At 42.0% G+C, this 60,948-nt stretch overlaps 2 protein-coding genes across 2 annotated transcripts; both read left to right on the plus strand.

Moving 5' to 3' along the window:
• Window positions 1-31,396: 31,396 nt before the first annotated feature.
• LOC130124315 (gastrula zinc finger protein XlCGF8.2DB-like) lies at window positions 31,397-40,696 on the plus strand. Its single transcript, XM_056293775.1, has 3 exons — window positions 31,397-32,167; window positions 32,252-32,365; window positions 40,469-40,696. The coding sequence occupies exons 1-3, from the start codon at window positions 31,397-31,399 to the stop codon at window positions 40,694-40,696; spliced, it is 1,113 nt and encodes a 370-aa protein (XP_056149750.1).
• A 15,015-nt stretch (window positions 40,697-55,711) lies between these two features.
• Window positions 55,712-58,579, plus strand: LOC130124316 (gastrula zinc finger protein XlCGF8.2DB-like). Its single transcript, XM_056293776.1, has 3 exons — window positions 55,712-55,848; window positions 55,912-56,483; window positions 58,458-58,579. The coding sequence occupies exons 1-3, from the start codon at window positions 55,712-55,714 to the stop codon at window positions 58,577-58,579; spliced, it is 831 nt and encodes a 276-aa protein (XP_056149751.1).
• Window positions 58,580-60,948: the final 2,369 nt, after the last annotated feature.

The raw sequence follows: 60,948 nt of genomic DNA on the forward strand, positions 1-60,948 counted from the left end.
TTGTTTTCACTGCAAGGCTTGGGGGATGGCAAGCCCTCGGAACTAATGCACAAGGTGCTGACTATGCTGGGTTCGTGCGACCCCGCCTTCCTTTTCGGCCAGCTGTGCCACCGTCAGCTCCCCTCACACGTCCGTGCTGCCTTGGCTAGCTCCAAGTTGTCCACCAACAACAACTTTCGGGAGATGGCCACGAAGGCTGACAGGATTTTTCTGACTCCTACTTTGTGCTCCAATGGATGATGGGAGTCAAACCTTAAGTACTGATCATTATAACTTGGTTTACGGTAAACATCAATAATCAAAAGTTGACCCAACCCTATTGCTAAGGGTGGGGTCATTGTAATTTCATAGGACTACCTCCACTGCTTAATCAACAGGAACACACGTGAAGAGAGACTCAACTTCTGGGTTAATCATACAAACAATATGCCAAAATGGTACATCCTGTTTATGTATCTTAGGTAAACTATACATATTAGGTATAGCTTCTCCTGGGTATAATCTGTGGTAAAAATTCTGTCAATATGGGGAAGCTACACCTAGTCTGTATGGCAGTGGAACCCAACCCTACTCCTGGAAAACCACCATCCTGTCGTTTTTCATTCCAACCCTAATTTAACACACCTGATTCTACTAATTACCTACTGACCAAGACCTTCATTAATTGAATCAGATGTGTTAAATCAGAGTTGGAGTGAAAACAGGCAGGAGGGTAGCTCTCCAGGAGCAGGGTTGGGCATCACTGCTCTATGGTTTACCTAAGATACGTAAGCACGGTGTGCTACTACGACCAAACTTTAAACTACCTCTGTAGATGCAAATAACAGTACTGATTGTTCTTTTCCCTCTATCCAGGCTTTGTACAGTTATCTGATCAGCAGCATGGTGTGCAGGAGAGGAGCCCCAGTCTAGCCAAGGAGGAACAACAGGAACTCGGGATCAGTCCACAGGAAGACCAACTTCCATTGCAGGAGGTAGCTGATACCGCTGAGTCCATATTTACCCCTCTTTGTGATGGAAATGATGATGGCAAAGATCAGCCTCTGCCCTCAGAAATCTACCAAACCAAGACAGAAGGAGACACAGAGTCCCTAGCTGTCACCTCATTTGAAGTGATACAACTGGATGTCAAAGCAGACAACTTTTTAATATCAGAACCAACAAGTGACGACCATACCCTCTCTGACTGCTGCCATGTAACTAAGAGTGAAGCTGACAATACCTGCAGTCTCCAAAACTGTGAGGAAGCGGGTTCAACTCGGAAAGCAAGGCTGAAACCTTACAAAAAGCCCTACAACAAGTGCAAGATTTGTGGGAAAGTGCTTTACAATTTGGAAATTTTCAAAATTCACAAGACATTTCACACAGGGGAAAAGCCTTTCAAATGCACCACTTGTGGGAGAGATTTTACCTGTAAGTATAACATAGAAAGGCATAAAAGGACTCATGCAGGGGAGAAGCCATTCAGATGCATCACGTGCGGGAAATTTTTTACCCATAAGTCAAATTTCCTAAGGCACGTAAGGACTCATACAGGGGAGAAGCCATTCAGATGCACCACGTGCGGGAAAATGTTTACCCAGAAGTCAGATTTACTAAGGCACGTAAGGACTCATACAGGGGAGAAGCCATTCAGATGCACCACGTGCGGGAAAATGTTTACCCACAAGTCAAATTTACAAAGGCACGTAAGGACTCATACAGGTGAGAAGCCATTCAGATGCACCACGTGCGGGAAAATGTTTACCCATGAGTCAAATTTTGAAACGCATGTAAGGACTCACACAGGGGAGAAGTCATTCAGATGCACCACGTGCGGGAAAATGTTTTCCCGGAAGTCACATTTGCGAGAGCACATTAGGACTCATACAGGGGAGAAGCCATTCAGGTGCACCACATGCGGGAAAACGTTTACCCAGAAGTCAAATTTTCAAACGCACGTAAGGACTCACACAGGGGAGAAGTCATTCAGATGCACCACGTGCGGGAAAATGTTTTCCCGGAAGTCACATTTGCAAGAGCATATGAGGATTCATACAGGGGAGAAGCCATTCAGATGCACCACGTGCGGGAAAATGTTTACCCGTAAGTCAAATTTTGAAACGCATGTAAGGACTCACACAGGGGAGAAGCCATTCAAATGCACCACTTGCGGGAAAATGTTTACCCAGAAGGCAAGTTTACAAGTGCACATAAGAACTCATACAGGGGAGAAGCCATTCAGATGCACCACATGCGGGAAAGCGTTTACCCGGAAGCCAGATTTACTAAGGCACGGAAGGACTCATATACATGGGAACAGTCATTCAGGTGCTGCGATTGTGGAAATGGGTTCGGCTCAAAATGTCATCTCAAACAACATGTCATGATCCACACAGGTGAGAGTCCTCACAGGTCACTAAAAAGAAGTTGACTATTCATCTTAATTATTTATTATCATTTTATATCACACCATGGGTCAGGGGGTTACATTGAATCATGTGCAAAGTGCCCTAATGAAGAAATGCTACAACAAAATTTCTTAAAATTCAGGATTGTGGTAGTAGGTAGAACCATGGTAAGTAAACGGTGCAATTATGTTATTTGATCATTTAACTATTCATGCCACGTTTTGTTAGGGTTAATTCAATACAAAAATGCAAAATGGACAGTCAGTCCATTTCAATTCTCCTTTTGACTGAAGATGTTTACTGTATTCCTTATAGAATAGTCTTTTGAAAAATGACTAAACAGAGCTTCCTATAGGCCACATATCGTCACATTTAAGGTGGAACGGAACATACGAGTAAGAAGCTGTTGAATAAGAAGCCAAGTTAAGCCTCATTATGAAATGCCCTCTCCCAAAGAGGTCTGATCTAAATTCTAATTGCCTTCATTTGCACGAAGGTCTCATCCATTTTTTCTTCCTTTCATCATCAGTCTTGTGGGGCTGCAAATGTAGTAGAGACCTCGGGGTTTGGATTTGCTCTGCAAGGACTCAGATAGGCTCTATAGTTCTCAATGGACAGTCACATTTCCATGTTTATAGACAAAATGATTTGGAGTGTTAAGGTGATTCTAACAAAAAACAATGCAATTAATCGAATCCTTTATTTTCTTTTATTTATCTTAACCGAATGGCTTTTTAGAGAAACCTAATTTAGGAATGGGATTATTGAATCAGCCCTCACTGTAAACTTAATTTACTCAAATGTTCCTGCAGTAATAGAGCCCTATATGCTGTAAATGCAGGCAGGAGGTTTTTGTATAGCCTGATTAATAAAAAGGATCTTAGTTGGATATTATATTTCCGTTTTCTGTTTGTGGTTGAGTAATCAAACCAAAATCTGTCAAAGATGCGTCAAGTTTTCGCTGCGTCTTTTTTCCCTTTTAGTGTCTGAGGTCACATAGTGATAATTAGTGTAGTGATAATTTAATAATTAATGGCAACACTGGGTTAACGTGACCATAACGTTTTTACTGAACTGTTTTTTACTTATCTCGCAGGTTACATCCCGGAGCGGAGAGAGTGCCCTCTACAGGTAAGGAAGATTGACAGAACTTATTAGAATGGCCATATAGCACAACTCTGATCTGCTCTGTTCCATTCTACCCCAAGACAAAGGCCATAAATACAAAATGATGCCAGCAGAGGTGACAAAGAATAACTATAGCATTATATTGAAAACCATGTCTGTATTTATATGTTTATAAACATATATCTGCAATCTGCAATAATGTTTTATTGGAAGTAACGGCTGGAGAAAAAAACAAAAATACAATGGAAATGGAAATCATTGTCCCTCCATATTTTGTTAATCCCCAGCACCCTTGAGTGGTAGATATATTAACACTGTAGCAGCATCAGGCGTTGCAGTAAAAGAATTATATACAACGCCTTTGCCAGTTGTTACATAAGATGGTGACAGGGGAAAAGAAAGTGTCTTTCCTCTTTTCCGAATGTTACTCTGTTAATCTGTTACCTGGAAATGTGTTGTGTGCAGTGGACTTGATACAGAGGAAGGAATTAAAGTCACTAAACTATAAAACATCCCAAGTCCATTTCCATTATCCAAGCCACTTATCCCAATTGGGGTAGTGGGATGCTGGAGCCTATCCCAGCAGTCATTGGGCGGCAGGCGGGGAGACACCCTGGACAGTCCACCAGTCCATCACAGGGTTAAACATCCCAAGTCAGGATGTACAATTAGGGCTTGACAAGCCACTGTATATATATCGATGGGATCTGCCGCCACAAGGCCGGTTTGAGTAAATTGCAATTTGTCTAGGAAACAAGTCACCTTTCCATGGCACAAGATCTCTTAAAATAGAAAAAAATGAATGGAAGCCATCCTCAAATTTCGAACACCTTTCACTAAGAGGCAATTAATGACATTTTTAGGGATGATGGGCCATTGTTGACAGTGGATCTGTGACTATGCATCCCTGGAGGTTCCACTATTATCCATTACACATGACCATGGACTACAACCAACTGACAATATGACGTAGACAGAGGTTTACTTAAGTTCCCATTCAACTAAAACAGAGTTGGACTACCACAGACAGAACATTCACAGACTGTGGAAGGAGAAGGTTTTATGACAAGAGACAGAGAGAAAAAAGAAGAAAAGGGTTAAGTGCACATATGTAAATAAGGTATGGCTGTCTGAAGACAGACATCCTTGCCTGCCTAAGTCTTTTCTTCCTTTTTATGTAAAATTGGCACATGGGAAGGCCCATGTTTCAAAAAGGTGGGGGGGGTTGGAGGCAGTATGCAAACACTGTTCGACGAGAGGCTTCACAAATTATTCCTAAAATTTTTGTTCAAAATGTTTTTGTTTGAAAAATAATGCTGCAAGAGGGCAAATCACACAAGCCTCAAGCCACCCTCCCCCTGACCAACCATTTGACCAGCTGCAGATGGATTTCATTGAACTAACACCATGTGAGGGAAAGACATATTGTCTCGTTATTCCTGATGTTTCCTAAGTGTTTTGACGTTTTCCCTACAGGAAAGGCAGATGCCGCCACAGTAGCAGAGGTGCTAGTAAGAGATTATTCCCAGATGGGGAATACCACGGAAGATCAGCAGTGATCACTGGACACTTTTTGTAAATAGTGCTATTAAACAACTTTCAACATTTTTGGGTATCAATCTTAGGCAACATTGTGCCTATCATCCACAGAGTGGCGGAGTAGTTGAGAGAGAAAATGGGACAATTAAAAATAAACTGCTCAAATGTTGTGATGAGAAGGACTCACGTGGATAAAGGCACTGCCATTAGTGTCGATGGCCATGAGAGCAAGAGGGAGAGCTGCAACAGGTGTCTCGCCTTTTAAAACCCTCCCAGGCAGACCTATAAACACTGGAATAGCTCTTCCCCCGTAAAAGCAGGTCCTCAGCTCAGACCTCATCAAGGATATAATGCTTAATTATGGTGTGCAGTTAAACAAAATGCTGGGTCCTCTTCACATGCAGGTGAGATCGGCACTTCCACAGCCAACAGAGGGTCAGCTGCACGACCAGAAGCCAAAACATCGGAAAAAGCCCGTGGGCGGGGTCCCACCAAGTGCTCTTGACCACACCTACAGCGGTGAAGGTGGAGGGGAGTCAGCTGGACACACACCAGCCACTGCAAGAAGATACCACCACTGGAGACGGAGGTCCAGGGTGAGAGACCCGCTCCGCTCACAAACGAGGAAGAGAAGTAGACGTGGCCAGGTCTCACAAGGTTTTTTTTTTTAATTTTCTTGCCTTTTTCTCCCCAATTGTACTTTGGCCAATTACCCCACTCTTCACATCCAGCTCCCCACCTGCAGACACGGTTAATTCTGTCTGTAGAGACGCCCGACCAGGCCGTAGGTAACGTGGGGATTTGAACCGCCGACCCCCGTGTTGGTAGGTAACGGAATAGACTGCTACGCTACCCGGACGCTCCCTCAATGAGGTTTAAAAACCTACTGAGAGTCAAAGCTTGCTGCGCTATAGGGAAAAGCATACTTTTATTTTTATCTAATGGAGCCTGATAACAGTAAGGTACCACTGAGGTACTTTGTCATGATGGTGCCAGTGCCTGAAAGCAGGCCCTGGTATCCCTTCAGGAGAACGGAGTTTGGTCTCAGGAAAACGATGTATTGTTTTGCAATAACTGTTGTGAATGTCGGTCCTGTTTTATGGGTTTTTGATTGTCTACAAGACAACAATGCTGTAACAACAACTGTTACATTCTCATCAACCACCTGTCGCCCCCACCACAGCCAAATTGCCAGATGTGCAGATGGCAGGAGATTATCTTTTAGTGCAGGGGAGTAATGTGTGTGTCGGCTCTGTGATGGCTTGGCGGTCTGTCCAGGGTGTCTCTTCACATACCGCCCAATGACTGCTGGGATAGGCTCCAGCAACCCGCGATCCTGACAGCAGGATAAGCGGTTTGAATAATGGATGGATGGATGGTACAGCGTGTGTAGCACAGCTACTTTAGCCACCGGAATTGGTGCCTTGCAGTTCAATCGTGCTGCATACTACTGGCCAATAGAGGGGGGTGTTGCACCGCTGATTGGCATTCATCCACTGTTAAAGAGGGAATTTGTTGTTTCAGCCTCAGATATGCCTGTTTGATACATAGCCACATTATTTATCTGCTGTGTTTACCAGTTGTATTGCCTTGTACAGTGTAAATTCATACCTTTGTGAAAGCAATGTAGGTTACGTTTTCTGCATGTGCCTCATAATTCTACAAAGGTCGCTGATTTATTATGTTTATTTACGCAGAAACGGAGTCATCAGACTGTTGTACAAGGATTGTGTTTGTAGTGGCGGCAATAAAGACGGAAAAACTGAAGACATCTGCGTGATTCTGATCGATCACCTGCAGTGGGTTTTCCTTGACTAAATCCAGCTCATAGTTATAGCCGGGAACCCCCCCCACACACACACACACACACACGTTGAGCTGGTGTTAATTTAGCGACAGGGGGATCTATTCTTCCCGTGTGTGCTGGAGATGCTATTCTATAACACCCAAGAGCAATCCGCCATCTAGCGGCAAGGAGGTAAAATGGCAGTGTAGTGAACTAGGGGTCTCTGTTTTTCTCTCTACTCATTTCTGAGGTGTGCTGTTTTCAACCTTTTGTAACTGCTATGATTTTTTTTTCTTTTGCAAGTAGTGAATTTACAATAGCGTCTAGTGCCAGTCAAAGTAGGAACTACTGTTTAAAAATCATTACTATAGTCTAATTTTTTAGTGACTAGTGCCTTAAAATGAATAAATGAAACGGCCTGCCATAGTCTCTCAAACAAAGCAGAACACAGTATAACGAAGCCTCCATGTCCAATTAGCTTCTCTTTCACAATAGAATGTTGCCTGTTACCATGGCTTCTGATATTCCACACACGGTGTTCTCGCTACATTTTGTCCAAAAATAATACATTTTGCTAAAATTCAATAAAAAAAAAAGTAGTGCGAAAAGGGGTCGGGTCATTAAAACGTTACAACCTCTAAGTGATGAGCAAATACTTGAACTTTCAGTCACTGCACCCTGGCTGCGTTTCGTGTTGCTTTGTAGCCCTTTATATACCAGACGGCACCGTTCGGCTGTTATGACAGCGGGTTACGACATGGCGAGTGGCTCTTGATACAGGTTAGTGGATCCCGGCAGTGGTTTGTCTGATGAGGGAATGAGAAAAAGAATAAGCCCAAATGAGCCCGCGGAAGTGTCGGGATCGTCCCTTCCGGCGCAGCGTTATTATGGATCCCACGGCTTTTCTTGGCAAGACACGCCTTGCATAGCATCCAGGCCCGCCCCGCCCCAACCAACCCAACCAACGGAGGTAACGAGTACTGGCCAATCAGAGGCAGAGTGCCAAGAAACGCTGTGGGCTTCACAATAACGCACAGGCGCAGCCCTCGCTTTGACGTTGTTGTTGTTGTTGTTGTTCTTCTTCTTCTTCTTCTTCTTCTGGATAGCGGGCTGAGCAGCGAAACCTTTCGTAGCTCCGCGTCCTTATAGCCCAAAGTTATAAAATAGACGATTGTATCGACATCAGGCGGCTGAATTTCAAGCTGTCAAAATGCCAAATTCAAAGAAACCTGTTGAGGGTCGCACCTCGAGTTCTACAGCTCCCGCCAATCTACTTGAAAACATAGGACACGACTACTGCATGGAGGTAGATCCGAACGCTAACAGCAGCAAGAGGGAACGGGAACAAGACTCTCCACCAAATACTCAGCCAAAAGAACACGGAGAAAAGAAAAAGAAGTCAGAGGAAGAGAAAAGTGAGGTCTCCAATAAAGCCATATTGGAAGCAATAAAAGGTACGAGAGTGGATGACCAGTTGGTGGAGATTAAGGACAAGCTGAAACGCAACAGCACCATGATAGCGAGCCTGGCGAAGATCACGCAAGTCAACTCGGAAGACCTCGCCGAATGTAAGAAAAAAATCAAGGTGGTGGAAAATGACATCGACCAGCTTCGGAAAGAGACTGCTGAGGTAAAAATGAAGGCGAGGGAGCAAGACAGATACAAGCGAAGATGGTGTCTGAGGATTAAAGGATGGTAGGAGATGTAACAATAGGAACTATTGTTAGGAACCATTGTTTAGTTCCTTGTTTACACAGGGGTCGTTTAGGTTGTTGCACCTGGAATAACGGACCGAGCATGATGCATAACCTTACGTGCCGAAGTTATTATTAAAGTTTATAGCCCCGTGGGGTTGAAACGAGTTGTAACGTCTCATTAGTAGAAGGTAACAACACACTTTAACATGGTGGCAGCGGCGGACGACTCGGTTTGAAGTTTGGTGCGGAAAAGTTTCTAGGAGCGGGAGAGCGGTTAGTGTTCCTAAGCAACGTTCAGTATATGTTAGCATTAGCTGCTAGTGTGAGACTGCCGTGTGACATGGATGGGCTTAAACCACCGCAAACGTTATGTCTGAACTCAAGCAACCTTTCGAGGACATGGAAGACCTGGAGGGACGAGTTTGCTCTGTATGTGGATTTAGCCATGGCTGACGCCGATGACGAACAGAAGGTGAAACTGTTCAGCTATCTTGTCGGGGAGAGCGGCAGGGAACTTATGGACACATTACTGGGCGACACACCGAAGGATGCATGGAGGTTAGATGACGTTATCAAGAAGTTTGATGATCACTGCGACCCCAGCGTTAACGAGACTGTGGAACGTTATCGTTTTTTTACAAAAAACCAGGGCACCAGTGAAAATATAGACCATTATGTCATGGAACTGAGAGTGTTGGCAAGAACATGCAACTTTGGGACAGTGAGAGACTCGCTCATTCGGGATCGGATTGTGTGTGGAGGTAACAACACAATCGTAAGAGAAAGACTGCTCCGAGAGAAAAACTTGACACTGGACACATGTTTGCAGCTGTGCAGAGCCGCTGAGCTCTCAAAGGACAATGTGAAAACCATCTCGGGATCGATGGTGGAAGAGGTACATGCAGTGCAAGGAGCACAGTATCGGAAACAGACGAGCAACACTGTGGAGTGCAGATATTGTGGAAAAACGCATGAGAAAAGTAAACAAAAGTGCCCAGCGTTTGGGAAGAAGTGCACAAAGTGTGGAAGAGAGAACCACTTTGCAGCAAAATGCAGAGTAAAACCGGAACTAAGGAAAAAGAAATATGTGAGTAAAATAACAACTGAATCTGAGAGTGATGAATATGAAGATATTATCACCTGTGTAAAAGAAACTGAGAAAATGAAGAAAACTCAGCTTCTCTATGCTGGCATGCTTCTAGGCAAGGACATGGTCAAATTCCAGATAGACTGTGGTGCCAGTTGCAATATCATCCCAATTAACCTGCTGAATCCAGATGCCAAATTAGAACACACGAAGAGTGTACTAGTAATGTACAATAAAACCAAATTAAAACCACTGGGAAAATGTAAAGTGAAAATAAGAAACCCGAGAAACAACAAGCTATATCGCTTAGAGTTCCAGGTGGTGAATGCAGCTGGTACAGTGCCTCTGCTGGGTAGGAGAGCCAGTGAGGCCATGAAATTGATAAAAGTGCAATATGAAAACATCATGACAATAGACAGTATTGTCACAACAGAAACAACAACAGGACAGTGGATAATGGGACAAATTAAAGATGAGTATGCTGATGTGTTCATTGGCGATGGCTGCCTCGAGGGAAAATACAAAATAGAGGTGGACAGCACAGTGAAACCAGTACAGCTGCCAAAGAGGCGGGTCCCAGTCGCCATGATGAAACCACTGAAGGACGAGCTACAGGACCTACAGCAAAGAGGGATCATAACACCTGTGGAATGCAGTACAGATTGGATCAGTGCAATGGTGGTGGTACAGAAACCAAGTGGGAAACCAAGAGTGTGTATCGATCCCAAGCCTTTGAACAAAGCTCTAAAGCGCAGTCACTTCCCACTGCCAACCATTGAGGACATTTTACCGGACTTGTCAAAAGCAAAAGTGTTCACAGTGTGTGATGTCAAGAGTGGATTCTGGCATGTGCAGCTGGAGGAGGAGTCCAGCTATTTAACAACATTTGCCACTCCATTCGGACGTTACAGGTGGCTGAGGATGCCAATGGGGATAAGTCCAGCCCCAGAAATCTTTCAGAGAAAGCTCACACAAGCGCTGGACGGTGTACCGGGCTTGTACATTATAGCTGACGATGTACTGATCACAGGCCAAGGGGAAACACAGGAGGAAGCTGAGCGTGACCATGATGGAAAACTGAGACTGTTTCTTGAAAGATGCAGACAAAAGAACATCAAGCTGAACAAAGACAAATTCAAGCTGAGACAAAAGGAGACCACATACATTGGACACCGCCTGACGGCTGATGGACTCAGGGCGGATCCAGAGAAAGTGCTTGCCGTTGAGAAGATGCCGGCACCGACTGATGTGAAAGGAGTGCAAAGGCTGCTAGGTATGGTAAATTATCTAGCCAAGTTTTGTCCCCACCTCTCAGACCAGTGCATAGTGTTGAGAGATTTGACACACAAAAACAGGGAGTGGAACTGGACAGCACAGCATGAGGAGGCTTTCCTCAAATTGAAAGAGACTATAGCAAAGGTCCCAGTACTGAAATATTACAACCCAGATGAGGAACTCACAGTGCAGTGTGACGCTTCAGACACAGGTTTAGGCGCAGCGCTCATGCAGATGGGTAAGCCAATAGCATTTGCAAGCAGAGCACTCACTCAAACAGAGCATGGGTATGCACAAATAGAAAAGGAGTTCTTAGCAATGGTTTTTAGCATGGAAAGATTTCACCAGTACACATACGGCCGAAAGGTGACGGTGCAAAGTGATCACAAGCCGTTGGAAACAATAGTGAGAAAACCTCTACTAAGTGCACCCAAAAGGCTGCAGGGAATGATGCTGCGCATACAAAAGTATGATCTAGATGTAGTATATGTGCCAGGTAGAGACATGCTGCTAGCAGACACTCTGAGCAGAGCTTATCTTCCTGAGAGTGCACCGGATGAAGAACTAGAGACTGTCAACATGGCACAACACTTAACTATCGCAGCAGACAGGCTACATGATATACGATCTGCCACAAAAGAGGATGAAACACTGCAGTTTCTCATCAAAATGATGCAGCAAGGATGGCCTGACGATAAGTCAAAAACACCAAGGGAAATCAAGCCCTACTTCTCATTCCAAGAGGAGTTAAGCCACCAAGATGGAATAGTGTTCAGGAGTGAGCGCGCTGTCATCCCTGATGCATTGAGGAAAGACATCACTTGCCGCCTACACGCATCACATCTGGGTGTGGAAGGATGCCTACGGAGGGCTAGGGAGTGTGTCTATTGGCAGGGCATGAACGACCAAATAAAATCATATATAGCAAAGTGTGACATCTGCAGATCAATGGACATTAAACAACAAAAAGAAACACTAATGTCACATGATGTGCCAAGCAGGCCGTGGGCAAAGGTGGGCACGGATCTGTTCATGTTTGAAAACAAAGACTACCTCATAATTGTTGATTTTTTCTCAAATTTTTGGGAAATAGATTACCTGGCAGATACCAAGTCAACCACAGTGATACGGAAGCTGAAAGCTCATTTTGCCCGCCAAGGTATCCCAGATATTGTAATCTCGGACAATGGCCCACAGTATTCGTCACAAGAATTCCAGAAGTTCAGTCGACTGTGGGGATTTCAACATAAAACCTCATCACCAGGTTACCCGCAAAGCAACGGCAAAGCTGAGTCAGCTGTTAAGACAGCAAAAAGACTCTTGCTCAAAGCCAAGGCTGCTGGACGGGATCCTTATCTCGCCCTTCTGGACCACCGCAACACACCATCACAGGGTACTGATACCACACCAGCACAGCGGCTGCTCAGTCGCCGTACCAAAACACTACTGCCAACCAAGGCAAGCCTGTTACAGCCGAAAGTTGTGCAGGTGAAACAGGATTTACAAAATAACCAACAACGGCAGAGGGCATACTACGACAGGTCGGCTAAAGACTTGGACACGCTTGCCCCAGGTGAATGTGTGAGAGTTCAGCCTCTCGCACCCCACACTGGCTGGAGAGTGGGCAGGGTGCTGAGGCCGGTCGATAGGAGATCCTATGAGGTCCAGCTGCACACGGGTGGTGTCATCAGGAGAAATCGCAGACACCTCAGGCATGCACCAGGGGCAATCTTCACTGACACTATGGACATAGAGATCAGCAGCCCCAGTCAGCCAGAGAGTGTTGAACCCGGACATTCAGAGAGTTTTCCTTCTTGCAGTGTCTTAGCAGGAAACAAAACCAAGGACACTGGTGACAGGGCCAACCCTGTGACCACCAGATCAGGCCACTCTGTTGTGCAGCCGCAGCGATACAAAGACTTTGTGACCTCACATAGATGAATGGATCTGTAGCACTAATGGACTTTGGGGGGGGCATGAATGAAAAAGAAAAAAAAGTGAATCACAAATGTTGTGCAAATGTATTAAAGGTTCTAAAAAAAAAGAAGAAGAAACTGAAAAGAGAAAGGATGTAACAATAGGAACTATTGTTAGGAACCATTGTTTAGTTCCTTGTTTACACAGGGGTCGTTTAGGTTGTTGCACCTGGAATAACGGACCGAGCATGATGCATAACCTTACGTGCCGAAGTTATTATTAAAGTTTATAGCCCCGTGGGGTTGAAACGAGTTGTAACGTCTCATTAGTAGAAGGTAACAACACACTTTAACAGGAGAAAGGCTGGAAAACATCATAGCAGAGACAATCCAGCTGCTGAAAAGCATTGCTCCTGACATGGATTCGAAGTTGGAGGTTGCAGTTGATGTGGTGCATCGTGTCGGAAGGAAAGAAGATGGCAAACATCGCCAAATTATTATTTTGTTTGCCATGCGCAATGTGAGGGACGAGATTTGGAAACGCAGTAAAGACTTCCGTGTGTAAGGAGGCCGGAGTGCGTTTCGCGGAGGATCTGACCCGCGAGGACTTGATGGAGAGACGAGAGCCACTCATGGCTCTGTTAGCGATGGGCGTTGGTAAACATCGGGACACAAAGAGCCATGGACATCTATAGCCCTGACAACGACTCCAAAGAGGATAAATTCTGAGTCTCGCCAGTCAGACTAGCTTCGTCTAGTCAGAAAGGCACGAACTGGGGAAGCCTCTTGGATGAGAGGCGAAACGTATTCACGGATATATACCAAGTCCAGTTGCACTTGATTCAGCTCCTTTGGATAACCATGACCTGGATGAATGAGAACATTCACAGACATGGAGAGACAACTTCTCTGGCCCCAGATCGAGAAGGCAAGACAGGCCAATAAGCCTGCATACTTCAGGGGCCCCTTTGCCTACATTGAAGGTTGCAGGATCACAGCTTAAATAAGAGTCAGGGGGACAATTCATGATAATCATCACCAAGGCGCCATTTCGTCATTCTGCTCGTCATGTGCATTGAGAGAAACGAGTTCTGGAGACACACCTGAAGCCCCTTCGCTTTTATGGGAGGACGCAGGTTTACAGTATGAAATACCCCCACTGTACGTTATTAGATAGTCAGAATTACATTAGATGCCACTAATTAATTGTTTTGGGCGTTTCATTCCCTCTTTCTGCTTTTTTTCCCCACTGAACACTCGACAATCCATTTGTTGTTATATCTACTTTCGTTCAGTAGAGTTGTTAAATGTTATTGTTGAATACTCGCGTTTCTTTTTCTTCCTTAAATACCCGGGGTTTAAAAGACAATGTTTTAAGAAAAGCCTTATTTCTGTTCTTCTTTCTGTTCTTCTTTCTGTAAAGGGCAAATGTTTAACTGTTTCTTTCTTCAAGAGACTCACTCTTGCGTTGCTGACGCCACTTTCTGGTCTAACCAGTGGCGTGACTCTATATTATTCAGCCATGGTTCCAACCGTTCTGGAGGAGTTGCAATCTGTTTTCATAATTTTCCTGGTAAAGTTGTCACACATATGGCTGATACTAATGGACACTGGTTGGCTGTAGTGGAGGATATAGACAATTTCTTATTTTAGTCAATATATATGGGTATAATAATTATAAAGAAAACGGTAAGCTCCTTTCGAAAATCACAGAGGTTATAGTTGAATTGAAATCGTCCTTCCCAACTGACTGTGTTGGTAGGTGACGACTTTAATTTAGCGCCTGATGAGTGGCTTGATAGGTGGCCATCCAATTATGCTAATTTTCATTACAACCCAGCTATTTCACAATTTAACATTGACAACAATTTGCTTGATATTTGGAGAAATTTAAATCCCAACGTAAAACTGTAATTAAAAAAACTGGATTAAACCTGATGCGAGCAGCAAGTCGAGAATTGATTTTTGGCTTGGTACAGAGGCAGTGAAGAGAGCTACATTTAATTCTACCATCGCACAGGCCCCCTTAACTGACCATTGTTTAGTCTCGGTAGTTTTGAATCCAGTCATGAAGCCCCTAAACTCCAAAGGCTATTGGAAGTTTAAGGTTGATCTGTTGAAAAATTTGTAATATTGTGCCAATATTAGAAGACTGATTTCTGAAATTAAAAAGGACGCTCAACTCTCCTCTAACTGTAGCAAATGGGAGTTTCTGAAGTACAAGATTCGGGAGCTCTCTATTGGCTTTAGTAAAAATCTGTGCAGACAAAACAGAGAGTATGAATGTACACTTATAATAATCAGGATAATAACAACTGTAATGAACATAGTGACAATCTTGTTGCTTTGCAGTCTAGCCTAGATGGGCTTTACATTAAAAAAAGCCCAAGGAGCATATGTGAGATCTCGGGCCAGGTGGATGGAAGAAGGCAAAAAAATTCGGTTTACTTCTTTCAACTTGAAAAAAGGAGACAGGTAAAAAACACAATAAATAAGCTTATTATTAATGGGTCTGAATCCTTTGAGCCAAAGGATATAGCAAATGAGGTATTTAATTTCTGTAAGTCACCATACTCCTCTTCGTTTTCTATCTCTGGTTCTTCGCAGTTTTTGACAAGGTTAAAGGTCACCTGCCTAGCATTGATCAACCCTTCAAATATTTGTGTGATTCAGACGTTCTTAGATAAATCTCCTGGCTCCGATGGTCTTACTACCAATTTTTTCAAATGTTTAGGGTCAGATATTAGAGAATTATTACTAAATGCAATAAAGCACTGCATAGAAAGACAGGAACTGACCCCAACTATGAAACAAAGAGTAATAATTTTGATCCCTAAACCGGGGAAAGATAAAAGTATTCTTGATAATTTAAGGCCTATCACTTTGCTAAATACAGACTATAAGATTATGTCATGAGTGCTAGCTGCCAGACTGAAAGAAGGTATAACACGAATAATTAGTGAAACACAGTCTGGTTTTATCAAGGGAAGATCTGTTCACAATAACATCCGTCTGGTTCTGGATCTGCTAGATTACAGTGATTTAGTTGAAGATGATGGGCTCTTACTGTTTCTAGATTTTCACAAAGCGTTTGATTCTGTTGAGCACCCTTTCATCTTACAAGCCCTACATCATTTTGGTTTTGGAGAAAGGTTTGTTGGTGTCATAAGCATGTTATACAAGGATATATGCAGTTGCGTCTCCTTACCTGGTGGTACCTGCCCGAGATTTGGTGTTAAAAGAGACAATAGACAAGGCTGCGGCAGCTCCCCTTTGTTATTCATTATTGTAGCAGAATTACTTTCCATTCTAATTAAAAATGATAACATTGAGGGACTAGAGGCCTTGGGCAACAAGTTATTGATAAGCCAACTTGCGGATGACACCACACTTTTCTTAAAAAATGCCTCTCAGATCCCCTTGGTTCCTTAAATCAGTTGAGCCCTTTACCAAAGCATCATGTTTAACTTTGAATATAAGCAAATGTGAACTTCTGACGATACATGAGCATCATTCTAGCTCTTTATTTGGTGTCCCTGTTAAAACTGAGGTTAAATATTTAGGAATTAACTGAAGTAAAAACCTTGAATCAAGAGAAGAGATGAATGTTCAGAGTAATATTACAAAGTGTAAAGCTATATTAAACAGCTGGTTACAGAGGGACATTACTCTGTTTAGGAGGACTCCACTCACCAAGATGGAGTCTCTCTAGATTTATTTATCCTGCTTACTCATTGGCTATTTCATCAAGAATCATTAAATTCATAAACCAAAATAATTTCAAAAACAAGTGTCATTATATCAGGAAAAGTGACCTCTTGAAAAGTTAAGAAAACGGGGGGTTGAATGCCATTAATTTTGACATTATGAATGGTAATGATCAAACTGGAGTGGCTAAAAGCCTTTGTCATGGATGAGACTGTTTTTTGGCATGCCATTCCTAATGCAGTCTTTAAAAAGTTGGGAGGGATTGCTTTTCTTTTGAACTGTGATTTTGAACTGTCCAAGATACCGTTATGTTTATCCGCCTTTCATGAACAAGTTTTGCAATATTGGAAACTGTTGTTTAAACACAACTTTACCCCCCATGCAGTTCCAATTTGTAATGATAGATGTGTCCTGTTTAAAGGAAAATCTGTGTTTTTGGAAGAGTGGTGGAAAAAGGGTATTTGGTCCATTACACACATCATGAATGACAGAGGCAATCTATTGATTATAATGAGTTGTGTTTGAAATATAGTTTATCCTCCTCTGTAAAGGTCTATGACATGGTAATAGGTGTGATCCCTATACAACTCAAGATGATGGTCTCAGTGTCTTATTTACTCCTCTGTCAGCCCCACGCTTCGCCCCTTAATGATTGACAACTTAAAATTTGTCGACATAACCTGCAATAATGTCTTTATCAGAAACTCTTTGTTGGAGATATGTTATCCTAACCCCTTAAGAAGGAATTATATTTTAGACATGTACTCAAATTTGAATGCCCATAAAACTAGAAAAAGATACAGTTCATTCCCTTTCCCCCCTAAAGCCAAAGAGGTTCATTTCAAGTTAATTAATGATATTTACCCCTTCAGTGAAAATATAAGTTTAGAGTTTAATGTAGACTGTCATTTCTGCCAATTCTGCAAGACAGACATAGAATCAACGGATCATTTCTTTTTCCACTGTAACATTACTTATAAGTTTTTGTATAATTTGTATGTATGGATGAAGTCGAGCATTAGTGCTCTACCGCCATTTCTACTTAGTGTCAAATTTTGAATGTTTATGGAGGATAGAAATATAGAATTCTTGTTGAATAATGTGATTATTTTGGCAAAATATTTCATACACAAATGTAAATATTGCAAAACGCATCCCTGTTTAGCAGCCTTTAAAACCGAATTTGTAGCTTTGTCTAAATCTCTAAAATGTATGAAAAACAGAAATGCCCAAAAATTATTCTTTGTATTTGAACAATTTAATGTAATTTAACTCCATTGTCCTATTGTATTTTATTTTATTTTATATCTTTTTAATTTTCCTTTTCTGTTTCCGTGTTTTGTTCTAATTATCGTTGACATGTTTGATGTACTGTTCTTAACCTACTCTGTTGTTTTAGAGTACACTGGCTTTGTTTGATGTGTTTGTGTATTTGAAGTCTTGATTAAAAAAAAAATCTTTGTCTTCTTCTGTATTATTGGTGAATTGCAACCAGATGGCGTATTGTCGCCACCTACTGTTACATTAGTCCTTTCCGTCAGTCCAGTATCCTTGAGAAAGGTGAATATATATTTAAATACATTATTCCCACTGTTCCTTGTGAAAATTGAGTTTAGGTCCAAGTATATAATTCCTTTTTGTTCCAATATAGTTTTTAGCATGAATCTCTCTTTTGCATATGTTGGGCAAATAAAAAATACAAAAAATCTTCTTCTAATTCTTCTGCTTCTTCTACTTCTTACAGGCATAGAAACAACGTATCATTTATTTTTCCACTGTATTATTTAACATGATATATCATTTTTAGTATAATTTGCATGTATGGATGAAGTCTAGCATTGGTGCTTTACCTCTGTTTCTACTAGTAAGTGTCTAATTTTGAATGTTTTATGGAAGATAGAAATATAGAATTCTTGTTGAATAATGTAATTTTTTTGGCAAAATATTTATTATACACAAATGTAAATATTGCAAAACGCAACCTTGTTTAGCAGCCTTTAAAAACGAATTAGTAATTTTTTCCAAATCTCTAAAATGTATGAAAAACAGATATGCCCAAAAATTATTCTTTGTATTTGAATAATTTCATATAATTTAACCCCTGGAATATTGTGTTGTCCTATTTTATTTTAGCTCTTTTTAATTTACTATTTCTGTTTCCTTGTTTCGTTCTCGTTGTCTTTGACATCTTTGATCTTAGCCTACTCTGGTGTTTTAGAGTATACTGGCTTTGCTGATGTGTTTGTATATTTGAAGTCTTGAATTTTAAAAACAAACTTCTTCTTCCTCCTCCTCTTCTTCTTCTTCTTCTTCTTCTTCTTCTGCTCTCGGTTTACTGACAGATCGCAAACAACTTTACATTGCATATCGCCACCTATTGTACAAGAGTGTGTAACATCATGCCATTTAACCCTATTAAATTCTACCCATCAACCTTGCGTCACTTAAAAAAGTAGAGTGCCTTCCTGGTGATTTTAATCCCCTCCTCCTCTCCAGTATCCCCATCAGATTCCACTCTCGTCCCGCCTCTCGGACTTTATCCTGTGACCTTTCTCTTTCCACTTCATACACGTTACAATGTAATATTACATGTTCGGCGTTTTCTTTAACTCGACAGTTCTCACACTGATCACTGTCATTTTCCCCATTATAAACAAAGTGCTATTTAATCCTGTGTGATCCAATCGTAGTCTTGTTACGATGATTTCCTCTCTTCTGTTGCTTTCTTTATAATTCTTTGTTATGACAGATTTCGACAGATTTTTCAGACGCAATACATATGCAAGCAAGACAGAATCCACATGCGTGGATGAGAGGGAAGACAGTGGAGTGGTGAGGATGCAAGGAGTAGAGATGACAAAGACGTATGAGTTTAAATACTTGGGGTCAAGTGTACAAAGGGAGTGCAGAAAAGAGGTGAAGAAGAGAGTGCAGGCAGGGTGGAGTGGGTGGAGAAGAGTGTCAGGAGTGATTTGTGACAGAAGGGTACCAGCAAGAGTTAAAGGGAAGGTTTACAAGATGGTTGCGCGACCAGCTATGTTGTATGGTTTGGAGACAGTGGCACTGATGAAAAGACAGGAGGCGGAGCTGGAGGTGGCAGAGTTGAAGATGCTAAGAAGGATTAGGAACGATTATATTAGAGGGACAGCTCAGGTTGGACGGTTTGGAGACAAAGCAAGAGAGGCAAGATTGAGATGGCTTGGGCATGTGTGGAGGAGAGGTGCTGGGTATATTGGGAGAAGGATGCTGAATATGGAGCTGCCAGGGAAGAGAAGAAGAAGAAGGCCAAATGGATGTGGTGAGGGATGACATGCATGTGGCTGGTGTGATGGAGGAAGATGCAGAAGACACGGAGAAATGGAAAAGGATGATCCGCTGTGGCGACCCCTAACGGGAGCAGCCGAAAGTAGTAGTACTAGCAGTCTAATTTATGATTGGGTGGAGAGAGGTAGTATTTAGTCTACTTTACATTTGATGGATTCAAGAGGAAATCTTCTAGATTACAATGAATTCACTGATAATTTCAATGTGACGTGTACAATAAACAATACTCAGTGGTTATCAAGGCAATCCCACAAGTAATGGTGAATATGATAAAAGCAAGGTTGCCTTATGACGTGTTAGTACCACAGATGGCTTCACCTTATATAGACAATCTCGATTTTACGGCGAAAAAAATGCACAAACAAAATTGTATGGGGTGCCCTTACCGCCGTACTCTTTTCTCCGCCATTAAAAATAAATAAAATCTATTAAATAAAGATTATCCCAAAGAGATTATAGTCAGAATTAGAACCAGATACCTCACTCTCCCTATTTCACCAAAAGCGAAAGAAACTAATTTCAAAACGATAAATGATATTTATCCTTGTAATGAGTTTCTGAGACAAAGATTTAACATTGATAAAAACAATTGTATGTTTTGTGATTCTGTTATCCAAACTGTCGAACATTTGTTTTTTTTACTTGTAGTTTATACCAGAGCCTTTTGGGAATTTCAAATGTGGATATCTAAAAAGTATTTTCATTTGCCCAATTTAGATTATAAGGATATTAAATTTGGATTTATAATGGAGGATAAAAATGTGAAAACATTGTACAATAGCCTGATTATCATGGCTAAACAATTTATCCATAGATCTAGGTTTATTATGCCAGACCACTATTCTTAGTCTTCATGAATGAATCAATAAATTTTAAGAAAGCACTGAAATGTATACAAACCAAACAAGCTTTGAATATTTACAAAAACATACATATATTCATTTCTGATGAGACCTGTCTTTCTGTCTTTACATTTTCTTTTTTTCTTATTTTTTATTGTTTTGTGAAATACTGAAACATTTGTAATAGGTCAGCGTGAGTTGCACTATTTGCTAATTTGTTATGGCCAGATTGTGTTTGTGTAATAAAGGTATAAAAAAAAAACACGGATCACTTGTTCACACTTTAGCCCAACAGGTGGCGGTAGTGCACTTTTTGTGATTAACGTCAACCGATTTTAAACTTCAAGTAGAAGATAGAAAACCAGCCACCTGCGGACAGAAGATCAGCTACGCGACGTCGCGCCGCTGGAGTTCAACTGGTTTTGCTTCCCCGTTGAGTTGACCATGTCCAGAACAGATCTTTTAAGATCGTTCGTCATCGAGCGACTAACAGCAGCAGCTGAGGAGATATTAGGAGCTTTCGAGAGGACGATAGTGGAGTATGAGGAAGAGATAGATCGACAGAGGAGACTGCTGGACGTAGTGTTGACGCCCAGTATTGCGTTACAGAGAATAGGTTGGTAAAATCGTGTGTGCCATCCATAATCAAAACATTCTTGCATTCCTTCTTTCAATGTGATGTCATTGTTTATTTGCTACAGAAATTAACACAGGTCTCTGTGAATGGGTTCTTCTCTTTTTTTAACAAATCTTTATTGATACAATTGATTTCGCATACAGAGGACAGTATATAGAACGAACATAAGTGAAAGAGCCAGGGCTACATTCCATCCCATTACATAAAGGTATTAAAAGACATACATACATTAAAAGCCCTTTTGTTCGTAGAAGAAATAAGTTTTACATGTTGTTCAATCTCTTTCAAGAAAACAACAAAATAAGGATTTTTTTGTTTTTGAATTTGCTTTTGTGAATAAAATGTTTTGCAAATATTATTAATAGATTTAGTATATAGCGACAGGCATGGGCGCAAGTCCATGAATACTGAGGTGGCATCCAGCGCTTTACCTGTGCCCCCGTCCATAGGGTTAGTGGTTGTGTCAGGAAGGGCATCCGACGTAAAATTTTGCCAAATCAATATGCAGATTGACAAGACCATATCGGATCGCACAACGGTCATTGGTACTGTGCCCTCACAGGGTCCTGATGGAAACTGTAAAATCTGCTGTGGCGACCCCTGAAAAACAGGGAAAAAGCTGAAAGAAGGAAAAATTAATAGATTTAGTATGAAAAAATATGTATCACCTTTTATTGGGTGTTTAAAGAGACCAAATACTACGTTCTCCCATAATAAAACAAAGTCTGGAAAGATGATCAATGACAAATCTGCAAAGGTCTTGCCAGCATTTCTTGGTGTGAGAGAGCAGTCCCAAAACAGGTGTAACACCTCATATCTATGGCTCTGTTAGCGACGGGCGTTGGTAACCATCGGGACACAAAGAGCCATGGACATCTATTCCTCTGGACATCTATAGCTCTGACAACGACTCCCAAGAGAATAAATTCTGAGTCTCATCACCAGCCAGTCATTCTAGCTTGGTCTAGTCTGAAAGGCACGAACTGACGAAGCCTCTTGGATGAGAGGCGAAACGTCTTCACGGATATATACCAAGTCCAGTTGCACTTGATTCACCTCCTTTGGAGAACCATGACCCGGATGAAGGAGAACATTCACAGACAGGTGTAACACCGTCTCTGGCTGTTCATCACAGAAAGAACAGTTCGTCGTTGCGACTCTTTTTTAATTTCTGCATGTAGTGATTGGCGGGATAATATTTATGAATGATTTTAAAGGGCACCTCTTTAATCTTATTTGTGATTAGGCACTTACGTGGAAGCATCCCGACCTTTGTTTTACTTCTTTTTCTTGTTCTTCCAGCTTGCTCCCTGCTTCGCGGGTGCGCTGTAGAGGGTCGCTGTGCTGTCGTTTATATCCATCAAAAGCCTAACGAGAATAAGGCCTCTGAGCAAATTTTTGAAACTGTGCAGAGACTTCAGTCACTATCTCCATCAGGTGCGCCGTGGGTCTGGACGGTTTCGTGATTGTTTATTTATTTGAGGGAACATTTATGTTGCACAGTCCTGATGTGAAGCTGAAAGCTGCTGAATACAAGTATAGTGACGTTCAAGCACAGTCAATTTTCTAAATGCTGCACCTTAATGTGTGTTTATTTTGTTATATTATTTTATTTATTTGAGACTGTAGTGACCTACTTGCAGGTTACATGTTCACCATGAGAATCCAAAGGAGCTGGATCAAGTGCAACTGGACTTGGTATATATCCGTGAAGACGTTTCGCCTCTCATCCAAGAGGCTTCCTCAGTTCGTGCCTTTCTGACTAGACCAAGCTAGTCTGACTGGCTGGTGATGAGACTCAGAATTTATCCTCTAGGACAGCGTTTCTCAAACCTTTCCTGGCGGACCACTTGTCCAGCATGTTTTAGATCTCTCCCTGCTCCAACACAGCTGATTCAAATGATCAACTCTTTATGAGCTCCCGAAGCTGCCTAATAACAAAACTGATCATTTAAATCAGCTGTGTTGGAGCAGGGAGAGCTCTAAAACATGCAGGACAAGTGGTCCGCCAGGAGAGGTTTGAGAAACGCTGCTCTAGGAGTCGTTGTCAGAGCTATTGATATGCGTGGCTCTTTTGTGTACCGATGTTTGGCCGCGCCCGTCGTTATCGGAGCTGTTGATTTGCATTTGTTTAGCAGCGACGGTGGTTGGGGGTGTTAGTTTGGACTTCATTGTTCAGTGGTCATGAGAGTGGTTGGAGCCGTTAGTGAGCGACTGTTGTTCTTGGAGGCTAGGCTTCCTGAGTCTCCTGGGTAGAGATGAAAGGACGGCATTGTAAGTGGGAGATAGGTGGTGTCGCAGACCTCCTCCTCTGTTGAGGGATGGTTTTTCCAGTTTCGCATAGATGGCTTCCTTCACCCCTCTTTCAAACCATCTATCTTCTCTGTCCAAAATGTGTACCTTGCTGTCCTCGAAGGAGTGGTCCACCTTTAAGCCAGTGGGTTCAGGGGTTAGCAGGGGGGATTGTGGGTAGACACGAGGCTGAGGTTTTGATATTGTTAACTGTTCACTTGAAGTTAGTTGGGGGAAATGAACGACCCCACGGCTGTGGTCAAAAGGAGAAGCGGTCTCGTCTCCTTTCCTAAATCCTCCACATTGTTGAGTGACCCCGATATGAGCCATGGAAAATGATTCTACCAGTGCAGCGGTAGTGGCTAATTGAATACAAAGGAATATACAAAACAAGATGGGGAATAAGTGTACAAAAAGAAACAAAGTTCAGACAGTGGTGGAATGGTGGCAACAACGTCACATCAAATTCAAACACAAAACAAAGAAACAATTAGGTGAAGAGATGGAGAGCACAAAGGAGCAGGTTAAGAGAAATTATAAAAGCAAGGGCCTAGATATAGACGGAAACATTATTTGTTCTTTTGTGTTAGTTTTTTCCCCCAAATAATTCAATGATTTGACGTAATGTGAAAATGTACAAAAAAAAGGCATGGTAAAAGAGGGAGGGCTGCCTTCCCCTTCCCAGTATGTAAATGATATTTACCCAAAAGAATCACAAGATTAATAGTATCTGAGATGTTTGCCTCTAGATTATCCATGAAGTAGATTATAATCAGTGTATGTAAATAAAGGTAAATTTACTCATTTTAAAGACAACCAATTATGGATATTAGACCAGAACAAATTAGCATAAGAACAAATAAAAAATAAATGGTCAATGGTTTCAGCCTCAGAAGAACAGAAGACGCAAGGATCCACTTGAAATTTAAATCGCTTATGTAGAAAATCATTAACAGGGTATATCGCTGATAGTGTTTTAAAACGGGTTTCTTTGACTTAAGGAGCAACAGGACATGACAGATAAAAAGAAAAGGGCTTCCTCCTAAGGGGGACCTCTACATTATCACGTACAGAGCATGAGTTGAAGTCTCCAAACTGTTTCTGTTTAAAAACCAGAATAACTGTTTTGTTATTACATTTTTTTATCCATCAAATTTACATCACAAACTCTTAGAGAAGGCAAAGAAGGTGAAATCAAATAAAACTGCATACTGCTTTGTATCAATTGAAGTAAGGGAATGGGAATTGCTTTGCGGATTCTCGTAACCTTTACTTGTAATAGTAATTTTATACTTTCTAGTAAATTCTTCAAAAGATAACAAGTGACCATTAGAATTCAATAAATCTTAAACAAATAATAAACCATTGTTATTCCCATCAGTCTTAAACATGGATTTTCTATTAACGGTAATAACCCTGTTGTTCCACAAAAGAGAATTGTGTTGTGAAAAAAATTGTGGGTAAATAACATTTTCCCAAAAAGTAGCGCTTGTTCGTGGAAGTTGGACAGCTTTACAGAAATTTTAGACACATCAAAATCACATTTCAGCAAGAAGTCATGGAAGAGGTAGAACACAGGGCCCTGAACTCCTTCAGAGGAACACCTCTGAGCCACTGGTTCAGATATGTGGACGACACATGGGTCAAAATCCAAACACAAAGAGGTGAAAGCGTTTACCAAACACATCACCTCAGTGGACAAGAACATTAAGTTCACAAGGGCAGGGCTCGACAGTGCGACCAACATTTTTAAGAGTGCGACTGAAAAAAATTATAGGTCGCATTGGTGCAGCCGATGCTGCTCGGGTGAACGCTGAAATCTCTTTCGCAAGCGCAGTATCTCTCTGTGTTCTCCTGATGGTATCGTGGTCTAAACCAATAAGAGACAGAGCTCGGGCGGGTCCTTGCCTCTGATTGGCTGTGGTCCTTTTCACTGCTCTAAGTAGTGTCAGTTCAAAAAATGCGAGCGCCAGAGAACTTGAACGGGAAAATAACAGCCTATAGGTCTACGCGACAAAACGAGTGAAAATGAAGAGGGGTAGAGCCATTGAAAGTTTTTTCATTAAAAAAAACGAAGCCTACTCCTTCAACCAGCCCTACTGTCACTTATATTTGGAAATGTTTAAAGGTTTTAAATGTTCAATTTAAGCACAGTGTAGCACTTTAAACACTTTATTTTTCTTTATATATATATATATATATATATATATATATATATATATATATATTCTTTATATATTGTGTTTAAAATAAAGACAAGCTTTTTCTACACCTTATTGTTTTAAAAAATCGTTCACATTATATGACAGAAGAGCGATAAAAAGGAGACCTTTTGGTGTTAAAGGCGACGCAATGAAAAATGTGGGTGCACCCAAATTTTGTGCTGGTGCACCTAAAAAAAAGGTTAGGCGCACCAGTGCAACCAATGCAAAAAGTTAGTGTAGAGCCCTGCACAAGGTAAGACGTAAAGAACAACAGTTTGCCCTTCTTGGACAGTGACGCCCACATTGGGGGAGACAGGAGCCTCCACATTGAGGTTTACAGGAAACCTACACACACACACCAATATCTACTTTTCGACTCACACCACCCTCTGGAATACAATCTGAGTGTCATCAGAACTCTGCAACACAGAGCTGACAATGTGCCCAGCAGCACTCAGGCCCACCGGGAAGAACACAAACACCTGAGGGGAGCCTTAAAAACCTGCGGCTACCCCAGTTGGACCTTTGTGAAAACTGCAAGACGTCCCAAAAAGACCAACCAGGTGAGCGACAAGGAGAAAAGGAACAGAAGGAATAGCATAGTAATCCCGTATGTTTCTGGGGTCTCCGAGAAACTCAGGAGAATTTTCAACAAACACCGCATCCCGGTATACTTCAAACCCAGCAACACACTCCGACAAAGACTGGTTCATCCCAAAGACCGTGTACCACACACCCGGAAAAGCAATCTGGTGTATGCCGTACAATGCAATGAGGATTGCACTGACCTATACATAGGAGAAACCAAACAACCACTACACAAACGGATGGCCCAACACAGAAGGCCAAACTCCTCAGGACAAGACTCAGCAGTCGATCTACACCTAAAGGAGAAGACACACTCCTTCGAGGACAGCAACGTACACAGTTTGGACAGGGAAGGTAGATGGTTTGAAAGAGGGGCGAAGGAAGCCATCTCTGCGAAACTGGAAAAACCATCCCTCAACAGAGGAGGAGGTCTGCTACACCACCTATCTCCCACTTACAATGCCGTCCTCTCATCTCTACCCAGGAGACTCAAGAAGCCTAGCCTCCAAGAACAACAGTCGGTCACTAACGGCTCCAACCACTCTCATGACCACTGAATAATGAAGTCCAAACTAACACCCCAATGACCGTCGCTGCTAAACAAATGCAAATCAATAGCTCTGATGGCGACGGGCGCGGCCAAACATCGGCACACAAAAGAGCCACTCATATCTATGGCTCTGTTAGCGATGGGCGTTGGTAAATATCGGATCACAAAGAGCCACGCATATCAACAGCTCTGACAACGACTCCTAGAGGATAAATTCTGAGTCTCATCACCAGCCAGTCAGGCTAGCTTGGTCTAGTTAGAAAGGCACGAACTGAGGAAGCCTCTTGGATGAGAGGCGAAACGTCTTCACGGATATATACCAAGTCCAGTTGCACTTGATTCAGCTCCTTTGGATAAGAAGTCAATCCCTCCAACCTTGTTAAATAATTTATTAGGAATATGATACCACATAGAATGAGGTTGAGAAATGCATTCTTTTAACCATTTGACTCTAAAAGCCGCAATAACAGATTCCAGATCAGTGGCTCTTAAACCACCGTTAACATAATCCCTCAGTAATTGTGATTTGCGCAAATAATGAGTGGCATGGGTAGACCAGCCTTGATAAACTTTCAGTTTTGGACAGAAGGATTCGACCAATATAGATACTAAGTATCGTGTGAGCCAATGGTTTAAAGATTTTTGAATGGCTTTCACCCTGGGAATAACATTCAATACTTCTCTGTTCTGCAAGTTTTTTGTTATTACTAAACCAAGGCATTTTACCTCATCTTTAACTGGGATGTTAGCTATACTACTTTCACAGCTTTGAACAGCCAAAGGTTCACACTTTCTAAGGTTTAAGGTCAGACCAGATGCTTTAGAGAAAAGACTTATTTTATCAATTGCTTTTGAAACCATATCTTTGTTTTTTAGAAAAAAGTGCAGTGTCGTCCGCAAATTGACCTATTATTCAATATTTCCCCAGTATTTCAATACCTTGGATGTCCGAGGAGTTTTTAAAGTGCATCGCAATCAATTCTGCAGCTAAAATAAACATTAAGGGACTAATCGGACACCCCTCTCTAAATCCCCGTTTAACAGGGAACCTCATTGAAAAACCATGGCTGAGAGATACACTACTGTTTATATCACTGTAGGGCATTTGAATACCACTGCAAAAGTTAGGACCAAAACCAAACATGTCCAAGGCTTTAAACAAGAAGGCGTGTTCCACAGTCTAAAAAACTTTTTAAAAAAATCTTAAGAATAAAATTAAACTATCATGTGGGATCAATGAATTGTAGTCAAGCAAATCTAAAACGAATCTAGTATGATTGTGAATATGTCTACCTTTGATAAATGTGGTCTGTACTTCATCAATTAGTTTACTTAGACATTTTTTTAAATCTATTGGCGTAAACATGTGCTAAAAGCTTGTAATCGCCACAAAGGAATGTAATATGCCTCAAATTGTCCAAAGATAACCTTTGGTTTTGTTTGGTTTTGGAAAAGCATGATTATACCTTGTTTCATAGTTGGTGACAAAATATAATGATCTATACACTTGTTGAAAGCGTCATTAATCAGTTCTCTAATTCCAGACCAAAAGTGTTGGTAAAATTCAGATGTGAGGCCATCTGGGCCGGAGACTTTCCAGTAGGCATCTGTGAAATGGCATTGTCCAACTCTGTTATAGACATTTCAGCTTCTGTTAGACCTTTAAAATCCTCATCTATTTTAGGAATATAGTCTTTTAGCAAACCCAGGGAAAAAAAATCAGCCTCTTGATTAGAGTATTTAGAACTATAAAGGGTCTTATAAATTGTGATCATCAATCGTATCCTGATCGTTATTCACATAGAGTTTGTTTATAGCTTTTTTAGTCTATTTTTTCCGAATGAAAAGAAATACAATGAATTCTATTCGCCATCCTCAATCCATCTTGCTCTTGAGCGAATGAATGCACCTTTTGCCTTTTCTGTGTAAAGGTCATCTACTTTCGACTGCAATTGAATGAGTTTAAGATTATTCTCATCATTCAGATGAGTTAGGCTACACAGGTGATTTAATTCAGATATAATGTCGGCAGTGGTTAACGCCGTCTCGCTCAAACTGCCCGACTACTGGGAGATGGCTGCGGCAGCGTAGTTCGCTCACATCGAAGCCGAGTTCGCCATTAGGAACAGCACCGTGGATGAGACCAAGTACTACTACGTCGTGGCGGCACTCGGAACATCTACGGTGTCACGGATATTGGGCCTGCTGCAAGCCCTGCCGCCCTTTCATAAGCACGACACAATTAAAAGACACTTGCTGCAGCCTTTGAGCTAGCAGATGTGGAGCAGGCGGACTGGTTGTTTTCTCTGCAAGGCTTGGGGGACGGCAAGCCATCGGAACTAATGGACAAGATGCTGACTATGCTGGGTTCATGCGACCCAGCCTTCCTTTTCGGCCAGCTGTTCCACCATCAGCTCCCCTCACACGTCCGTGCTGCCTTGGCTAGCTCCAAGTTACGGAAGTTGGCCGCGGAGGCTTACAAGCTTTTTCTGACTCCTAGTTTGTGCTCCAGTGGATGATGAGAGTCAAAACTTAAGTACTGATCAGTATATGTTGGTTTATGGTAACATCAACAACAATCAAATGCCCCCCATCACCAATTGCAATTTCAGAGTCTAAGACGGCTAACCCGTCGTCTTTGACATCCTCCCTGGTGAACTTGATGTAGTTGTCCACAGAGTTAATGTGGTTGATGAAATGTGGTACATCCTGAGATTTAACTTTAACCCATGTGTCCCTGGATAGGACATCAGAGCTCTCCTTTCCATTTACTCCATGTACAAGTTGGCCACTACAGGTGAGACTAGGGAACCCATAGCACACCCATGTCTCTGCCTATAGTACTGTCCCCCTATATGTGAAGTACATGGACTGAAGACACGACTTCAGGAGCAGACACTCTTGGTCAGTGTTAAGGGTGGTCCTATTGCTAAGAGTGAGGTCATTTTGTAACTTCATACTGACTAACTCCACTGCTTAATCATCTGGAATGCACGTGAAGAGAGACTTAACATCATAAGCCCATTGTTTCATCCCCCTCCATAATGATATCCCTCACCTTATCCACAAAATCCATAGTGTTCTGAATGTGATGTTCACTGCTGCCTACCAACAAGTTAAGAAAAGATGGAAGAAAGTTACAGATGTTATAGGTCACTGAGATAATCATACAAACCATAAGCTGTAACGGTACATCCTGTTTATGTATCGTAGGTAAACTATACAGATTAGGTGTAGCTTCCCCTGGGTATAATCTGTGGAAAAAAATCTGTCAATAGGGGGAAGCTACACCTAGTCTCTATGGTACGTAAACAGTCTCTAAGATATGTAAACAGGATATGCTACTACAGCCAAACTTGAATAGGTATCCTGAATCAAATTTGACATACCTCTGTAGATGTAAAAAAACAGCATTGATTTTGCATTTCCCTCTCCAGGCATTGTACATTTATCTGATCAGCAGCATCATGAGCAGGAGAGCAGCCCCAGTCTCGTGAAGGAGGAAGAACAGGAACTCTGGATCAGTCCGCAGGAAGACCAGCTTCCATTGCAGGATGTAGCTGATACATCTGGGGAGTCCATATTTACCCCTCTTTGTGATGGAAATGATGATGGTAAAGATCAGCCTCTGTCCTTGTAACGCTACATAAATTTAACCTACACCTAGTCTAGGTTCAACTAAGATACGTAAATGGGATGTGCCACTACGGCCAAACTTTAATAGGTATCCTGAATCAAATTTGACCTACCTCTGGAGATTCAAATAACAGCATTGATTTTGTTTTTCCCTCTATCCAGACTTTGTACAGTTATCTAATCAGCAGCATGGTGAGCAGGAGAGGAGCCCCAGACTGACCAAGGAGGAACAACAGGAACTCTGGATCAGTCCACAGGAAGAACAACTTCCATTGCAGGATGTAGCTGATACCGCTGAGTCCATATTTGCTCCTCTTTGTGATGGAAATGATCATGGTATAGCTCAGCCTCCGTCCTCGCAACGCTACACAAATTTAAACTACCTCTGGAGATGCAAATAACAGCATTGATTTTGTTTTTCCCTCTATCCAGACTTTGTACAGTTATCTAATCAGCAGCATGGTGAGCAGGAGAGGAGCCCCAGACTGGTCAAGGAGGAACAACAGGAACTCTGCATCAGTCCACAGGAAGACCAACTTCCATTGCAGGAGGTAGCTGATACCTCTGAGTCCATATTTACTCCTCTTTGTGATGGAAATGATCCGCCTCTGCCCTCGCAAATCTACCAAACCCAGACAGAACCCCCAGCTGTCACCTCATTCGAACTGATACAACTGCATGCCAAAGGCAACTTTTTAATATCAGTACCAACAAGTGACCACCATACCCTCTCTAACTGCTGTCATGTAACTAAGAGTGAAGCTGACCATACTTGCAGTCACCAAAACTGTGAGGAAATGGGTTCAACTCCGAAAGCAAGGTTGAAACCTTACAAAAAGCCCTACAACAAGTGCAAGATTTGTGGGAAAGTGCTTTACAATTTGGAAATTTTCAAAATTCACGAGACATTTCACACAGGGGAAAAGCCTTTCAAATGCACCACTTGTGGGAGAGATTTTACCTGTAAGAATAACATAGAAAGGCATACAAGGACTCATGCAGGGGAGAAGCCATTCAGATGCATCACGTGCGGGAAATTTTTTACCCATAAGTCAAATTTCCTAAGGCACGTAAGGACTCATACAGGGGAGAAGCCATTCAGATGCACCACGTGCGGGAAAATGTTTACCCAGAAGTCAGATTTACTAAGGCACGTAAGGACTCATACAGGGGAGAAGCCATTCAGATGCACCACGTGCGGGAAAATGTTTACCCACAATTCAAATTTACAAATGCACTTAAGGACTCATGCAGGGGAGAAGCCATTCAGATGCACCACGTGCGGGAAAAATTTTCCCCACAAGTCAATTTTACAAATGCACGTAAGGACTCATACAAGTGAGAAGCCATTCAGATGCATCATATGCGGAAAAATGTTTACCCAGAAGTCAAATTTTCAAACGCACCTAAGGACTCATACAGGGGAGAAGCCATTCAGATGCACCACGTGCGGGAAAACGTTTACCAACAAGTCAAATTTACAAAGGCACATAAGGATTCATACAGGGGAGAAGCCATTCGGGTGCACCACGTGCGGGAAAATGTTTACCCACAAGTCAAATTTACAAGTACACATTAGGACTCATACAGGGGAGCAACCCTTGAGATGCACCATGTGTGGGAAAATTTTTACCCAGAAGTCAAGTTTACAGACGCACGTAAGGACTCATACAGGGGAGAAGCCGTTCAGATGCACCACGTGCGGGAAAATGTTTACCCAGAAGTCAAGTTTACAAATGCACGAAAGGACTCATACAGGGGAGAAGCCATTCAAATGCACCACATGCGGGAAAATGTTTACCCAGAAGTCAAATTTACAAATGCACATAAGGACTCATACAGGGGAGAAGCCATTCAGATGCACCACATGCGGGAAAATGTTTACCCGGAAGCCAGATTTACTAAGGCACGGAAGGACTCATATACATGGGAGAAGCCATTCAGGTGCTGCGATTGTGGAAATGGGTTCGGCTCAAAATGGCATCTCAAACGACATGTCATGATCCACACAGGTGAGAGGCCTCACAGGTCATTGCAAAAAGAAGTTAACTGACTATTCATCTTAATTATTTATAATCATTTTATATCGCAACATATGTCAGGGGGTTAAATTGAATAAGTATAAGTGTGCAACTGCACAAACAAGACATGGTGCCCTTTATGATCATTTTGTCAATATGGTCAAAAACCACTGTGCAACAATAAGATCAATACTTTTATACTGAAGGGCATTTTTATACAAACGAACTTAGACTGTAGCCATGCCTCACAGCTCCATTTCATTGGAGTTGTGGTGATACAGACTTATACAGTGTGACACCATAGTATCAGATTGTTGATACTTTTTGTTATTAAGGAGGAAGGACCATAGTAATTAAGCAGAAAGTTCAATCACATTGCATTATGACCATATAATCACACATGCTATGTTCAGAGGGTCCTAATAAAGAAATGCTACAACAAAATTTCTTAAAAGTCAGTATTTTGGTAGTAGGAAGAACCATTGTAAGTAAGCAGAAACAGCAATCATGTTATTTGATCATTTAACTATGTATAGTCTAACATGCCACATTTTGTTAATCTCAGTTTTTAAATATATATTTTCCACATTCTGAAATACGTTCCATACAAAATTGCAAACTGGACAGTCAGTGTTTCATTTTTTTTCTTTTGACCGAAGATTTTTTCTGCATTCCTTATAGAATAGTCTTTTGAAAAATGACTAAACAGGGCTCCCACATAACATCACCTTTAAGGTGGAACGGAACATACGAGTAAGAAGCTGTTGAATAAGAAGCCAAGTTCAGCCTCATTATGAAATATTGTCTCCCAAGGAGGTCTAATCTAAATTCTAATTGCGTTCATTTGCACGAAAGTCTTGCCCCCCCATCATCAGTCTTGCGGGGCTGCAAATGTAGTAGAGAACTACTCGTGGTTTGGGTTTGCTCTGCAAGGACTCAGATAGGATTTCCAGTTCTCAATGGACAATCACATTTCCATGTTTAAAGATGAAAATTGTTTGGAGTGTTGTTAAGGCGATTCTAACAAAAATAAATTCAGTTCATCGAATCTTTTATTTTTTTTTATTCATCTTAACCGAATGGCCTTTTAGAGAAACTAAATTTAGGAAGGGGATTATTGAATCAGCCCTCACTGTAAACTTAACTTACTCAAATGTTCCTGCAGTATTAGAGCCTATACGCTGTAAATGCAGCCAGGAGGTTTTTGTATAGGCTGACTACTAAAAAGGATATTAGTTGGATATATTTTATTTGTGCTGTTTTTAGTTGATTAATCAAACCAAAATCTGTCAAAGATGCATCAAGTTTTCGCTGCGTCTTTTTTCTGTTTTGGTGTCTTAGAGGTCGCATGACTCGGCGTAAAAAACCTTTAGGCCTAAATAATTGAAATGTTAATTTATGTCATTCTTGCAGTGATAATTTAATGACTCATGGAGACACTCAGGTAACGTGACTATAACGTTTTTACTGAACTGTTTTTACTTATATTCCAGGTTACATCCCGGGGCGGAGAGAGTGCCCTCTACAGGTAAGGAAGATTGACAGAACTTTTTACCAATGACCATATATCACAACTCCGATTTGCTCTGTTCCATTCTATCCCAAGATAAAGGACATTGCTAATAATACAAAAAGATCCCAGCACAGGTGACAAAGAATAACTATAGGATAATATTATATTGAAAAACATGTATCTGTAATTTTTTTCAATAATATTTTATTGGAAGGAGCATTGGGTGGGGGGAAAAAAACCAAAAACAAAAATACAATGTAAATGGAAATCCTTGTCCCTCCATATTTTGGTAATCCCCAGCCCCCTTGAGTGGTAGATATATTAACACTGTAGGAGTATCAGGCGTTGCAGTAAGAGAATTATATACCACAGCATTGCCAGTTGTCATGTAAGACGGTGACAGGGGAAAATAGACTCTCTTTCCTTTTTTCCAAATGTTGCCCTGTTAATCTGTTAGCCAAAAATTTGATGTGTGCAGTGGGCTTGATACTGAGGAAGGAATAAATGTCACTAGAATATCAACCATCCCAGGTCAGTATGTACAATTAGGGCATGGCAAGCCAGCCACTGTACATATATCGATGGGATCTGCCATCATCAGGGCCAAGATCAATAACCTCCGATTTGCTTAAAAGTAGCACACACTCACATGTCACCATAGCACATGTCCATGCAAGAATCTGATTTGCATGTCACAGCCAATGTAAGTGAAGGAGTTGATGAGTTTGAGAAAGTTTGGTTCAGGTAAGAGAAAGACAGTGATCTTATGACTAGTGATTGGATGTATTGAGATAATGATATGTGTACATTGACAGTTGTGCTGACCCCCGCCATAGCCCAGCTCCACTGGGAGTATAACTCAACACCACGTGTGTCTATCAAAAACATGTGACATCCAGTGGAAGGATTTAGGGCCATGGGTCACTCGGTGTTCACAAGACTGCATGTGGGAGACTAGGGGAGAAGGAGTGCAATACTCACCTCTAATGTAAGCATATAAATGCCCATTTCAGAGCACTTTTATGGGAAAACGGACTGTGCATTTAGCACAGAGCAATAAATTCAACTTGAGGGGGTGGGGAAATTTCCCTTCAGTTAACCATTCACTCACCAGAGTTGCAAGGAGTACCACAAATGTTATGGGCTACAGATAATTACGATGTGGGGTTAGCTAAAGGGGCTGAAGTCCTCCATGTGACACCCAAGAGCACATACCGTCCATGTCACAATATCCGCTCAAACCAGATGTAGTAATAGTTATAACACCAGTGTTTTACAGTTTGCTAGCAGCAGGAGACATTATCCCTTGTGCTCAGTCACCAGTGAGGATTCCTGTCTTTCCAGTTAAAAAGATAAGGCTGGAGAATCAGCCAGCAGACTGGCAATTCATGCAAGACTTACAAACAAAATGCAGCAGTGTCCGTGAGCACCTAGGCTCTCAGTATTGGTTTGCTTTGCCCCAAGGTTATGTTGAGTTCTAAGCAGTCTACTTGAGGTTTTCCATGCAAGTCTGGAGAATTTAGGTCTCGCAGCAGGGAATGTGCTGATACAGTATGTCAATGGTTTGATGATCTGTTCATCAACAAAACAAGCTTGCTAAAACATCTGGCAGAGCAGGGCCACAAGGCCAGTCTGAGTAAATTGCAATTTGTCTAGGAAAAAGTTACCTTTCTAGGGGACCAGTTCTCTAAAAAAGGTAAACCACTGAGCTCAAAATGAGTGGAAGCCATCCTCAAAATTCGAAACCTTTCACTAAGAGGCAATTATTGTAATTTTTAGGGATTACATGCCATTATTGACAGTGGATCTGTAACTATGAATCCCTGGAGGCTCCACTATTATGTATTATGCATGACCATGGACTAAAACCAACTGAAAATATGACATAGACAGAGGCTGCTAACGCAGCTCTCACTCAACTAAAACAGACTTTGACTACCGCGGATACTTTAGGACTACCTGTTCCAGACAGACCATTCACACAGACTGTGGACGGAAAAGGTTTTATGAAGAGAGACAGAGAGGGAAAAGAAGAAAAAGGCTATGTGCACATATGTAAATATGGCAGTCATGAGGACAGACATCCTTGCCTGCCTGTTTGTTTCCTTTTTACTTAAAAATGGCACAAGGGAAAGACCATGTGTCAAAAGAGGAGGATGGTGGACCGGTCAACAAACATTGGTTTATGAGAGGCTTCACAAATTATTCCCAAAAAATGTTTTCAAAATAATAATAATAATAATAATAATAATGAACTTTATTTGTATAGCACCTTTCATACATAAAATGCAGCTCAAAGTGCTGTACATTAAAAACAGGGGCAACAATAAAACTCAACAACAATACAGATAAGTTAAAATAAATAAAACACAGACCTAGGCAAAAAACATAAAACAAGGCAAGAAATAAAACCACAGTACAAGATAAAAAAAAATAAGAATAAAAATAAATATAAATATAAAGTGGAATTAATTAAAAGCAAGAAGACAGAAATAGGTCTTGAGCGGATTCTTAAAAGTATCTATTGACGTTGCTTTTCTTATTTGTTGGGGGTTTATTCCAAGTCGTCGGTGCATAAAAACAAAATGCTGCTTCGCCATACCTTTTGTAGTTCATTCTAGGGACATTGAGCAGGCCAGCACCAAAGGATCTAAGAGAGCAGCTCGGAACATAATCAGATAAGCAGTCAGATAGGTATGAGGGTGCTAAACCATGTAGAGCTTTAAACACAAGTAAAATAAATTTAAATCAATCCTCAATGCTACAGGAAGCCAGTGTAAAGATGCTAAAACTGGGGTAATGTGATCTCTCGTCCTGGTTTTTGTTACGACCCTTGCTGCCGCGTTCTGTACTAGTTGCAGCCTCTCTTTTTTTTTGCGTAAACCAGTAAGAAGTGCATTGCAGTAGTCTAGACGCGAAGAGATACAAGCATGTGTCACCTTTTTGGCGTCTTCCAGGGAGAGGTAGGGTCTAATTCTAGCAATATTTTTTTAGGTAACATTGTTGATATGTGATTTAAAATCCAACTCAGAGTCAATGATGACACCCAGGTTTTTTACTACAATGTTATTCTGTACAGCCAGACTTCCATTCTACTTGATATCATTTCTCTCTGTGCATTAGTACCTATAATGAGAATTTCTGTCTTGTCTTCATTCAATTTGAGAAAGTTTTCACTCATCCATTGTTTAATACTAGACAGGCAATTCATCAAGGGGTTGAGAGCATTGGGGTCATCTGGCGCTACAGAAAAATATAACTGAGTATCAGCATAAAAATGGAAATTCACTCCATGATCACAGATAATTCCCGCAAGCGGCAGCATGTACAGGCAGAACAATAAAGGACCAAGAATGGAACCCTGTGGAATACCTGAGAAAATTACATGTTTGTCTGAGACATGGCAGAAAGACTAACAAAATATATTCTGCCAGTAAGATATGTGTAGAACCATGGTAGGGCAGTGCCTGAAAGGCCAATCCAATTCTCAAGGCGGTCTAGAAGTATATCATGAGCGACTGTATTGAAGGCAGCCATCAGATCAAGGAGTACCCCACTCTGGGATCGTTGACTACTTTTACAAGCGCTGCTTCAACACTGTCCTTTTCTAAAACCGGACTGAAATTTATCATGAATCTTGTTTTCATGCAAAAACCCATCCAATGTTTATACACTGCCTTTTCCAAAATCTTGCCCAGAAAAGGCAGAGTAGAAATAGGCCTATAATTGCTAAGCACCGACAGATCAAGATTATTCTTGAGTAAGTGCTTTACTATGGCTGTTTTCAGTGAATCGGGATTCTAAAGAACAGTTAACAATATCCAAAACATCACCAATCAAATTATCTAAGACCTCTTTATAAAAGGCAGTGGGAATTGCATCCAGAGAGAAGGTGGATGACTTCATCTGCAAGATGGTTTTACGAAGTTCTTCTTCACTAATTTTGCAAAAGGAAATTAGATTTCCCCGGGAGTCGTTACTAGCAGTTTGTATGTTTGGATTAACAACCTTATTCATGATACCTGCTCGGATATTAATGATTTTATTATCAAAGAATGATGCAAACTCATCACATTTTGATTTAGATGCAGGGCATAACTGCTCATGAGACTGGGGAGGATTTATAAGGCAATCAATTGTGGAATATAAGACTCTGGAGTTGTTCTTGTTTTCATTTATAATGCCAGACAAATTAGCCTGCCTTGCGCAGCACAGAGCTTTGTTATAAACAAATAGAGATTTTCTAAAAATCTTGCCGTGGATTGTAAGCTTACTTTTTTTCCACATCCGCTCTGCTCTACGGCAATCCCACTTGAGCAAACGTCTTTGCTCAGTCTTCAAGTGTATAACTGTAGTCTATGATTTTTTTTCTTAGTTTTCATAGGAACCACTATGTCTAGAGCTGACTAGTTTAAAGTTGAAGTGGTTAATTTTATCATGCACTGAGGAAATATCATCTGACAGAGGAAGACTGTGCATGTGATGAGGGAAGTTAGGTTAAGAAAATGTCTTCTTATGATACACTATGTGTTGTTTTTGCTAAGTCAGAGACAATCATGTGAAAAAACAAACAGTAGTGATCTGATACATCAGTATCAACGATCTTGTCAACAGCAATATTCAGGCCTCTAGAGATCACTAAAACTAGGGTGTGGCCAATGTTGTGGGTCGGCCCAACAATATGTTGAATAAAATCAAAGGAAAGCAGAAGCTGTACAAACTCCATAGCTTTGCCGTCCGATGCGTTATCCACATGCAAATTCAAGTCCCCAGAAATTAGAATTCTGTCATAATTAGTAAAACAAATCGACCGTAGTTCTGATATTTCAGGTAAAAATAAGGCTGTATGCTTTGGGGGCCGATAAATAGTAACCATTAACACAGAAGATTGACTTTCCAATAAGATTGCCTGGTACTCGAAGGATGAGAAACTGCCTAGATTGCAAGCGCTTACATTTAAAAACATCTGAGAAGCGTCCGGGTAGTGTAGCAGTCTATTCCGTTGCCTACCAACACGGGATCGCCGGGTCGAATCCCCGTGTTACCTCTGGCTTGGTTGGGCGTCCCTACAAACGCAATTGGCCGTGTCTGCAGGTAGGAAATGGATGTTTGTCCTGGTCGCTGCACTAGCACCTCCTCTGGTCGGTCGGGGCACCGCCCGGATTGGCAGAGAGGGGGTGGAGCAGCAACCGGGACGGCTCAAAAAGAGCGGGGTAATTGGCCAGATACAATTGGGGGGAAAAAGGGGGGAAATTTAAAATTTTTAAAAAAAATCTGAGAAAATGGCTGCCAGTCCTCCACCTCTCTTACCCTCACGTATAGAGTGGATGAAACTGTAGTTGGGAGGAGAGGCTTCAGCTAGAAGGGCAGCTCCATCTGAACCAAGCCAAGTTTTTGTTAGAAGAATAAAATCTAGCTTCTCCTCATAGATAAGATAATTTATAGAGAAGGTCCTATTTGTAAGTGCCCTGATATTTAACAGAGCCAGGTTTAGCTTTTTATCATGGCTGGACCTTTCTACAGGGCCAAGACATTTCAGAGGGACCAAATAAGACTCTGCTCAAAACCCTCTTTGCCCTGGTCTCCCTATTTGAGATGACAGTTTGAATATTACATACATCATAATCCTTCTGTCATTTAGCAAGGCACTGTCCGATGTTGTGTGACAGAATGTTTATTTATTCAATGTTTATTTTGTTTGAAAAATAATGCCACAAGAGGGCAAATCACACAAGCCTTGAGCCACCCTCCCCCTGACCAAACAGTTGATCACCTGCAGATGGATTTCATTGAACTGACACCATGTGAGGGAAAGAAATATTGTCTTGTGATTGTTGATATGTTTTCTAAGTGGGCTGAAGTTTTTCCTACAGGAAAGGCAGATGCCTCCACAGTAGCAGAGGTGCTATTAAAAGAGATTATTCCCAGATGGGGAATACCACGGAAGTTCAGCAGTGATAACTGGACACATTTTTAAATAGTGCTATTAAACAACTTTCAACATTTTTGGGTATCAATCTTAGGCAACATTGTGCCTATCATCCACAGAGTGGTGGAGTAGTTGAGAGAGAAAATGGGACAATAAACTGCTCAAAGGCTGTGATGAGAAAGGACTCACATGGATATATAGGCACAACCATTAGTGTCAATGGCCATGAGAGCAAGAGGGAGGGCTACAACAGGTCTTTCGCCTTTTGAAATCCTCACAGGCAGACCCATGAACACTGGAATTGCCCTTCCCCGCAAAAGCAGGTCCTCAGCACAGACCTCGTCAAGGATGTAATTCTTAATTATTGTGTACAGTTATACAAAACGCTGAGTTCTTTCACATGCAGGTGAGATCGGCACTTCCACAGCCAATAGAGGGTCAGCTGCACGACCTGAAGCCAGGAGATTGGGTGCTGATAAAGGACCAAAAGAGAAACATTGGAGACCCTGGGGGCGGGGTCCCACCAAGTGCTCTTGACCACACCTACAGCAGTGAAGGTGGAGGGAAGAGTCAGCTGGACACACACCAGCCACTGCAAGAAGGTGCCACGGCTGGAGACGGAGGTCCAGGGTGAGAGACCCGCTCCGCTCACAAATGAGGAAGAGAAGTAGACATGGCCAGCTCTCACTGAGGTTTAAAAGTCTACTGAGAGCCAACGGTTGCTACACTATGGGGAAAAGCATACTTTTGTTTTTATCTAGTGGAGCCTGATAATAAGGCATCATTAAGGTACTTTGTCGTGATGACGCCAGTGCCTGAAAGCAGGCCCTGCATCCTTTTAGGAGAATGGGGTTTGGTCTCAGGAGAACGATGTACTGTTTTGCAATAATAACTATTGTGAATGTCGGTCCCATTTCATGGGTTTTTGATTCTCTACAAGACAACAATGCTTTAACAACAATCGTTACATTCTCATCAACCACCTTTCACCCCCACCACAGCCAAATTGCCAGATGTGCAGATGGCAGGACATTAATGTCTTTTATTGCAAAGTTTATTGGTCATGATCAAAGAAAGTTGGATCAGTTCATCTGGACACAATGTTTGAGGGAAACATTTCATCATCAACTAAGTGACCTCTTCAGTCTAAACTGACTGCAGGTATCCCCACCCTTATAAACAATGTAGTTGCATAACGACCGAAACCAATGATCAGTTGGCCAGCTATTGTTACTCACAGTTACTGGTGTGGTGACTGGGGCATGTGCCCGTGTCCAGCTACCCATCCTGCGAACATGGCCAGTTGTGTCTGTAGGGATGCCCAACCGCACCGGGGGCAGCACGGGGATTCGAGTCGGGATCCCCGTGTTGGTAGGCAGCGGAGTGGACCACTATGCTACCCGGACGCCCTGGAAATCATATTTTTGATTAATTTCTGCTGACTGCTGGAGAAGGTTGAAGACAAGTCATAGTCGGCTGCATAAGCAGATAGTGCTCGTTTCTGTTCTAGTTTACTCTGTAGCATATACAAAGTACTATTCCACCCAGCAGATACATCCTCTATTTTTGTAGGCTGGCCCAGTTGTTGCTGAATACTTTGATGGAGTCGGGAGTATGCTAATGGGGAATATTTAAAATGACCAGCGATCCGTCACCCTTCGGCTATTATATCAGAGATGCTTTGTTGTCCTATTTATTTATTTATTTATTCCTATTGTCCCATTTTTTTGTCCCATATAAAAGGCGCTGCATTTATCCATGAGATTGGAATTTTCATGGCATATTTTGCATCACGGGCAGCATGGTGGTGCAGTGGTTAGCACGGTCACTTCACAGCAAGAAAGTCCTTGGTTTGAGCCCCGGGGTAGTCCAACCTTGGGGGTCGTCCTCTGTGTGGCGTTAGCATGTTCTCCCCGTGTCTGCGTGGGTTTCCTCCGGGTGCTCCAGTTTCCTCCCACAGTCCAAAGACATGTAGGTCAGGTGAATCGGCTGTACTAAATTGTCCCTAGATGTGTGTGTGTGTGTGTGTGTGTGTGTGTGATGGCCTGGCGTCCTGTCCAGGGTGTCTCCCCCGCCTGCCACCGAATGACTGCTAGGATAGGCCCCCGTATCCCCGCGACCCTGAGAGCAGGATAAGCGGTTTGGATAACGGATGGATGTTACTCACAGTTACTTGCTGTAAATAGGTATCATGTCTTAGGTATACCGTTAGGATGTTGTTTGGTTTATGCTGGTTTACTCTGTTATATAACCAAAACCACAAGCATGATCTATGTATAATGTATGATAAAATTGTGAAATGTCTAAATAATGACAGTAAATCATTCTACCAAAAAAGGGCTCAACAACATAATGTCAGGCCAGGATGTAATGAATATGTAGCTGAACTGCATGTAGAGGCCAAAGAAGCTTTTAGAAACTGGGTCTTATCAGGAAAAGCTAGGCATGGCCCAGAGTGTGAACACCAGAAACATGCTAACGCTAGACTTAAATATGCTGTACATTTTATTAAAAGAAATGAGCAGGCCATGAGGGCAAACTCCATGGCCAAAAAAGCTTCAGCAGAATAATGTCTATTTCTGGAAGGACGTTAACGTTATTAATAATAGCCCTTGCCATCCAGCATTGATGGGATTACTGGGCCTGAAAATATTGCTGAATTGTGGAAAAACACTATAGAGATATTTTTAATTGTGTAAAGAGTGATGGATTTAATGTTGGTAATATCTCTAACAATGATGATGTGGCTACTGATGAAGCATGCTATGCCATTGATAAATTGTCAGTAAACGAAGCATGTGGGCTTGACCAAATAACATTAGAACATCCTAAGTATGCTAGGCACAGAATCTCAGTGTTACTTGCAATGTGTTTTTCTGGATTGTTAATGCATGGCATCCTACCTGACTCTATGTTTACCAGTGCCAGTAATCAAAGACAAAATCGTTAAAATATCCAGCATAGAAAATTATAGGTCAATTGCTCTGGCTAGCATACTTTCCAAAGTATTAGAACGAATTCTCTTGGATAGGCTTCAAGAATATATATCTACTACTGACAATCAATTTGGCTTTAAAATAAACACGGCACAGATTTGTGCAAATATTCACTGAAGGAACTTGTTAGTAAATATAGAAAACATAACACTACAGTATTTATGTGTTTTTTATGCATCAAAAGCTTTTGACCAAGTTAATCATGGTTAATTGTTTGTTAAACTACAAGAGCGAGGGGTCCCCTCTTATTTGATAAGGATCTTGCATTTTTGGTATTCATATCAAACCATGCAAGTTAGATGGGGTAAGAGTATATCTGCACCCTTCCCAGTGACCAACGGGGTCGGACAAGGTGGAATATTGGCACCTGTTCTCTTCAGTGTGTATAAGGATGATCTTTCCAAAAAGTTAAAAGAGTGTAAGACTGGCTGTATGGTGGGGGATTATTAACCATCTGACGTACGCTGATGACTTAGTCATACTGTCCCCTTATAGTGCTGACTTACAGCAACTCCTCAGAGGCTGCTCAAGTTATGGTGTGCAGCATGACATTAAATTTAACTCTAAAAGAGTGTTGTCATGATTGCTAAAACCAAGGAGGATCAGAAGCAAAATTTTCCCTCATTCTTCTTGGCAGACCAAGCACTTAATGTGGTGAACAAAGTAAGATATCTGGTCACATCATCAGGAATGATCTACGTGATGACGATGATGTGCAGCGCCAGTGTTGCAAACTGTATGCACAAGCCAATATGCTGACACGCAAATTTCATATGTGTACAGACAATGTTAAAACTGCTCCTTTTAGGGCCTACTGTACTCCACTCTATACTGCCCACTGCAGTTATAGCCAAGCAACAATGAAAAAGCTGCAGGTAGCATGTAATGATACATTTAGAATCTTGCTCAAACTTCCAAGATGGACAAGTACAAGTCATGTGTTTGTGACCAGTAATGTTCCCACTTTTCATGCTGTGTTGAAGAATTTTATGTACAAATTTATGTGTCAATTAATTGATTCTAAGAATGTAATTATAATGCTCTTAACTGAGCCTACACAAAGTGACACAAGGCACTCCTGTTGTTTCTGGAAACAATGGAACAAATGTCTGTATAGGTTTTAATCATTGTGGACTTTTGAACTGATGTTTTTAGCTATATTGTTGTGTTGTTGTCCCGTGTTGTATTTTTTGTTGTTGTTTTTGATATGGACCTACCTATGTGTCTGAATAAAGTAAGATTTGAGAATAAGCCCAATTAACCCTTTTTAACTTATTCGTGATTTGTGTGCATGAGTGAATAAAATGAGAATCTGTTCATGTTTCTTAAGCTGTATAGCATCTTTATCTTCTGTGTAACATGCCTTTGTGTAATGTTATTTTCCAGATTGCCCAAAGGAGTTGAAATAAGTACAACTGGACTTGGTATATATCCGTGAAGACATTTCGCCTCTCATCCAAGAGGCTTCCTCAGTTCGTGCCTTCCTGACTAGACGAAGCTAGTCTGACTGGCTGGTGATGAGACTCAGAATTTATCCTCTTAAAGAGCTATAGATGTCCATGGCTCTTTGTGTCCCAATGTTTACCAACGCCCGTCGCTAACAGAGCCATAGATATGAGTGGCTCTGTTAGCGACGGGCGTTGGTAAACATCGGGACACAAAGAGCCATGGACATCTATAGCTCTGACAACGACTCCAAGAGGATAAATTCTGAGTCTCATCACCAGCCAGTCAGACTAGATTCGTCTAGTTAGAAAGGCACGAACTGAGGAAGCCTCTTGGATGAGAGGCCAAACGTCTTCACGTATATATACCAAGTCCAGTTGCACTTGTTTCAATTCCTTTGGATAACCATGACCTGGATGAATGAGAACATTTACAGACTTTTCCAGATTGTGTTTTTAAAATTATTGCTACATCACGAGCTTAAATTACGTCTCTCCCTGTCCTCTCATGCAGCCGTGTTTCGAAGGAGAGGGAGTTACTGTGATTACGGGATAATTGAAAAGGTGGGCTTTACAATTTCATTGATTTGATAATATAATAATTTCGTGTGTGTGTGTGTGTGTGTGTGAGCCCTGTAATGGCCTGGTGGCCTGTCCAGGGTGTCTCCCGGCCTAGTGCCCAATGACTGCTGGGATAAGCTCCAGAATTCCCGCGACCCTGACAGCAGGATAAGCGGTTTGGATAATGGATGGATGGATGGTACAGCGTGTGTAGCTCAGCAGCTACTTTAGCCACCGGAATTGGTGCCTTGCAGTCCAAGCGTGCTGCATACTACTGGCCAATAGAGGGGGTGTTGCACCGCTGATTGGCATTCATCCAATGTTAAAGAGGGAATATGTTGTTTCAGCCTCAGATATGCCTGTTTGATACATAGCCACATTATTTATCTGTCATGTTTACAATTTCTATTGCCTTGTACAGTGTAAATGCATACCTTTGTGAAAGCAACCTAGTTTACGTTTTCTGCATGTGCCTCTTATAATTTTATAATCGTAGCTGATTTATTACAAACCCCAATTCCAATGAAGTTGGGACATTGTGTAAAACGTGAATAAAAACAGAATACAATGATTTGCGAATCCTTTTTGACCTATATTCAAGTGAATACACTACAAAGACAAGATATCTAATGTTCAAACTGATAAACTTTATTGTTTTTTGCAAATATTCACTCATTTTGAATTTGATGCTGGCAACCCGTTCCAAAGAAGCTGGGACAGGGGCAACAAAAGACTGGGAAAGTTGAGGAATGCTCAGAAAACACCTGTTTGGAATATTCCACAGGTGAACAGGTTAATTAGAAACAGGTAGTGTCATGATTGGGTATAAAAGGAGCATCCCCGAAAGGCTCAGTCATTCACAAGCAAGGATGGGGCGAGGTTCACCACTTTGTGAACAACTGCATGAGCAAATAGTCCAAAAGTTTAAGAACAACGTTTCTCAACGCACAATTGCAAGGAATTTAGGGATTTCATCATCTACAGTCCATAATATCATCAAAGATTCAGATATCCGGAGAAATCTCTGCACGTAAGCGGCAAGGCCGAAAACCAACATTGAATGCCCATGACCTTCGATCCCTCAGGCGGCATGGCATTAAAAACCGACATCATTGTGTAAAGGATATTACCACGTGGGCTGAGGAGCACTTGGGAAAACCATCGTCAGTTAACACAGTTCGTCGCTACATCTACAAGTGCAAGTTAAAACTCTACCATGCAAAGTGAAAGCCATATATCAACAACACCCAGAAACACCGCCGGCTTCTCTGGGCCCGAGCTCATCTGAGATGGACTGAAGCAAAGTGGAAAAGTGTGCTGTGGTCTGACGAGTCCACATTTCAAATTGTTTTTGGAAATCATGGACATCGTGTCCTCCGGGCTAAAGAGGAAAAGGACCATCCAGATTGTTATCAGTGCAGAGTTCAAAAGCCAGCATCTGTGATAGTATGGGGGTGTGTTATTGCCCATGGCATCATGTGTAACTTGCACATCTGTGAAAGCACCATTAATGCTGAAAGGTACATATAGGTTTTAGAGCAACATATGCTGCCATCCAAGCGATGTCTTTTTCAGGGACGTCCCTGGGTTCTTTTTAATTCTCTAAAAGTTCTGTTACTTGCTTTAATGGCTTTAGTGCATTCCTCAGTCCATCACGAGACTGCCTTCCCCCCCATTTTCCCTTTGCTTCTGGAAATTAATAGAGTTGCTGCTTTTAATACAATTTCCCTAAATTTTCAATCAACTTGTTCTATATCCTGACTCAGGTCTATTTCATTACATTCCCTCTCACATAAATATTCGAAGTGATCCCACTTTGTTTTACTAAATATCTACCTTGGCTCTCTTTTCCCTCCCCTTATTTCCTGGTTTATCGGTATTTTACTAAATACTGGATAGTGGTCACTACCAACTGTTGAGTCTTCCCATAATTCCGACTCACATATTCCTGCCACCTCTCATAATACCAGTGTCAAGTCTAGTGCTGAGCTGTTACCTGTGTGTACATCTATCCTTGTTCCTCTCCAATCATTAATACACACCAAGTTATTGTCCTCCAACAGTTGCTCAATTAATTCCCTGTTTGAATCTGTCTTTTTCCCTTCCCCTAAGGTGCCATGTGAATTAAAATCCCAAACCCCAAAAAATATGATTTGTAACCTGTCCTTGGATCTGCTGTAACTTGTTTATATCTAGTTTTCTGCAAGAGATATAATAATTTATGATGGTGAATTGACCTTCATTTGTCCATATTTCTACTACTATACACTCCCCCTCTGTCCCTTTTCTAACAACCCTAAATGGTAAAATGTCCTTAATAAAAGTCGCACACCCTCCCCCTGTCCCCTCTTCCCTATCACACCTCACAGCAGTATAGCTGAAAATTCAAAAATCAAGATTTGGTTTTAACCATGTCTCTCCCCACCTACCGCCCCAATGACTGCCAGGATAGGGTCCAGCATTCCGCAACCCTGAGAGCAGGATAAGTGGTAATGGATGGGTGGATCTTGTACACAAACAACTTCCGGTGTCCTTGGTAATTGGTCAATAAAGTTTTTAAATTCTTGTCCGTTTGCCACCAAGCTTCTTGCATTCCACTGTAATAAAATAATCATACTTCTTTTAACTAACCCACCAACCAACTCATTTCTCACCTCCTCCCATGTCAGTTCACTAATATTCAGGTGGTTTGCTGCAGCTTTTACTATTATTTGTATTCTTTCTGTTTTTGATTTTGTTCCCATTGTAGCATTTATCACTTCTGCAATGAAAGTGACTAATTTCTTTAGATCAACCCACACTTTACCCTCTTTTGGTTCTTCCTGCTGTTTGTTATGTTGGCTACCAGTTGTGTCTCCTGTCTCCCTCCCTCTCCTCTGGTTCACCATCTTGACCGCTTCTGCATATGTGAGGTCTTGTTTTGCACTCTGACCTGTTGAATCTCTACCTGCTTTTTCATGACTTCACATCCTCCATATGCCACACTATGATTGCCTACGCAATTACAACATTTTGGTTGTTTTCCTTTCCCACAGTGTCCATACTCATGATTCTCACCACATATAGCACACCTTCTTCTTCCTTTACATGTCATAGCAGTATGTCCAAATCTCTAAAATTAAAACATCTTACAGGTTTTGGCACACACTCCCTGACAGAGTAGGCCATGTATCCTAGCATCACTTTCTGAGTGAGGATTTCTTCATCAAACTCCAACAGTTACGCTTTCGCTATCTGTCCTCACCCCTTCCCGGGAACACATGCAACCTCCGTGCTTACTTCAGCCTCCCAACTTTCAAATGTGCTTTTATTTTGTCCATGGTGACTTCAACTGGTATTCCCCATATCACTCCCTTATTCCATCTGTTTCCCTTCTCAACGCGGCTAGCACTTATCACTTTATACTTCCCTACCTCTTTCATCCTATAAGCCCTTTCTCTCTGCTCTAAACTTCTACACACAATCAACAGATTCCCGTCTCTCAACACTTTAGCCAGTGTAACCTCACCATCCTGATTTTTTTAATATCGTATTTAACTTTACTGGGCTCGTGGATTGAACACCATTCCCTTCGGTTAACCTGAGAATCACCTCCATTTCATTTCCCTCATCCCGTCTCACCACTTCTTCCCTCGGCGCTAGTCGTCACTTTCCTAAATTTCTTCGCACCAATTTCGGCAGAGTTATTGCCTCGCTTTTCCCTTGATCTCTCCGATTCCCGGCTAACTTCCATACTGTCCTCACTCTCACCTCCCTCCCTCTCAACCAACCCACTCGGACCCGTTCACAGCATAGCTGCCGCCTACCCGCCGTAGTTTTCGCTGTTCTGTCAGGTATTCCCGTGTCAGAGAAATCCCTCTTTTCCGATTTCCCGACGTCAACCTCCGTTTCTGCTCAGATTCGTCGAACGATTCCCAGTTTCTACTCACATGTAAACTTTGTACCATTGACAGCAATGCGTAACGTTCGAAAGGTCGCCACCGTACCACACTTCCGCGCCCAAACCCTCTGGCAGCCAACCCTCTCTTCCTGTTTTGATGACGCGGGTTGCGTAAAAGAGAGAAAGAGCTTGTGGGCGTGGCTCTGGGGTTCAGCGACTATGCCCGGTGCTAATGGCGGTTAATGTTAAATAAAAACACAGCCTTATATTTGGTGAACCTGCCGACTATACAATCCTCTTTCCTTAACATTTTCGGAACACACGTATGGCGTAATTATACAACCGATGACATTGTTTTATTTAAATCCCAAACACTACCGTAAATTGGTTCGACATACTGAAAGCAGACGCATCTTCGCGCATGCGTTACACAGCATGCGTTAAACAAATCGGGTTTCCGGTACGACAGGTTCCCTCTATACATACACAAATAGACAGACACACAGAACAGACGGACACAGAACCGACAAAAATCAGTCATCAATACATACTGTAACGTGCATGGATAAGAAGACACGCTGGCCGCTGGCTCGCGGGTCTGACCCTTTAGTCGAGCGGTTAGCGATGTCTCCTGCGCTGCGGGCGATACGGGTTCGCTTGTTTGGTTGCGTTGTCCCCCGAATTCGCTACAATACAAAATAACATAAGAGCCAGGGGGGGGGTTGTCTAAATCTACTGCTATTACTTTCGGCTGTTTCCGTTAGGGGTCGCCACAGCGAATCGTCCTGATGTACTATGAGGGAGTTTGACGGAGCTGTAGTTACCGCTGTATATAAGGTTTTGATTGCCTTAATGAAAGTCAGTAAATTTGAAAAAATTTAGGGTATCAAAAATAAATTTGTGGGACACCGTATCAAATGCTTATTGAAAATAAAAAAATAAAAGTAAAGGACTGCCATCAAATATTTATGAGTCAATAAATCTTTATAAGTCAATAACCAAGTCAATAGCTACATGAATATTATTTGAGATATGACGGCCACTTATGAATCCACATTGGGATTCATTAATCATTTAATTTAGGCCAGTCTTTAGATGCTTCACTGATATAGAGGCAATAATTTTACAATCGTTGTTAAGAAGCGTAATTGGGCTCCAGTTATCTGGCAGTTATCTTTATGCATAAGGGATCTTTCTTTGTTTTGGGAATCAGAGTGAGAAGTCCTTGCCTTAATGACGGGGGTAGTTCTTCTTTACAGACAACCTCATTATAAACAGCGAGTAAAAATTTTGCAATTTTGTTGGCAAAAACAATATTGTAACGAGCATGGATAAGAAGACATCGCTAACCGCTCGACTAAAGGGTCAGACCCGCCAGCCAGCGGCCAGTGGGTCTTCTTATCCATGCTCGTTACAATATAAAATTCAGAGGTGAGCCCATCATTGCCTGGAGGTTTACTGGTTTTTAGATCTTTTATTCCTCTAAAGCCTTTTTGGAGCATTCTGTGCTCAAGTTAACGCTCGCTGTTTTTGCATCTTTAATTGAGTTCAGAATACTATTAGAGCTGTCATGGGAATCACTAGGGCGATAAAGATCAGGATAGAAGTTGGCTATATACTTAGAAATAACATCACTATGTTCACAGATTGTCTCCAATTTTTAGTCTTGTTATTAAGTTTATTTCTGCATTTCTTCATTCTGAAATGAAGAAATACCTGCTGTTCTTTTCACCCTCCTGTAACCACTTCCATCAAGAGCGCAAAAAGGCCCCTCTTGCCCTCCCTGCACAGATTTCATCCAGTTCCTGCTGTAATTTTTCGAATTTTATAGCATGGTTTTCATTGTTTGTATTATGATCCAAAGTTAAAGCAGAAATGTCTTTACTTATATATATATATTAATCTGGACCTCTTCTCATATGCATTTTTTCTTTGCCATATTAAATAGCCAACTTTCTAATTTCGCATTTTAAAATTTCCCAATACTTTCCATATTCATTACTTACTACAGCCATATTCCAAAACCTTTCAATAAGCTTATTGATATCTGATACCAGCTGTTCACTTTCTATGAGTGAGCTATTAAACTTCCAATAATCCACATTCCTTCTATTGTTACAATCATTATTGAGTTTCACTACTTTGTGGTCTGTCATAATAGCAGGAGAAATTTCTACCACACTTACATTAGGGCCAAGCTCTGGTGAGATCAGCCAAAAATCAATTCTTGACTGAATAGTGAAGTCTTTGTATGCCCAAGTGAATTGTCTGTCTATTGCATTTGGGTACCTCCAAATGTCCATAATGTTCAACCTATTACAAAAGTGGATTTATTTATTTTCAGAATTCATTATCCGTGACAAATAGCGGATGAGAGGTATTGGACCAAACCATATTAAAATCACCCCCTAATATAAGTTTAGCCAAGGGATGTTTCTTTAGAAGGGATTTAATTAGTTTCTCAAATTCTTCAAGTAATATAATGTTCAATGCAGGAAATTTATAACCTCACAACTGCAGAGCGGAATTCCAAATTTCAAAACAAACCATAAACTGTTCGGTCCGCAAATGTTTACTTTGACACAGCGTTAAAGAGACCATTTATTTATCGGATAAACAGCAAATCCTCGTCTGTGGAGGGCAGCATTGCGTCTAACAGTGCACATTCTGCCGCAAACTGATTAGAATAAGAGATAATGGTTCCCCTCTTCGCACTTTAGCTCAATAGGTGGCGATAGTGCGCTTTTTGTGATTAATGTCAACCGATTTTAAAATTCAAGTAGAAGATAGAAAACCATCCACGTGCGACGTCGTGCCGCTGGAGTTCAACTGGTTTTACTTCCCCGTTGAGTTTACCATGTCCAGAACAAACCTTCTGAGATCGTTCGTCGTCGAGCGACTAACAGCAGCAGCTGAGGAGATATTAGGAGCTTTCGAGAGGACGATAGAGGAGTATGAGGACGAGAGAGATCGACAGAGGAGACTGCTGGACATGGTGTTGAAGCCCAGGATCACGTTACACAGAATAGGTTGGTAACACCAAGTTTCCGTGTGTGTCGTCCATTATCAAAACATTCCTTATTTCAATCTGATTTCATTGCTGCGGGAATGAACACAGATCTCGGTGACTGTAGTTTATATCCATCAACAGGCTAACGACAATAACGCCTCTGAGCTAATTTTTCAAACTGTGCAGACTTCAGTCACCAGCTCCATCAGGTGCGCCGTGGGTCTGGACGGTTTCGTGCTTGCTTATTTATTTGATGGTCCTAATTTGAAGCTGAAAGCTGCTGATGCGAATACAAGTATTGTGAAGTTCAAGTACAGCTGATGTTCTAAATGCTGCACCTTAATGTATGTTTATATTGTTATATTATTTGGCGGCACGGTGGCGCAGTGGTTAGCGCGGTCGCCTCACAGCAAGAAGGTCCTGGGTTCGAGCTCCGGGCTGGTCCAACCTTGGGGGTCGTCCTCTGTGTGGAGTTTGCATGCTCTCCCCGTGTCTGCGTGGGTTTCCTCCGTGGGCTCCGGTTTCCTCCCACAGTCCAAAGACTTGTAAGTCAGGTGAACCGGCCGTACTAAAATCGTCCCTAGGTATGAATGTGCGTGTCGGCCCGTGTGATGGCCTGGCGGCCTGTCCAGGGTGTCTTCCCGCGCGCCGCTAAATCACTGCTGGGGCAGGCTCCAGCATCTCCACGACCCTGAGTGCAGGATTAGCGGTTCGGAAAATGAATGGATGGATTATTTCACTTATTTGAGAGAATATTTACTTTTAATCAAATTTTACTTTTTTATTAGTAGGTTGCAGCCGGTAGAAGCAGTATTGACAGACGGAGCCAAACCCTAGTTTGTTTAGTAAACCACTGCTTAAAAAGAAAAAGCGGCCATTTCATGACCCCCCCCCCCCAACCATAATCCTGACAGTATCAGGACTATGGCTGGGCTAACTGACAATAAGAAGAGTAACACTAGAAGGGTTCACTTCAGATCAAGTTCTGGCACAAGAAGTTAACAAGTTTTCCTCCAGATCTAACATGCATGATTTTAGCAGTGAAACGGCTATTTAAAAAAATACTCTTGTTGAAACCCAGTAAACTGGCCACTCCTTTTAATGTCCACACTGCCGTGAATACTTTATACTATTATATACTATAAAATATTTTACATTGTAAAAACAGAACAAGAACTGGCCCTGATAATGTTGGTAGTTGAATGCTCATCCACTCTGCAGAACAACTAGCCCCTATCAAAGAAAGTTGAATCCGTTCATCTGGATACAATGTTTATGGACATATACGTTTAATCACTCATCTAAGTGACCCCTTCAGTCTAAACTGACTGCAGGTATCCCCACCCTTATAAACAATATAGTGGCATAACGGCCAAAACCAACAACCAGTTTCATATGCAAATGTAGGCGTGACCATTAACTAGAGTCTCAATGGCCATGTGTACTATTCAGAGAGGATTTGGGAATGTTTGCAATCACAGCATTATAAGATGGTGACAGATGACCTCTTTGACTCCCCTTTCAAACCAGCGTTCCTCCCTATCAAGGATGTGGACATCCTCATCCTTGAAAGAGTGGACAGTGGCCTGTAGAGGGGTGTAGACTTTGGAATCCTGGCCTGATGCGTTAGCTCTCCTGTGTTGTGCCAGTCTCTTGGCCAGCATCTGTTTAGTTTCCCCAATGTACAAGTCACAGCAATCCTCCTAGCACTTAACATTGTACGCTATACTGGTCTGTTTGTGTCGGGGGCCTAATCTTTGGGGTGGCCCAACTTCTGGCACAGCTTGTTTTGGGGTTTGAAAGCAATCGTAACTTTTCCGACACTCCAGCCACATACGGATCACCACTGGTTTACACTTAAGACAGGTGTGGTCCTTCTCCTTTCTTCGATTGGCTGGTGCACTGTTTGGGCGTCCTCCTGGCTTTGACAAACACCCAGTTAGAATAACCGCACTTAACCAGAGCATGTTTAATGTGGGCTATCTCCCCTTCCGCAGCCACTGTGTCGGTGGGGATGTTGTCAGCTCGGTGGTTTGGCGTCCTGATGACTCCTAGTTTGTGCTCCAGTGGATGATGAGAGTGAAAACTTAAGTACTGATCAGTATATGTTGGTTTACGGTAACCTAAACAACAATCAAACGTCCCTCATCACCAATTACAATTTCACAGTCTAAGACGGCTAACCTGCCATTTTTCCACATCCTCACTGGTGAACTTGATGTGGTTGTCCACAGAGTTAATGTGGTCGAGGAAATGTGGTACATCCTGAGATTTAACTTTAACCAAGGTGTTGTCCATAAATCTGAACTAATGGCTATATGGCCTCCCTGGATAGAACATCAGAGCCCTCCTTTCGATTTACTCCATGTACAAGTTGGCCTCTACAGGTGAGACTGGGGAACCCATAGCACACCCATGCCTCTGCCTCTAGTACTACCACCTATATGTGGAGTACGTGGGGTTGTTTTGTAATTTCATATGGACTAACTCCACTGCATAATCAACAGGAACGCACGTGAAGAGAGACTAAACATCATAAGAAACCATTGTTTTTTCCCCCTCCATAATGATGTCCCCCACCTTATCCACAAAATCCATAGTGTTCTGAACGTGATGTTCATTACTGCCTACCAACGAGTTAAGAATAGATGCAAGAAACTTAGAGACATTATAGGTCACTGAATTAATCATACAAACAGTAGGTCATAATGGTATATCTTGTTTATGTATCTTAGGTAAACCATACAGATTAGGTGTCGCTTCCTTTGTGTATAAGCTGTGGTAAAAATTCTGTCAATAGAGGGAAGCTACAACTAGTCTAGGTTTACCTAAGATATGTAAAGGTTGATGCTAGATCCAACGGGGTGTAAGCACGGAAGTAGATGTGATTGGTTGTTGCATCGGCCAACAGACAGCGTGGAACCTCGAAGCGCACTGACTGTCAAACCGACAGACAGAGCAATAGTTGGGGTGAATTAAGTTAAGGTTACTTAGCTAGCAATAGCGGTAGGGTTAGGGTTACAGTACGATCTGGCAATGTTAAGGTCAGTTGTAAGCTAGCCAGCTAAATGTTTCAGTGCGCATCGTTTGTTTCAAGTCGGCGCGCTTTGAGGTTCCATGCTGTCTGTTGGCCGATGCAACAGCCAATCACGGCTGCAACAGCCAATCACAGCTATTTCCGTGCCCACACCCCGTTGGATCTAGCATCAACCATATGTAAACAGGATGTGCCACTATGGCCAAACCACAGCATTGATTTTGTATTTCCTTCTATCCAGACTTTGTACAGTTATCTGATCAGCAGCATGGTGAGCAGGAGAGGAGTCCCAGTCTGGCCAAGGAGGAACAACAGGAACTCTGGATCAGTCCACAGGAAGACCAACTTCCATTGCAGGAGGTAGCTGATACCTCTGAGTCCATATTTACCCCTCTTTGTGATGGAAATGATGATGCTAAAGATCAGCCTCTGCCCTCGCAACTCTACCAAACTCAGACAGAGGGAGACACAGAGCCCCTGGCTGTCACCTCATTTGAACTGATAAAACTGGACTTTCTGATATCAGAGCCAACAAGGGACCACCATACCCTCTCTAACTGCTGTCATGTAACTAAGAGCAAAGCTGACCATGCTTACAGTCGCCAAAACTGTGACGAAACGGGTTCAACTCAGAAAGCAACGCTGGAACCTCACAAAAAGCCCTACAAGTGCAAGATTTGTGTGAAAGTGCTTTATAATTTGGAAATTTTCAAAAGTCACATGACATTTCACACAGGGGAAAAGCCTTTCAAATGCCCCACTTGTGGGAGAGCTTTTACCTGGAAGTATAACATGCAGAGGCATACAAGGACTCATGTAGGGCAGACGCCATTCAGAGTCACCACATGCATGAAAATGTTTACCCATATGTCAACTTTTCAGAGGCAAATAAGGACTCATACATGGCTGAAGCGGCTCAGATGCACCAAGTGCTGGAAAATGTTTACGCGGAAGTCACATTTGCAAACGCACATGAGGACTCATACAGGGGAGAAGCCATTCAGATGCACCACATGTGGGAAAATGTTTACCCACAAGTCAAGTCTACAAAGTCACATAAGGACTCACACAGGGGAGAAGCCATTCAAATGCACAACGTGCGGGAAAATGTTTACCCAGAAGGCACATGTACAAAGTCACCTAAGGACTCATACAGGGGAGAAGCCTTTCAAATGCACAATGTGCGGGAAAATGTTTACCCAGAAGTCACATGTAAAAAGTCACCTAAGGACTCATACAGGGGAGAAGCCATTCAGATGCACCACGTGCGGGAAAATGTTTACCCAGAAGTCAAGTTTACAAAGGCACGGAAGGACTCATACAGGGGAGAAGCCATTCAGATGCACTACATGCGGGAAAATGTTTACCCAGAAGTCACATGTACAAAGTCACCTAAGGACTCATACATGGGGGAAGCCATTCAGATGCTGCAATTGTGGAAATGGGTTCAGCTCAAAACAGCATCTCAAACAGCATGTCGTGATCCATACAGGTGAGAGGCCTCACAGATCACTGCAAAAAGAAGATAAATGACTATTCATCTTAATTATTTATAATCATTTTATATCGGCAAAATATGTCAGGGGGTTAAATTGAATCATTAAAAGGGTGCAACTGCACAAACAAGACACTGCCCTTTATGATCATTTAAACTTAACTTACTCAAACTTTTCCTGCAGCAACATGTCCTATATGCTGTAAAGGCAGGTAGGAGGTTTTTGTATAGCCTGACTACTAAAAAGGATCTTAGTTGACTATAATATTTTATTTTTGTTGAGTAATCAAACCAAAATCTTTCAAAGATGCGTCAAGTTTTTGCTGTCTTTTTTTGTTTTTGTTTTGGTGTCTCAGAGGTCGCGTGACTCGGATGTGAAAAACCTTTAGGCCTAAGCAATTAAAATGTTAATTTGCATGCAAGTCCGCAGAATTTAAGTCTTCCAGTAGGGAACGTGCTGATACAGTATGTCGACGATTTGATGATCTGTTCATCCACTAAACATGCTTCTGAGATTGGTTGCGTTGATAAAACAACTCGCAGGGCCACAAGGCCAGTCTGAGTAAATTGCAATTTGTCTAGGAAAAAGTCACCTTACTAGGGCACAAGATCTCCAAAAAAAAAAGGTAAACCACTGAGCTCAAATTGAGTGGAAGCCATCCTCATAATTCGAAAGCCTTTCAATAAGAGGCAATTAATATAATTTTTAGGGACGACAGACCACTGTTGACAGTGGATCTGTGACTATGCATCTCTGGAGGCTCCACAATTATCTATTACGCATGACCATGGACTAAAACCAATTGACAATGTGACATAGACAGAGGCTCCTGACACAGCTCTTGTGCAGCTCTCACTTAACTAAAACAGACTTTGACTACCATGGATACTTTAGGACTGCCTGATCCAGACAGACCATTCACACAGATTGTGGACAGAAAAGGTTTTATGATGAGAGATAGAGAGGAAAAAGAAGAACAAGGCTAAGTGCACATATGTAAATAACGTATGGCAGTCTGAAGACGGGTGTCCTTGCTTTTCTGTTTGTTTCGCTTTTATGTAAAATTGGCACGAGGGAAGGACCATGTGTCAAAAGTGTAGGATGGTTGGTGAAGTAAACAAATGCTGGTTTATGAGAGACTTCACAAATTCCCAAAATTTCTGTTCAAAATTTTTATTTTTAAAAAAAAATAATGCTGCAAGAGGGCAAATCATACAAGCCTCGAGCCACCCCCTCCCTGACCAACCATTTGATCACCTGCAGATGGATTTCATTGAACTAACACCATGTGAGGGAAAGAACTATTGTCTTGTGCTTGTTATGTTTTCTAAGTGGGAGAGAGTTTTCCCTACAGGAAAGACAGATACCTCCACAGTAGCAGAGGTGCTAGTAAGAGAGATTATTCCTAGATGGGAAATGTCACGGAAGATCAGCAGTGATAATTGGACACATTTTGTCAATAGTGCTATTAAACAACTTTCAACATTTTTGGGTATCAATCTTAGGCAACATTGTGCCTATCGTCTACAGAGTGGTGGAGAAGTTGAGAGAGAAAATAGGACAATTGAAAATAAACTGCCCAAATGTTGTGATGAGAAATGACTCGCATGGATAAAGGCACTACCGTTAGTGTCGATGGCCATGAGAGCAAGAGGGAGAGCTGCAACAGGTCTTTCGCCTTTTGAAATCCTCACAGGCAGACCCGTGAACACTGAAATTGCCCTTCCCCCGCAAAAGCAGGTCCTCAGCACAGACCTAGTCAAGGATGTAATTCTTAATTATTGTGTACAGTTAAACAAAATGCTGAGTTCTATTCACATGCAGGTGAGATCGGCACTTCCACAGCCAATACAGGGTCAGCTGCATGACCCGAAGCCAGGAGATTGGGTGCCGATAAAGGACTTAAAGAGAAAACATTGGCGAAGCCCCATGGGCGGGGTCCCACCAAGTTCTCTTGACCACACCTACAGTGGTGAAGGTTGAGAGGAGAGTCAGCTGGACCCACGCCAGCCACTGCAAGATGGTGCCACTACTGGAGACGGAGGTCCAGGGTCAGAGACCCGCTCTGCTAACAAAGGATGAAGAGAAGTAGACGTGGCCAGCTCTCACTGAGGTTTAAAAACCTACTGAGAGCCAACATTTGTTACGCTATAGAGAAAAGCATTATTTTATCTAATGGAGGCTGACAACAATTGGGCATCAGGAACATTTATTTTCATTTAATTCCATGCCCCTGTGGACATGAAATAAAATATTGTTTTCACCCAGGCCACAGCAGTGCAACACAAAGGGGAAAAAACACATCCAAACTACAACACATATATCCAAACTACCAAAAAAAAAAACCTACAAAAACACATATAGCCAACTTATTAAAAAAAATTCACTGTCCAAGAAAGCGAACGCCAGGATGACTGTCGGACTGCCAGTCTGCATGGGCTAGCAGTTAGCTTAGCCTGCCCTGCTTCCGCTTCCTGTCAGACTGCCCTCAGTGTTCCTCCTCGGGCGCAGCTCAAGCAGGGCCATGGTGCCTGAGCCCACCGACCAGGCTCCCCCAGCCGATCCAAAGCCAACGCTTCCAGCCAGTCACCTTTGACACACCTCCACACACTCAACACGACACCAAAAACACAGTCAACACTAGGCAAGGCCACTGCCAGACCACCTTCAGTGTTATCGGAACTGCCAGTCTGCATGGGCTAGCAGTTAGCTTAGCCTGCCCCACTTCTACGTCCTGTCGGACCGCCCTCGGTGTTTCCTCCTTGGACGCAGTTCCAGGCAATGCTGTGAACCCCAGGCCCACAGGACACAGCAGACCAAGCTCTCCCAGCCAATCCAGCGCCAGCTCTCCCAGCCATCAAACGAAAACACAAACCTAGACATGGTCAAAGACACTGCATGGATGGTACTGGGTGAGGCCGCTGCAAATGTAAGTTCGTTACCGCCATCTTCCGACACTGGAACTGGGTGAGGCCGCTGCAAACATGAATTCGTGCAGCCATATTCCCAAACTAGAAACGGTGGTTCCACTTTCGGTCTGGGAAGATGGGTACCACCATTGAGGTACTTTGTTGTGATGACGCCAGTGCCTGAAAGCAGGCCCTGGCATCCTTTTAGGAGAATGGGGTTTGGTCTCAGGAGAACGATGTATTGTTTTGTAATAATAATTATTGTGAATGTCGGTCCCATTTTATGGGGCTTTTGATTCTCTACAAGATAACAGTGTTGTAACAACGACCGTTACATTCTCATCAACCACCTTTCGCTCCCACCACAGCCAAATTGCCAGATGTGCGGAAGGCAAGAGAAAATTTTCTTTTTGAGCAGGGGAGATACATGTGATAAAGTGTGAAAAGACTGTTTATTAACCATTAACCTTACAGTTTACCCTGATCGGCCGGACAAAGTTTATCGGTCATGATCAAAGAAAGTTGTATCAGTTCATCTGGACACAACGTTTGAGAGAAACGTTTCACTCATCCAAGTGACCTCTTCAGTCTAAACTGCCTGCCGGTATCCCCACCCTTATAAACAATATAGTTGCATAATGACCGAAACCAACGATCAGTTGGCCTTTGAAACTCTAGTTAATGGTCAGCCCATATTTGCATATGAAACTGATTGTTGGTTTCGGTCATTATGCCACTGTATTGTTTATAAGGGTGGGGATACCTGCAGTCAGTTTAGACTGAAGAGGTCACTTAGATGAGTGATGAAACATTTCTCTCAGTAAACGTTGTGTCCAGATGAACTGATTCAAATTTCTTTGATCTTCTTACCTGGATTGTTGAGCATGCATAAAGATTTATTGGTCATGGATAAACGGCAATCACTATCGTGTTACTACATGTGGAACAGGATACTGTAAAGTACTAGTCACCAATTTACAGCTGAGGGCTTGAAACAGTCTGCAGTCTGATGCCAAAAAGATGGAAAATCCACACTCTGTATAGATGCAGATAGGCCACCAGGGCATCAATCACAGATATGTAAAGATATTGCTAACCCCACAGTAGTCACTCAGACTTTTGAAACCCCTCTAATGTGTGTGAGATGTTTTGATACCTATAGGGGAAATCTGGCTATAACTATGATAAAAGAATGGGCCACCTCTCGTAACTTTACTAATTGTTGGATTTGTCAACAATTACCTGCATCATCTCAATCACCTATTGTAGTTCCAGTACCGTTGTCTACAGCGGACTTTAAGGTATTCAATGTTAACCTATTTGACACCTCCTCAGTCTGTTATGTCTCAGGGCTTATTCATTATGGTCTACCTCAGTGTTTCTCAACCGGGGGTCCGCGGACCCCTAGTGGTCCGTGGTGTAATTGCAAGGGGTCTGTGAAAATAAAATATCTTTAAAAAAAGATCCTATGACATTTATAGAAATAGGATTATTTTACTCAAATGTGACTGAGACCTTTAGATTGGAGTATGCACAAGCATCTGAGCTTGTG

This window comes from Lampris incognitus, chromosome 14 (genome assembly GCF_029633865.1).
Source record: "Lampris incognitus isolate fLamInc1 chromosome 14, fLamInc1.hap2, whole genome shotgun sequence".
NCBI classification, from domain to species: Eukaryota; Metazoa; Chordata; class Actinopteri; order Lampriformes; family Lampridae; genus Lampris; species Lampris incognitus.

Bases quoted from the DNA above. Each gene is read 5' to 3' on its own strand.
- LOC130124315 (XM_056293775.1), top strand. From the start codon at position 31,397: ATGGGTTCAACTCCGAAAGCAAGGTTGAAACCTTACAAAAAGCCCTAC. The intron at 32,168-32,251 runs GTACACATTAGG...TCAAGTTTACAG, and splicing joins CCCACAAGTCAAATTTACAA to ACGCACGTAAGGACTCATAC. The intron at 32,366-40,468 runs CCATTCAAATGC...TTTCACATGCAG, and splicing joins GGACTCATACAGGGGAGAAG to GTGAGATCGGCACTTCCACA.
- LOC130124316 (XM_056293776.1), top strand. From the start codon at position 55,712: ATGACATTTCACACAGGGGAAAAGCCTTTCAAATGCCCCACTTGTGGG. The intron at 55,849-55,911 runs GTTTACCCATAT...GAAGCGGCTCAG, and splicing joins GTCACCACATGCATGAAAAT to ATGCACCAAGTGCTGGAAAA. The intron at 56,484-58,457 runs GTGAGAGGCCTC...CCACACCTACAG, and splicing joins GCATGTCGTGATCCATACAG to TGGTGAAGGTTGAGAGGAGA.